The sequence below is a fragment of the Labeo rohita genome, unplaced genomic scaffold (genome assembly GCF_022985175.1).
Source record: "Labeo rohita strain BAU-BD-2019 unplaced genomic scaffold, IGBB_LRoh.1.0 scaffold_45, whole genome shotgun sequence".
Classification (NCBI taxonomy): domain Eukaryota; kingdom Metazoa; phylum Chordata; class Actinopteri; order Cypriniformes; family Cyprinidae; genus Labeo; species Labeo rohita.
Genome location: NW_026129368.1, coordinates 2,303,345 through 2,375,433, shown reverse-complemented (window position 1 = coordinate 2,375,433; position 72,089 = coordinate 2,303,345). Strand labels below are relative to the sequence as shown.

The 72,089-nt window shown below is 36.9% G+C and overlaps 3 protein-coding genes across 4 annotated transcripts; 1 reads left to right on the top strand and 2 right to left on the bottom strand.

Moving 5' to 3' along the window:
* The first annotated feature begins 5,467 nt into the window (after nucleotides 1-5,467).
* On the top strand, nucleotides 5,468-17,281 carry LOC127160762 (membrane-spanning 4-domains subfamily A member 4A). The gene is made up of 8 exons (XM_051103417.1): nucleotides 5,468-5,551; nucleotides 5,989-6,199; nucleotides 6,977-7,087; nucleotides 7,185-7,253; nucleotides 9,875-10,006; nucleotides 12,695-12,811; nucleotides 16,013-16,084; nucleotides 16,282-17,281. The coding sequence occupies exons 2-8, from the start codon at nucleotides 6,014-6,016 to the stop codon at nucleotides 16,360-16,362; spliced, it is 768 nt and encodes a 255-aa protein (XP_050959374.1). The 5' UTR covers nucleotides 5,468-5,551; nucleotides 5,989-6,013; the 3' UTR covers nucleotides 16,363-17,281.
* A 19,329-nt stretch (nucleotides 17,282-36,610) lies between these two features.
* LOC127160754 (tripartite motif-containing protein 16-like protein) lies at nucleotides 36,611-45,592 on the bottom strand. The gene is made up of 4 exons (XM_051103405.1): nucleotides 45,390-45,592; nucleotides 37,555-37,711; nucleotides 37,371-37,418; nucleotides 36,611-37,128 (listed from the first exon to the last, which is right to left on the bottom strand). Exons 1-4 carry the CDS (start codon nucleotides 45,555-45,557, stop codon nucleotides 36,611-36,613), a joined length of 891 nt encoding a protein of 296 aa, XP_050959362.1. The 5' UTR covers nucleotides 45,558-45,592.
* A 2,158-nt stretch (nucleotides 45,593-47,750) lies between these two features.
* Nucleotides 47,751-52,007, bottom strand: LOC127160759 (membrane-spanning 4-domains subfamily A member 4A). 2 transcript variants are annotated; one of them, XM_051103414.1, is made up of 8 exons: nucleotides 51,918-52,007; nucleotides 50,547-50,755; nucleotides 49,936-50,046; nucleotides 49,770-49,838; nucleotides 48,987-49,130; nucleotides 48,618-48,731; nucleotides 48,224-48,289; nucleotides 47,751-48,006 (listed from the first exon to the last, which is right to left on the bottom strand). In XM_051103414.1, the coding sequence occupies exons 2-8, from the start codon at nucleotides 50,727-50,729 to the stop codon at nucleotides 47,932-47,934; spliced, it is 762 nt and encodes a 253-aa protein (XP_050959371.1). In that variant the 5' UTR covers nucleotides 50,730-50,755; nucleotides 51,918-52,007; the 3' UTR covers nucleotides 47,751-47,931. The 2 variants fall into 2 exon arrangements, with proteins under 2 accessions (XP_050959371.1, XP_050959370.1); XM_051103413.1 differs by lacking the exon at nucleotides 51,918-52,007 and having other exon boundaries at nucleotides 50,547-50,760.
* Between the last annotated feature and the right edge of the window lie 20,082 nt (nucleotides 52,008-72,089).

Here is a 72,089-nt window from a genome sequence, read left to right as displayed (position 1 = left end):
ATGAGATAATTAGGTGATTAACAAAGTGATGATTGATCATTATTGAAGACACCTGATGTTAATAAGCAGAATCACCAAAGGAGAAAACCAAATTTTTTTAAGCAACCATTATAGTGGTCAATGTTTGCATTAGTTGGGCTCTTGACCCTTTGAGTTGAAGCTCAAGACACCAGGTGATTATGTTTTAACATATTCATTGTTTGATGTAAATCACCTAGAGTCTAATCTCTAAGTTAGGTTTTTTTTGCTTATTGTAATAGCCTTGACAATCCACAGAAGATCCAGCACTTCCTATACATTTTGGAAAGATTTTTTTTTTAATTTACCTGTTTAAAAAAAAAAGTAAGTATTTCACCTCGGCACACACAGACATCAAGAACCAGCCCATGAATCTCAACAATGGCGACAAACGGCATATTCAGATAAACAGATCAACTCTGAACTCTCATCATTTATTCATGCCGCAATGCATGATGGGAGTCATGGATGAGTTCTGATTGGCTACAACATGCTTTTTGATGGTCACCGTTGTTGTGATTCTCACACTGATTCTTCATGTCTGTGTGTCTAAATTAAGATAAACTTTTTTTCATCATCTGTCTGATTATGGCAAAACTGATTGATCTTTTGTTCACAGTTTTTTTTTGTAATCTGTAAGGAAATTCTATGTCAAATACTCAAGTCACTATATGATGATTAAGTCAAGCACAGTCAATGCCATCTTATTGACTTTTACTCTTTGCTTGTCTGGCTGTCATAACTCAGTAATTGCAGCCAAACAAGACCTAATATCTATGATTTAAGGGTCAAGAGCCCAACTAATGCAAACGCTGACCACTATAATGGTTGCTTAAAAATTTTGGTTTTCTGCTTTGGTGATTCTGCTTATTAACATCAGGTGTCTTCAATAATGATCAATCATCACTTTGTTAATCACCTAATTATCTCATTACCTTTAACACTGCTTCAGTGTTTATATGTGTTAAATTGACACTGGGGATTTTGCTGTGTATAGCATTTTATTACTTCAACAAAAATGGTGCTCAATAGAAACAATCATAGGGGCTTGTATTACTACAATAGTAGTAAATATATTTACTACAATGGCAAAATGTCTTGAATCACTTTTATGCTTTTCTAAGGTCAAAAGGTCTTATGGGGGCCTTAGGGGCAAAAAGATCTTCAGGAAATACACTGTATGTTAATGTTGTTTTTAATCTTTTTCCCCACTGAAGAGTTTAAGAGAGAGTTAGAGATCCTTATTCAGAGGCTTAACAGGTTCTTTGTATGGCAGTGGTGCTATATAGCACCTTAACGACCCCAAAGAACCGCTGAAGAACCAGACAGGGGCTTGACCGGTTCTTTATACACTAACGGTGCTATATAGCACCACAATCACACCAAAGAACCGCTGAAGAACCGCTGAAGAACTGCTGAAGCACCATTTTTTTTTCTGTGTGTAGGGCATCTGTTGACCCCTTTAAATAATTTAATATATTTTATATCTGATATATAATGTACAGCCATACATTTCTGAGGCCCTAGTGATATTCTAACCTAACAGACGTTGTAATCTGGAAGATGTTGTTTTGTGCTTAACACAATGCAGTCAATGTCTTTATTAAGGATACAAGCTTCTGAAAAGGGCATTTTATGACCATGTTAAAAAGTAAACAAGACAGTAGTTTACTTTTAGACATGTTACTGTTGTGTTGGCGCAGATAGCCTTGTGGGCAGCGCGCTGACATACAGCACCTTTGTGCTATGGGCATCCCATGTCCGACTTAAGGACCTTTCCCGATCCTGCCCCCCCCACCTCTCCCACTTTGCTTCCTGCCATATATCTGATCCTATACAATAAAGGCAAAAATGCCAAAAAATAAATCTTAACAGACGTTACTGTTGTGATTAGTAATTAAGTGGTTATTCTTTAATAATTGATCATAGTTACCAAGTCGTTCTCAGTGCAAATATTTTTGTTTAGTAGTTACTGTATACCTAACAAGGAACTAGTTTTATCCTATATTTGCTATTACTTACTGCTTAGTTTATTTATCTATATTGCTGTCATATTAGTTAACAATATTAAGCTCATGTAGTACTACCTATTACTTCCTGCATAGTTATTTGTTAATAACGGGCCACTATTCTAAAGTGTAACCGAAAAAGAATTTAAGACACGCTAATCACTAACCACATAGCCTTACCTAATAAAGATAATTACATTAAGTACATTAGCTTAAAAGTCATTACTATGATGTGAGTTACAACAAAAATCAAAAAAACTTTGTGGGTTACAACTGCAAAAATCAAATAAACACAATATACTATTGATAAAATTGTAGTTTGCCACCGATTGACCCTCGCCTGTCCCTGGATTACCTGTACTTTGACTGTTTGCTGGTATCGACCCTGCCTGTGTATGCACTCTAAAAAAACGCTGGGTTAAAATAACCCAAATTGGGTTATTTTGGTAACCCAACGCTGGGTCAAATATGGACAAACCCAGCGTTGGGTTATTTTAACCCAACTTGTTGGGTTAAATCTTTGACCCAACACTTTGGGTTGTTTTATTTACCTAGACTATTGACAAAAAAAATACTACGTTGCTGGTTGAAAACAAACCTGAAATATTTAATAAAGAAAATAAACAATAATCAAAGAGAAGGTACACTGTAAAAAGCAACCTATAGAATCTACTTAATATAATGGGGTAAATTGAAGTAACAATTTGCACTCCGTTTGTCTATATATTTGAGTAAAGAATACCTGAATTTAACAGCTATGACAAACTAAAAAAAGTAGATAAAGTCTACACAGCAAAAAGCCCAGTGTTAAATGAACTCTCGCGGGAGTTTATTTGAGTGTTAACATGAACACTGAAGCAGTGTCAAAGTTAATGAGGTAATTAAGTGATTCATTGAGTGATGATTGAAAATTATTGAAGACACCAAAATGTTTACGTCACCATTATAGTGGTCAGTGTTAGCATTAGTTGGGCTCTTGACCCGTAGCTTTTTAATTTTAGCTTTTATACAATTGTTTAGTTAAACTAGCCAGACAAGCCAAAGAGCACAAGTCATGCAGTGGTGATAATTCTGTTTTAAAATAAACTTAATTTGAGCCACTGAAATCATTTAGAGTTTTATATCCTTTATTTATTACAACTGCCTTGTGGTTTCACAGCAGAAAAAAATTGATAAAGCCTGAATTTTTGTTTACATTTTAAATGGACTTTTTACAAGCTCCTCCGATCAAAAAAAAAATTTCAAAAGCTGTTCTTTTAGGCACACACAGACATCATGAATCAGCATACGAATCTCAAAAATGGTGACAAACAGCATATTCAGAAACAGATCAACTCTAAACATCACGGAAATCATCAGCTCATAATTTATTCATGCCACAATGCATGATGGGAAATATGGATGAGTTTTGATTGGCTACAACATAAGTTTTTGTTGGTCACCATTGTTGTGATTTCCATGCTGAATGTTGATGTCTGTGTGTCTAAATCTAAAAAATGTTTATTTTTTTCCGGTCAAATAAATTTCAGAAACACCTGTCTGATTAAAGCAACATAAACAAAATACAACTCACTTATTCTGATCGCTACTTCATGACTTTGTCAAAGCATAATCAAAACCACAAAATCTCATTTCTTCTGGTTTGTCTGACTGTTGTAACTCAATTACAACACCCAAACAAAATCTAATATTAAGAAGTTACTGGTAAAGAGCTAAGCTAATGCTAACACTCACCACTATAATGGCGACTTACAAAATTAGATTTTCTCCTTTTGGTGATTCTGCTTATTAACATCAGGCGTCTTTAATAATGGTCAATCATCACTCAATGAATCACTTAATTACCTCATTAACTCTAACACTGCTTCAGTGTTCATTTTAACACTCTTGAGTATGGACTCGAACTCCCGGGAGAGTTCATTTAACACTGGGCTTTTTGCTGTGTAGACTTAACCTACTTTTTTTTTAGTTTGTCTTAGCTGATAAATTCAGGTATTCTTTACTCAGACATATAGGATAGAATCTACCCAAACAAACTGAGTGCAAATTGTTACATCAGTTTACCCCATTATATTGAGTAGATTCTATAGGTTGCTTTTTACAGTGTAGCGCTTGGCTCGTCGAGTAGGGGGAGTGGCTTACTCTCTTAACTGTCACTTGATTGGATAAAATCAGTAACCCAATGTTGGGTTACACAAAAACAACCCAACACAAAAACAACCCAACTAAATGACCCAACAGGCTTAACCCAGCAGTTGGGTTAAAAAAACAACCCAACATTTTTTAGAGTGTGACTATGTCTCTGTTTAATAAAAGCTTGCAATGGGATCCAACCACTTCACCTCTTGTTTGCTCCATAACAATAGGAAACATCCTATAGATGTATTGCAGATGAGCAAACACTGTACAAAATATGTCTTTCAGATGTAAATGCAGACGTAAATAGACGTCTCTCAGATGTGTGTGCTATCAGGGTCAAAACTGTGATTGAACGATTTATGTCACTGCCATACCCTATGGTTTTGTGAAACGCCACCACTGGCAGAGGCTATTTACACTAACTCCTCCCACCAACGTGTGATGGGACTAGTTAACACTACAAAAGACAACAGTCTAACAGCTCCAGTGGCGTAGATGCAGTGCATGCAGCGGTCTTTAAGATGCGATCGACCCGGGTTCAAATCAGCCTTTTGACATTTTTTGTTTTCTTCCTTTTCCAAATCTCATATCACATCAGAAAGGCTTTTTTATATATATGACAATAAAGGAAATAGTTGAAAAGTTGAAAAAGTATCGTTAGGGTAGGTGTAGTGGGGGTTTACTCTTTGTCCCAATAAGGTGGCATTCATTCAATAATTTGAGTTAAAAATATAATTTACACTCAATATGTTATTATTTCATATTTAAAATGTACTACAGTGCTGAGGTGCAGATAACTGCCACTATCTGCAATACGTAGTATAAATAGCAGAAAATCCTGTAAGTGTAAATAGAATCTATAGCTATCACTAAGAAAATACTGCTATTTTCACTTACTGTAAATATAATGCGTTGCTATTTGCACTTAGTGTAAATAGCCTCTATTGCTATTTACGCTTAGTGCAAATAACTCAACAAATAGATTTTTAAATTGTATTTATTTATTTATTGGGAGTGGCTGTCAACTCAAGGTGAAACTACTTATTCAGTTACTTTAAAAATGCTCATCAAAACATGCATCAACGCTGTTGTTGTCAATATGACAAACATCACTTGTTTATTTCACGATTAAGTAGCTGGGTGTCAAAGTCTTCTGATTGTGGAGCACATAACACAATCATCAACTCTGACTACTTGTGTTTTCTATTGTCTTTTCCGGTGTGTAATAAACTTCTTATCTTATGAAAATGAAGATATTTTTATATTTCCTGGTAACAGTTGTGTACTTTGCCACCCCTCCTTGTCTACTGAGCTCTTTAAAGAGCAAAGTGCAACTGCAGAGCAGAGCGACTCAACAGGGCAAACTGAAGGACAGGATTTTTCTGGTAAGCCAAAATATATACTTACATTACACCTGACTGCCTTTATACAAATACCTATCTTTGCATTATGTATGCATCTTGTTGTTGATGTTTTAACTAAATGGTATTAATGAATGGATTTCCTTTATTCAGTATTAATTTATTATGGTTGGTCAGACACTTTTCCAAGTGTCCTTGGAAAAGAGCATCTGCTAAATGCACTAAATGTAAATGATGTAGATCAATTTTAAAATGAGCAATTTTTAATATATTCTCTATTATAATAGAATTATTCTAGTTGATGACAATAACTCTATCAATGATAATAACTACTATGACATTATGGCAGTCATAATTGTTTCAACAATATGAAGACCAAATCTATAACAATAAATATAATGAATATATAACTTTTAATAAATAAACTGGAAAGTTTTTTTTTTTTTTTTTTTTTTTTATAGGTGAATTTCAGATTCGGAAGCAAGAATGTCTCAAACAGCTTTACCTGTGAACTCTTCAACACTCGTCATCCAGATTCAACAACCAACACAAACAACATCCGTTGGGACTGGGACAAATGCTCCTTTGCCTGTTTATGTCCAAACGGTACCAGGGGTTTTTCCTCTTCATAGACTTCATGAATTTATGAAAGGCCAACCAAAAGCCCTTGGGGTAAGACAGTTTTCATAAATCTATATGACTGATTTTTATTTGTGTATGTCAGTGAGAAGAAAAAGAATACACGGATAAATTCTATATATTAAGAAAGTATGTTAGCCTTTAATGCAGACACAGGTTTTACTGCATAACATGACTTATTGCCCTGGTGACAATGCAACATAAGATAATCATTTACAGTAAAATTTACAGTGTACATGTCACAAAGAATGATTTCAGAGTTGCACACTACCCAAAAATGTGATTTGCACATCTGCAAATCAGTATGCTGTGGTGTAAACTATTTGAACAGATGTAATTAATCATTGTACTTAAGTATCTTTTTAGCTAATTTGTTTTACTAAGTATCAAAAATATTAGCAACTTCCGCTTTCTACTTCTCTAAATTGTTGAATAGGTATATGTTACTCCAATACATTTGATGAATAATGCAATTGCAACTTTGAAGGTACTTTATCTTGTGGATTAGCAGGTAGTTGTGAATTCCAGTTGTATATAATAAATATATATATACACATACATACATACATACACACGCACTAAAAGTCAAAAACAGCTAAGGGGTTATTAAATGGAACAAATCATGTCTTTTATTGGAAAATTCAAGCTTTGATAATTGCCTTAATCTTTTACACAACTGCTGAGAAGATGACATACATTGTAAAAAAAATAAAATACGTTTTACTTTGATCCTCAAAATAAAATATAAAAAGTTTTACTTTATAAAAGACTCTCTTGTTTTACCCTGTACTTTTTATTTGTCCCTTACAGACTGTCCAGATAATGATTGGTGTGTTGGCTTTCCTGTTTGGGATCGTGTTGACACTTCATGCAGAATCCATCTTTGTCTATAGTGGTGTTCCCTACTGGGGATCGCTCATCGTAAGAAACAATTATGCAATTATATGTTATGTCTTTTATAATTCAACCTACATATTCTAATGGAAGCCTCCATTTTGGTCTTTCTTTCTCCCCTCAGTACATTATTGCAGGCTCACTCTGCGTTGCTGCCGAAAACAAACATAATTTACCCTCCGGTTTGTGTTTGGTATGTACACAACAACTTGTTACTGTTAGGGCTGCCCAACACAGGCAGGTGGCATTATAATAGTATGATTAGCATTTTGGAGTAACTGATATAAACATTTTTTTACCTACCTGGAATTGTTAAGTGTATTTCCTCTATTTTAATTTCCATCTATAAAAATTCTGCCATTTTTTAAAACTCCTCCTAGGCTGTTGGTCCAATCTCCACTAAATTTTGCACATAACAGCTAGGGATGTTGAATTATCAAATTTAGATTTTAGATTTAGATTTATTGACACACTGTGATGATATAAGTGAATTAAACAGTCTGTCAATGCTCATTTTATCACTTAAATACATCACTCAATTTTAATAAAACTTAATACACAGAGACTACAGGATATTTTGAGAATCCTTAAATTGCATCCAAATTGCACCTATACGGTACACTACAATCAAAATTTCTTGTAAAAGAACACTAATATGACTTTCCTACATTAAAAAAAAAATTAAGAAAAAAGAAGAGGAAGAAGAAGAGAAAAAAACAGCCACTCGCAGTCTAATAGTGACTAATGATGTAAAGTCTAAATGGCTTACCTTTATGATAATATTTGCACTGTATGGCAGTGTGTACCAAATTAGTCAAAAGTTTATATACAACTTGAAGAATCTGCAAAATGTTAATTATTTTACCAAAATAAGAGGGATCATACAAAATGCATGTTATTTTTATTTAGTACTGACCTGATTAAGGTATTTCACATAAAGACATTTACATATAGTCCACAGGAGAAAATAAAATTTGAATTTATAAAAATGACCCTGAAAGGGGTGTAAACTTACATGTTTTTGGGAAGATAAAATGAGTTAAATTTACCCTAATCTTCAAAAAAAATAAAAAATTAAAAAAAAAGCCACCCCCTGGCTCTTAATGCATTGTGTTTCCTTCTGAAGCATCAGTGAGCATTTGAACCTTCTGTAATAGTTGCATACGAGTCCTTCAGTTGTCCACAGTGTAAAAAGATGGATCTCAAAATCATGCAGTCGTTGAAAAAGGTTCAAATACACAAAAAAAATGCTGAAAAACCAAAGAATTTGTGGGACCTGAAGAATTTTTCTGAAAAACATCAGTCAGTTTAACTGTTCAGGACAAACAAGTGACTCATGAACAACTATCACTAGGGAAAAAATAGCAAAAAATAAAAAACAGCTGTGGATCATTCAGGTAACAACACATTATTAAGAATCAAGTGTATGTGAACTTTTGAACAGGGTAATTTTTTATAAATGTCTTTAATGTGAAATATCTTATTTGGGTCAGTACCAAAAAAAATAACATGCATTTTGTATGATTCCTCTTATTTTGGTAAAATTATTACGATTTTGCAGAAATGTGTAACCTTTTGAGCTAATCATATTTTTTAATTTGTTGACCTGGTTGTAGTTTGGGTTGTACAAAACATTAGGTTATACAGCCACACGTATTTTACAACAAATAATCAAATAATGAAAATGAAAAGGACCTTCAGATAAATATTTCTGGACACTGAAAATTTTGAGCTTCAAATAATAACTCCACAATAAATTGAATTGGACCTGTGATATCCTATGACATGCAATTCATCTAATTTTTTTTTATAATAATAATGTTCTACATGAGTCCACATACACCACATAACTTATGATCACGTCTTGTGACAGTAAAACATTATACAGATTATTTTTTGGACTAACAGTAAGAGGGAGAATTTCCAGTTGTCCCTTTTGACACCAGCACATTTATTATAACCTAAACCAGCGGATCTTAATTCAGGGGTCTGTTCTTTGTAATTGGATTACTCAGTTAGCTGGATTTTACTGCTGACGATTTGACATGATTCAGGATTGTTAAGTTCTTCAAAGCTTGTCCTGGGGTTGCTGTCATAGCAACAGGTCTGTTAGCTCAAACCTGCTCAGAAGCAGGCTTATTTTCGTAAACAAGATTGTGTTATTTTAAGTGAAGGTGGTACTGAAAGTCTGTCCCAGGCACTGCTACTTTCTTACAAGTGCACCATACCAAACTAGAGAAATTAATTTTCAATAATAATACTACTAATAATAATACTAATACTACTACTACTACTACTAATAATAATAATAATAATAATAATAATAATTATTATTATTATTATTATTATTATTATTATTATTATTATTATTGTTTTGAAAATAATTAAAATGTTGTGTAAGACATGGCCAATTTTACTCAATAATTACCTCATAATTTTACTGCAGTCATACATTTTACACCAGCCAATGTAATGTCTTTTTTAGTATCTAATAATGTCTGTTTAGTAATGTCCTTTCCAAAAAACATGACAACACAGAGTATTCTCAGGGGGCAGGGAGCAGCAGCTCATTTGCATTTAAAGAGAACCCATGAAAACAGCATGTTTCTGCTTCCATTTAAAATGGGCATATTAAAAATATAATAAATGATCTGTGGGGTATTTTGAGCTGAAATTTTACAGGCATATTCTGAGGACACCTGGGACTTATATTACATAATGTAAAAAGCAGCATATTAGGTCTCCTTTCACAAAATGTCTTAGTTCTTCCTAATTTATTCATCTGTTTTATGTTTTGTTTTTTTCTGCCTACAGGTGAAAGGTTCACTTGGAATGAACATTTTCAGTACTATAATTGCAGCCACGGCCATTGTTATAATTTCATTGGATTTGGCTCTAGGACCACTATGCAATTATGATTGTTATGATTATGGTGGAAAGTACAGGGTATGTTATCAACTTTTACATTCACATTTATTTAGTTATTACAATAAGATCACTGTGTGGTCAGTACACTTATTAAATATCAATCCTTAAACTGCACTCATCTGTCCAGTCTTTTTTTATATTTCAGAAATAGTTTATATATCTTTTACTACACTCTAAAAAAACGCTGGGTTAAAATAACCCAAATTGGGTTATTTTGGTAACCCAACGCTGGGTCAAATATGGACAAACCCAGCGTTGGGTTATTTTAACCCAACTTGTTGGGTTAAATCTTTGACCCAACACTTTGGGTTGTTTTATTTACCTAGACTATTGACAAAAAAAATACTACGTTGCTGGTTGAAAACAAACCTGAAATATTTAATAATAAAGAAAATAAACAATAATCAAAGAGAATTACTTAAGACAACAAAAAAAGAGACAAAATGAATTTATAAAAGGCTATTTTAATGCAAAATAAAAAATACAATTTGCATTAATAAATGTTAAAATATACATGTGCACTCAAAAAAATATTTCAGCCCTTAACTTAATTTAATTATGTACAAAATTTCCATGCATTTAGATTACATAGTTTTAACTTAAACAAATCAATTAAACTTAATGTGATTCAAATGCATCAGTCTTACGTAAATGAAACAGGTAAAGTTGATGTAATATTTCCCAGTGTTAAACAAACCCTGCTCAGTGTTCATGTGTTTCCACACTACAGAGTGTTCAAGTAGCATTGACACAGTGTTGGAGTTAAGGAGATCATTATGTCATGATTGACCAATAATGATCAACATCTGCTGTTTACAAGCAGAATCACAGAAGGAAAGAGAAACACAAGAATCAGACACAGCCAAAGAGAAAATGAACTTAAATAAATAAAGACATTAAATCTCTGATTAAACAACTCCACAAACAACATTACAGTTTGACTTGATTTCTGTCATATATCCACAAATATTATTTCAGAACATCTAAACAGAGGTTAAGATGTTTTATTTAAAAAAATGTTTCATTTGACCTCACCATCATGGCGAACAGGGTTTACTTTAGTTGGGCTCTTGACCCTTGACTTTCTTAGTATAGTTTTTTTGTTCTTTGGTTGTTCTAATTGTGTTTGTAGAGCACGTTTGTTATAGTGCAAAAAAAAAAAAAAAAAAAAAGGGCCTTATTAAGTGTTCTTGGTTAATTATTATTGATATTGCAATCATCATCCAGTGGCCTGATTTACTGATATCTTTCAGTGGTTTACTTGTAAGTTTCATGACATTTACAGTAGCTGTATGAATTGTTACTATTACTACTTCAAGATCTCCAGTATTACTTAGACACACACAGACATCAAGAATCAGCATATGAATCTCAACAATGGTGACATTCAACAGCTGCATGCTGGGAGTCATGGGTGAGTTTTATAATCTGCTGTTACCCAGCATGCAGCTGTTGAATGTCACCATTTTTGAGATTCATATGCTGATTCTTGATGTCTGTGTGTGTCAAGCTGATGCTGGAGATTTCAAGGTTTAGTGCATATGATGAACATCCATAATAGTTCATACACCTGTTATAAACTATGAAAATAATAGACTAACCACTGCATGAGATCAGTGCATCATGCCACTGGATGATAATGAATTAACAAACAATAAAAATTAACCAAAAACACATAATCAGACTTCTTTTTGGCTTTTTATTTGGCTGCAATAAATGTGTTTCATACACATAATTACAACAGCCAAAAAAGTTTAAATAAAAAAATCAAAAGTCAAGAGTCCAACTAAAGTAAACCCTGTTCGCCATGATGGTGAGGTCAATTGAAACTTTAAAAAAAATAAAAAAATAAAACATCTAAACCTCTGTTTAGATGTTCTGAAATAATATTTGTGGATATATGACAGAAATCAAGTCAAACTGTAATGTTGTTTGTGGAGTTGTTTAATCAGAGATTTAATGTCTTTATTTATTTAAGTTCATTTTCTCTTTGGCTGTGTCTGATTCTTGTGTTTCTCTTTCCTTCTGTGATTCTGCTTGTAAACAGCAGGTGTTCATCATTATTGGTCAATCATGACATAATGATCTCCTTAACTTCAACACTGTGTCAATGCTACTTGAACACTCTGTAGTGTGGAAACACATGAACACTGAGCAGGGTTTGTTTAACACTGGGAACTATTACACCAACTTTACCTGTTTCATTTACGTAAGACTGATGCATTTGAATCACATTAAGTTTAATTGATTTGTTTAAATTAAAACTATGTAATCCAAATGCATGCAACTTTTGTACGTAATTGAATTAAGTTAAGGGCTGAAATATTTTTTTGAGTGTGAGGTGATTCAAAATGGCCGCGAAGGTAGCGCTTGGCTCGTCGAGTAGGGGGAGTGGCTTACTCTCTTAACTGTCACTTGATTGGATAAAATCAGTAACCCAATGTTGGGTTACACAAAAACAACCCAACACTGAGCAAAACAACCCAACTAAATGACCCAACAGGCTTAACCCAGCAGTTGGGTTAAAAAAACAACCCAACATTTTTTAGAGTGTACTATTGGGCTGCGTTTCCCAAAATCATCGTAAGCCTAAGTAGATCATAGAGACCTGGGAAATGCAGCCCTGATCATTTACAATACAAGGAGGAAATGACATTATACATTTGTGTTATTATTATTTGTGCTAATGTTGAATTTTCCCCTCAGACCCTCTTTTGGGGAATCAGTAGTGTAATGCTGATATTCACCTTGCTTGAGTTTATCATCTCCATCTATCTGTCAGCATTTGCCTGTAAAGTCACCTGCTGCTGTTCTTCTCCACAGGTGAGTAATGCATCAAATCAGGTGTTTGCAAACTTTTTTGTCCGCTCAAACTCTCAGATATGTATATAAAATTGAAATAGTTACTTGAGGATGTTAATACTTGAGTTCACGCTTTAAAGAACCAACAAACACTGCAGGTTGCAAATATTTACTTTCATACTCATTTTCATATGTTCAAATCCTTGAGCTTTTAACATGTAAAATTCTTGATCTTTAAATTTCTGTCCACAAAAACATTGGAAATTGTGAAATAAAGTGAACTTAACACACATTGTGTTCCCAAACGTTAAACTCGTGGCACTTGCAGAAAAGGGTTTGTGAGAAGCAGCATTTACTGGAAATTTGTACATGATGACAGTGCAGCTCTTCACTCTGAGACATACCATGTAACTGACTATATGGGTCATTGCTACCATTTGGTGGATTTTATGTCCTCATGAAACAATACTAAGGGTGTGACGGCATACTTAGCTCAAGAGACAATATTTAATGAATTGCCATGCAGTAAAAGACAGAACAATATCCAAACTCTATAAAAGCTATTGCCACAAACTCAGCTGACTGGTTTCTCTACTATATGATTTCACATGGGCCTCTTGAGACCTTGGCACTGTACATGAGCTTCTAATTTCTGACTGAAGCTTTGTGTGATCTTCTAACTGAAGACCTTTTAAACTTTAATTTAAATGATCTTTTGGGGGTAATTTCTCAGGCAAAATTGATGTGATTAAAGCCATTACTGTGTTTTATTTATTTCAACCCAGGCTCATTGGAATTACACGCCTCTAAATACATTCCTAACATGTTAATGTACCTTCTCTGATGAAAAAAACAGCATATGCTGGTAGGTAGGTTTTGATGCTGGTTTAAGCTGGTCCTTTGCTGGTTTATGTTGGTCCTTAGCTGGTTTGTGCTGGTGCTTGACCAGCAACATGACCAGCTAAAACCAACATCAACCAGCATCCCAAAATCAAAACATACCTACCAGCATATGCTGTTTTTTTCACCAGGGTTGCTGCACATTTCACGCCACTTTTAAAGTGAAATGTCGAGTGAGTGGCACTAAAACACAGGTTTAATATGTCACCCTGGCATGTTTTTATTACGCTGCTTTGTTTTTATTATGTTGCTTCATGAACACATTGTTGCGGATCAGAGTTCAAATATCTGGGGAGTGTCGCTAAAAGATTATGCTCTATAATTTTGGAAATCGTTTCTACACAAACCTACTGAATATGTTCAAACGTGTCAGATTTTTTATTCATTTTAGATTAGTATTCTTTAAGTATTTATGCTAAAATTAGGCTCTATTAATCAAAACTGTGGACCTGTAAAGCACACTTTGTGTGAAAAGGATTAAAAGTTGTTGGAGTTTTACTGCCTCTAGTGTCTATTTCAACTGGAAACTGCAGTGATTTGTATGTATTGGTACATTTCGGTTGGTTGTATTGGTTCAGTTTTCCAGAGATGTATTTAAAGGAGAACTCCACTTCCAGAACAACAATTTAGAAATAATTTACTCACTCCCTTGTCATCCACAATGTTCATGTGTTTCTTTCTTCAGTCCTAAAGAAATAATGTTTTTTTAAAGAAAACATATCAGCATTTTTCCCCATATAATGGACTGATATGGTGCCCCGATTTTGAACTTCCAAAATGCAGTTTAAATGCAGCTTCAAACGATCCCAAATGCGGTTGTAAACGATCCCAGCTGAGAAAGAAGGGTCTTATCTAACGTAACAATGGGTTATTTTAATAAATATAATACAATTTATATACTTTTTTAAATGCCAAACGCTCGTCTTGTCTTACTCTGCCTGGACTGTTTTTGTTCCTGTTGATGACAGTTAGGGTATGTCGAAAAACTCCCATCTCATGTTCTCCCTCAACTTCAAAATCATTGTATATCGCTGTTTTTTTGTTTTTTTTTGTTGAGGGTGTTTGATCTGCTTTGCATGTTTACTTTGCAAAGACTCGGTCGGTACTTCTGCAGTCTTGAGGCAGAATACACAGTTCAAGGACTGCAAGGCAAGATGAGCGTTTGAGAATAAAAAGTATTTAATTTTTTATTTTTTTTTAAATAACTGATCGTTTTGCTAGATAAGACCCTTCTTCCTTGGCTGGGATCATTTACAACCGCATTTGGGATCATTTGAAGCCACATTTAAACTGCCTTTTGGAAGTTCAAAATCAGGGCACCATATCAGTTAATCATTATATTAAGAAAAATGCAGAAATGTTTTCCTCAAAAAAAAAAACAATTTCTTTATGACTGCAGAAAGAAAGACATGAACATCTTGGATGACAAGGGGTGAGTACATTATATGTGAATTTTTGTTTTGGAAGTGGACTTCTCCTTTAAAGGCACGTATTTCCAATGAACCTGGGTCATTTGCTCATTCATTCAATTAATTTGCTCATTCATTCAACTGATTGTTTCTGAATTAATCAGCCATCTGAACTAAAGTAAGCGACTTTTTTTATTTGTGGCTTACAGTATCATTGACTCATTTGTTTATTATTGTACAAAATCTATATTACATTTGCAATCATACAGATATCTGACAGCTTTTCACTTAAATGAGAAATATTATCACGTTTTAATATCACAAGGTCTCCTGGTGCAAGATCTTGTCAGACCCCTTAATGACAATGACTATTTTACTGTATATAAAGCATAAAACAATGATCTACTTGTTTTGGTGGTTTTACATACATAGATACCATATTAGCTATTAATTATTAGTACCTAAGAATACAAAAACAACAACAACAACAACAACAACAACCACCACCACCACCACCACCACCTTTCTGAAGCACTTGACAGATTCCCATGTTCCCCATGATAAAATACAATTTCTCTCTACTTCTCATTTTAGAAGATGAAAACATAACATGTCCACCCAATTTATAATGGACAAGAAAATGTTTTTTGAATAGATTGTATGTATCTATTGATGTTTTATGTTGAATGTTTCCAGAATGTCATTTTAGAGCTAGGAAAGGAGGCTTGGACATTGAGACGGAAGTGTATGTGAATTTTGGTGTCTGTGGATCCCTCAAAAGTGTTTTGCAGCAGTGTCTCTACTAATCGAAAAACTTGTAATACTGAAAAAAAACCTGTCTGCCAGTGTTATTGCATATAGGGCATTTTACAGTAAGAAGGCATAAAACGCTACATGTTCCATTTTTCTGAAGGTGCCGCATGCGCAAGTTCTACCTCCACAGCCCTGTGGTTTTATGCCCTGTCAAAATATTAACAGCTCAGAGGTAAGAGAAGCTCGTAACGTCGGTTCTTTTGAACTTTAAGTTAAATGGTACACAAAACAATTAAAAAAAAACATATCATTATTTGAATTTAGTGTTGAGTGTCCATGTACTGAAAATGTGTAAAGCACTTAGTAATTAGCGCAATACGCATCAATCAATAATCATCATAATCACTTTTTTTTTTTTTTTTTTTACAGATATCTGTGGTCAGCAACCCTTCCATGCATCACCCTCCCACAGAAAATCCTCCAGAATACAGTGAATGTAAAAAAATATGAGTAGTTAAAAAAATGGGGGTTCCGGCAGTGATGTACTCCTGCAGTTGTGCGTGATGCTTTCGTGGGAGGCAGGGGCTTCCCACTGATATCCTGACCCTTAATGCTAATATCATGTCATTAGAAAAGCAACCATGAAAGAAATCACTTGATCAGATAATAATTGCATTTTTTTTTAAATCACATGTGTAAACAACTTTTCAATACACTAAAAGATGCTATTTAGTTAAGAATAAAACAATGTTTACAACAACAGCCTGGCAGGACAATATCAGTATCCTTGAGGAAATACATATGATTAAAACTTCATTAAAACAGGAAAATATGTTTCTTAAACATGGGTGATGGAACTGTGTCATTAACTGTGTTAATAGCCGTTCTTTTTGCTTGTTAAATAGATATAAACATATATAAATGTTTTAACAGACATTATGTTAGAACTAAGTTAGAACAAACAGTTTTGTATTGTTTTAATCATGTTAACCCAAAGTGTCATGCATTTTATGAGAACTGTCCTTACAGTACATCATGTAGAGAACTCAAGAAACATGAATTATAATATTTACACCCTGGTAGATAGACTAAGGCTCTGGACTGAACGGGAGAAACGGCTTCTAAAGCCTACCTCAGCTGGGCTTTTGGGATGGGCATAAGTGACGTGATGTTTTAATGACTTGATGTTTTTAATAATGTTTGTAGACTCTTTATTAACATTAATTAAGAGTAAAAGAGCAATTTGATTTATGTGTTTTGGAATGAGGTAAACAAGAACATAATTTTGTGGCTGTTAAATGTATTGTCTTGCCTGATTCTTAACCAGAGGGTGCTTTGCATTTCCAGTCTCCAGCGTTTCTAGTCAAATTAGTGTATATTCTGAGCTGATAATCTAATATTAAACCTATTAAAATCTTTTTAAAAAGCATATGGCTCTATAGTGCCATCACTTTGCAATGTCTCAATGACCGTCATTTGTCAGTGCCTCACTGCTCAAAGTTTAATGAGTGCATATGACACGAAGCTGCCAATGTCAGCTACATTAAAAACAGATAGCTGCTATTTGAATGGGTTCCTACGTAGACCACAACAGAAGAGCATCCAATTGGGAGTTAGAATTCGTAATAGCGGCACTCATCGCTTACTCAGGAAAAAGGTCTTTAAAAGGGAAGGTATTGTATAATGAAGGGGTCAGGCTTTTTGTCCTTGTAGTAGTGGCCTACTTTATCATCACTCCTAACCACCTGAGCTCCACCTGCGTCACATGTCAGCAATTACATTTATGCCATAAAATGTGCCTTATCTCAGATAAGTAACTTAATAACTACATGGGGAAAAAGTGCAAAACAAGTACTGTATTATATACTTATACCACAGTTGACTAGTGTTTTATCTGTATTTTTGTTTAGTTTTGTTTTAGATTAAAATTTTATAAATTAATGGTTTTCCTTAAGGGGGTACTAGAAAGTTGCAATGGACATTAATGCAGGATACATTTTCTTCCCAGTGATGTCTCAAGTGGCACAATATATAAGATAGTAAGACTACCAAATTTGCACATAGCTACTAGGCAAACATAATTAGTGGACAGTACATCAAATTCTGAGTCTGAAAATAAAACTTGCATCATCTCACTACATGGTGATTACAAAGATTTAGCAGAGTCTTCTTGACACCCACAAATAACTTGAATCCTCCAGTGGTACCAGATCAGGATATTACATTAGCTGAGGAAGTTTTCATAATGAATGATTATGTAGAAATTTTAAAAGATGGGAGTCTTATGCAAAGTAGCTGATGTAACTGTATTGCAAGAAACAAATTGGAAAAATCAAAGTGTTAAAAGGTTAAAACAAAATGGCCATATATGTGAATGGCCATATATATTGGAATAATGGAGAAGAGAAAGTAGGGAGTGGGGCAGCAATTTTTAATAAAGAGAGGAGTATGTAAAAAAAATGCAGGTTATATTTGAGGACTGGGTATGGAAAAGTATGGCTGTAAAAATAGAAAAAGAGAAACAAAGAGAAAGTTTTCAAGAATACAAGTGGTAATGAAGGAATTAAAACAAAGTAGAATTGATTATGTTTCATGTGATGGGGAAATGGAGGGAAATATCAAATATATATATATATATTATAAAGAAGTTGGTCTTAGTGATCATTGTTTTTTTAGGGATGGAGTTAGATTTTACAAGAATAGAAAGAGGAGCAGGGGTTTGGGTTTTTAAATGCAGCAATCTTGAAAAACGAATCTTATAAAGAAAAAAAAATAAGCAGATAGTAGAAAATAAAATACATAAGATGTATAAAGAAGAAAAAAGAATATGGTGGGATAAAGTGAAATGGGATATAAAGAATGCTTCGAGACAATACTGTAAAATTAAGAAAAGTGAAAAACAGTAAGGAAATAAAAAGAAAAGAGTTGGACAAAGAAATGCAAAGAATAGAGGGAAATGAGGAAGAAGAGTTAGGGGAAATGTTAAACTTAGAGAAATTGATCATGAAAAATGTGAGGGGGTCATTATTAGAAGTAAAGCAAAGTATGTTGTAGAAGGAGAAAACAGCACAAAGTTTTTTGTTTTTTTTTTTAATTTGAATGCAGATTTAATAAAGGAAGTGGTAAATGAAAATGAAAAAAAGTAACCGAAGAAACCTTATTAACTGTTAAAGGGGTCATTGGATGCAAAGTTTACTTTTACATGTTGTTTGAACATAAATGTGTGTTGGCAGTGTGTGTACACAACCACCCTATAATGATAAAAATCCACCCAGAGGTTTTTATTTAATCTGTACAAATAACTTCCCCTTTTTCAAATCAAGCTCTTCTTAGCATCTTGTCTGACGACGCACCGACAGAGGCCGCTCCCACGATAGTTGATTGACATGACCGACTTACCTTAGATCCGCCTTGAATGAGCAGTAACAAGTAACAGTCCAATTGCCATTGCTTCGATGCTGGAACAGGGACAAAAGAATGGCTTCTAAGCGATTAAGGTGTTCTGTTGTTGGATGTAATAATTAACATAGAGATCATCATTTACTCTCACTGTCTGTGAGGTTGCAGTGGATTACGTTTGTTTGTGAAGGGAATGCACCTCCCAACTTAAACAAATGCGTGTATGTTTGTGCGAATCATTCATGATCCAGCTTCACTTGCAGCAGAAGGGAGTATAAGGTGTTCTTTTTTTAAATTAATCTTTACAATCACCTTTCCTAATAACGTGCTAGTTAGCAAGTTCTGTGGCTATATATGGCTAAATAAGGCAGGCTCCTCACTCCACAGAGAGAAGAGAGGGGTGGGGCTGGGGCGAGCAGAGCAACATCGACCAGAACAGGATGATTTTTGCAGAGCTGATTTTGGCGAAGTAAAAAAGGTGTTTTTTTACACTACCATTGTGAAATTTTAACCAAAGCATGTTATAGACTTTTCATTAAGACCCTAAAGAATCATATCAACTTGTGGAAAATGGGCATCCAATGACCCCTTTAAAACGTTTATGAAGATATGTGTAAGAGAAGGGGGATAGATAAGAAAGAAGAAGAGTTTTAAGTCAAATAAAGGTAAAAGTTTTGGAGGAAGATAATGTTTTATGTGATGCAGAGATATCGGAAGATGAAATTGATGTAGCAATAAGACCAGTTACTACAGGAAAGAACCCAGGTATAGATGGATTAACAAATGAATTTTATAAGAGTTATAGAGAAATGATTGTACCAGTCTTGAAAGAAGTACGATGAGATTTTTAAAAAAGGAGAATTAAGTAAATAGAAGAATGTAGAAATAGTAGAATGATTAAAATGATTTATAACAAAAGTGAATACAAATGATCTAAAAAATTATAGGCCTTTAACTATGCTAAATACAGATTTATAAGTTTTAGCAAAGGTTTTAGCAAATAGATTGAAAAAGGTTTTACCTAAAATTATAAGTACAACTCAGGCATATGGAGTACAGGTGAAAGATATATTAGATACATTTCAAAATATAAGAGATATAATGTTTTATATGAGAGAGAAAAATAAGGGGGGCTATTTAACATTAGTTTGGATCTAAAGAAAGCCTTTGATAGGGTGGAACATGAATATTTATTTAATATCATTAAAAAGTTTGGGTTTGGGGAGAACTTTAGTAGATGAATTATGATTTTTATTCTATTATATACACACGCACATACGCACACACACACACACACACACACACACACACACACTGAAATGCAATGGTTTTATATCTAAATGCTTTCAACCAACAAGATCTATTAGACAAGGATGTCCATTATCCATTTTACTATATTCAGCAATAAAAACAGATAATGAGATAAAAGGCATAAGAATATAAGGAAATACTGAACAACATTGCTGGTTGAAGACGTTCAAAGTGTTATGAGGGCAATGAGGATTTTAGAGAAATACTGTAAAGGGTCAGGAGCTTGCTTTCTGGAATACACCTGTAGGATTACAAATTTAAGAATCTGTTGAAAATATGCTGATCCTATGTTCTGACATAGCATCACAATAAAACTAAGGTAAAGTACATTGCATTTAACATTTAAGGTAAATATGAGGTTATCAGACAAATGATTCTCTCAAGCAAAGTTTGTAGCAAGATGTCCCTGCCAGTTCCTGTTCTTTTATTGTAAGTCAAATGAGCCAGATTACTGAGATGTTCACCTTTTGTTTGTAATGGCTCTCGGTGCCTCTGCCCAGTCTTTGAGTAGTTATGATGATTGGATTAGGACTGGTGTAAATGGGGCACTTGGCTACACTTGAGTACTTCATTTGCATGCTTTGTTTAGGATCGTCACCCAGGTGCTTTGTCTACATTTTAGGGGACTGCCCCCTAAATGTATATAAACTACAATGTATCACTGCCTTAGTCAGACTTTTGAGGACTGCAGAGCTACGCAGCGCATTCTCAATAAAGAATTCTGCTGAAGATACCCAAGAGTCTCCTGGTCTTCGCTTCTGAGTTTACAACACACCCCTGGTTTTATCGTGTTGTTTTAAAGTCTGTTATGTGAACATTGTAAATACACCTTTTTAAACCTTTTATGTTTTTTTTTTAGTCATCTCTCACAGTTCAATCTGACCCCATTCTACACTTGTAAATCTTCAACAGTACCCTCCGTTTAACAACAACTCCACAAACCAAGAAACTCTCTTGCAAACAAACATTTCATTTGTTCCTCCAGACAACAATGACCAACAAGAACCTGCTCTACAACAAATCACAGGAGACATTGAAGGAGCTGTGATAAACCTGACAAAAAAGATGCCCTAAATGCAAAAGTCCACAACAAATAAACCTGAAACAAATTTTACACCGCTGCCAAGCCTGCAAGATCAACAGAAAAGATGGAGCAGACTACTCACTTTCACCCCTTGAAGAACTTACTGTAACGAACTCTTGCCTGACCAACTTCAGAAACCTAAAAGAATTCAATGGAATGGATGCAGAGGACATTAAAGAACACTTACTGAATGCAGGGCCTCTGAAAGCGACATATACTAAAAAAAACAAACAAAAAAAAAACATAAGACCCGTACTAAACACAACTGAATTTCACAAAGACGCCCAAGACAACATGGATTATTGTAAACCGACCATCACATGTAAATCCATAATGGAAATTATGAGCTAAAGACGTCCTTGGATTGACTTCCCCCACCTAGGAGACAAGGACCAGACCGAGATTCCTTCTAACCCTTTTGACCTTTTTATTCCTCACAAAACACATCCTCATGTATACAGAATGGCACAGAGACTGTCTTTTACATAGATGCACCAAAATGATCTCAAAAGGACTTCTAAATGGTTATCAGTCCATTGCATAACTTCATATCATGTATGTAAGCCACACATTTGACTTTCATGTTTTAATCACTAATTGTGTATGTCATTTTAAATAACTATTGAATAAATTATAGGTTTATAATCATGTCTAATATGTATGAAAGGTGTTCCAAGAACTATAACTGATGGGTATTAATAACATATTTCTAGAGACACTTTTAGGTTATGGGTTAGATGCAGTCAAGAATATATGCAGAATTGTTTAAGTATTTAAAAAACACAAGATTAATGTAAAGAGTTTAAATTTTGTATCTATTCATTTGTTTTTCCCCCTTCCCCTTTTAATCGATATAAACTCCTTACCTCTTTTAAAATATTTTTGTTGCCTTTTACAATTTCCCCATTTTTCCATTTATCTATTTTATTGGTCCTGCCTTCCTTGTCTTTTCAAAATAAAATTTTTCTCCTTCCACTATATATTTCCCTTTGTCTTAAACTTGCCCTTTCATATTCTTTTTCCTCTATTACTTTCAGCTTTCCCTCCATTTCCCTTGTCTTTTATATATCCTTGTGTTCTTCATTTAGTTATTTTCCCAGACTTTCAGTTTCTTTTTGCCTTTTGCATTTGCGTATGAGGCTGTAATATTTAATCCCACCATATTCTCTTATCTTCTTTATCCACAAGTTTCCGGGAGGCGCTACTGTAAAAAAAAAGAACGTGGGTACAACTTCCGGTGAGGCGGCGGATGTAGTATACCAGTGGTATTTTGTGTGCTAATTAGCGAAGAGCCTAAGTGTTTTTTAGATCATTGTTTACTTTGTAAAGATGCACATCTTTATGAGAGATGTCATTACCTTCTTATATGCACAACAATGACTGTCAACTAGTGAAATGACATTTGAACCGAGACATCAGAGCTTGTGTTAAAGGGCATGCCAGATGAAACGTTAACGTAGAAATCCCTTTCGTAGAAGTCTCACTTTCTGTCCAGTCATATGTGCGATTCACTTTGCGTGTCCTAATGTTTGACCCCTAGATCTGACTCTGCGAGTACATTTTCATTGGTACCTATTTAATAATTACATTATTAAATACCCAGTCGTACGAGTAATATGAATAATACAAATTATTTCAGGAAAATTAAATATATGCCATATATATGCAATTAATAAATATATGTGTACATTATTCTTCTATTACATCATATTGATTTCGTACTGACATTTAAAATGGCACTATATTTAATGGGTAAATTAATTTATCAGAGTCAGAAATTCAACAAACAAACAAACACACGGTTAGGCTTTTATTTGTGCATATAACATGGACCGATCTATGGAAATTGTGGCGAATGCTTCCGACGGAACTTTGGTCTTTTGGCTGCTTCATTTTTTACTAACCACCAGATCGCGCTGTTTTCGACACTCTCGAAGCTTTGAATCTTTTCCCGAAACAGTCAGAGGAAAGTCTCGGTGCTTCACAAGGCTTCATTTGCCCATCACTCCTGTCAATTGTTGAATGAATGAGTGTCATGTCCCGCTTGTTTACTTTGAACCGGAAGACGCTCCCACTTTTGACACAAGGCCTCATGGGGCGTAGGAAACTTGTGGATACATTTTGTTTCCCTTTTCTATAATTTCTCATAATTTCACCTCTAAAACATAGTCCTGATTTTGTCACAACTATGTGTGAAGGATAAGCACGAAGGCGAAGGTCAGTGAAATCAGAAGTTTTTAATATATTCCAAACAGGTAAATCCACAAGCAGGGCAGGAACACACATACACAGACGAGACTGGACGACAAACACTGAACTGAAACCAACTTGTAAAGACAAGTGATTACAATAAACTTAATGAAGACACAGGTGATACAAGGTTAACTCATAATTATATAATGAGTGCAGGAACATGAAAACCATGTATGGGCACAAGAGGGAAAAACCAATACAAAGAGTTCAGGGGTGTGACAGATTTTAAAACATCTGTATTTCCATCTAGCATTACACCTTAAAGACCCTTGTACTATGGCACCATTTTATTGTAATATTTCATTTCCACCCTCTTGGATGGATAGGGCTTTAAACATCTGGAAGGAACATGGCTTAGCTACAGTTAGTCAGCTGTACATTGACAACAATTTTGCATCCTTTACACATCTTCGAGATAAATTTAATTTACCCAGCTCCCATTTATTTAGATACTTTCAGATTCTGAACTTTATTCGTAAGCAGTTTTCCAACATTTTTGCCAACTAAAAACATACTTGATATATTAGACCTGCATACATCTTTGAAAGGGGTCATTTCTAAAATATATACTATATATACACTAATATATACACACACACACACACTAATATTATATTATATATATACACATACATATATACACACATATACATATACACACACACACACACACACACACACACACACACACACACACACACACATATACACATACATACACTATAATTAACACAAAACAGTCCCCCTTAATGTGCCCATTGAAGGCGCTTTGGGAGGAGGAATTGAATCTGACATTTGAGGAAAATATTTGGGATCTAATCCTTGACCGTTTACATTCATCATCTATAAATGCTACACACACACCCTCATTCAGTTTAAGTTGGTGCACAGAGTCCACTGGTCTTGAACTAAATTAAACAAAATATTCCCTGATTTTGAAAATTTTTTGAGAGTCTGGAGCCCTTTTCTGAAATATTTTTTATTTATGTATTTACTGTTTTTTTCTTCCTTTCTTTTTTTTTTTGTCTCTTTATTTTCTTGTTTCTTTATTTTTTTTTTTTTTGAATGACCATAATTGCCTGATTTTTTTTTTTTTTTCCCCATCTTAGGTCAGACAAAAAGCACCTGATTTAGTGTATGGTTGTATGCTATATTTGTTATTATTGCTTTCTGTCTGACCTAAGATGAACCAAAAAAAAAAATCTTATTTAAAAACCAAATTCCCGGCTCTCGCTTTACATTACTAAAATCCGCTTTGAAAAATAAAAACTTGTGGTCACTAAAACTGTTATCTTCATACTTAATCTTCTCTATAAAATTCTACATTCCTCATGCCTAAAACAAAGTCTATCCTGGATTTGCACACAAATTGCCCCACTATTCATCTTCTTGAAAACTCCACACAGTCAGTCTTTCAATTATTTTCTTCTATCGATGCTTTTCTACCCATATCTGTTTAAAAAACATCCTTTCCGCTATTTTATGCTTACTAAAAATTGTGTTAAAATCCCCCATCATTATTATTTGCAACTTGCATGTGTCCACACACGAAGATGAAAAGACAAGGAGACAAAGCAGATCTATCACCAAGACATACTGCTGCTGCTCTGAAGAGCCATGTGAACCACCTACATTACTGTCTATGTGTGCCTGGGCTACCACGCAGACCGATTTAACACTAGTGGCCTATGACTATGTGAGCCTTGCCTACCACGCCTGACCGGCCTAACAATAGTGGCCTAGGACTATGTGAGCTTTGGCTACCATGACGACTGGCTTAATTCCAATTAGATGCACACTATGTGTAATGTTAATTAACAAAATGGATATACATGTTGCAGTCGAAAGATAAGACCCCCAGCATCCACCTGAGCAAATATCATAATTTAGTAATTTGCAAACTGCTGTTACTGACACGTGTCATTTTATCCTCTCGTGCAAATGAAAGTTATCTGGGTTAGCACAAAACTCCTGAATGGGTTGACTTGAATGAACTGAAATAAAAGCAGAATATGATGTTATTTGTCCGTTTTCTCACTACACAGCGGCGGCGTTTTACAAAACCATAGAATATGGCAGTGGCCTAAGGGGATAGAAAGGGAAAAAGGTTTTATTTACTTGTATTTTATTTTTATTTATTTATTTTTCCCCCAGTAACTAAACACTGCATTGTCAGAGTTATTATAGCCGTATCAGACACTTGCGCTTAACATTTTATGAAAAATCAAGCTCAAAAGGATTTAACAATGTTTTTAACCAACGGATAACGGAGATCTGCGTTTTGTCTGTTATTAGAATGGCTGTACCAAGTGCATCGTATAATACACTTTCATCAACTTACAAGTTATAATTTCTATTTCTTTCTTTCTTTCTTCTTTTTTTTTTTTTAACTCTTCAAACACATGAAAAACATTAGCCTTTGCAGACATGTGTTGAGCAAAGAAACACCTTTCTGCAATCCGGGCACTTAATTGCACCACAGTCTCTTGCAAAATGTCCCTGCTCATCACATTAAAGCACTATATGTCCAGGATTCATGCACATTCATGCATGATCCTGAAATACTCTGCTCCCTCCTCAGTTTCATACTTTGTGCTGTATGGCAGGGACACCGGGTACATTCTTCATGTGATGTCCGAAGGAGGTGTTACACTCCAATTTTGTCCTCAATATAGGCTGGCAAATGTATAAAAGAAACCACACACTCCCTTGTTTTCGGTTGCTGAATCTCGCACAGTTGTCCTTTTATCATCAGTCCTTCATCCAATTCATCGCACATCTCCCTGTTTATCAATGTGATTTCATATTCTTTTCCTTGCCTTGGCCTGAATGCTAGAATCTTTCCTCATACAATCTTTCTTTCACTGCTTTGATAATCCCTTGTCTTTATCAAAGCTTTATTGATAGTCCCCTGCTCTTGCATCTCTCTGATCTGCCATGTCAACAATCACTGTTTTTTGAATAAATCCTCTTGTTACAATGCATTCATCCTTGTCCATCTCATTGTCTTTTATCCATTTCTTTGTCCATTGGCCCTTGTCTTTCTCCTGCAATGTCCATTTCTTTACCTTGTAATCCATCCATTTTTCCAAAAAAGAAAGAAAATTACTCCACAGACAGCAAACTGCTGCTGGGAAGTGAATAAACTTTAACAACAACAACAACAACAACAACAACAACAACAACCACCAACCACCAATTTTCCTCACAAATTAAACAAAAAACAAGGTGAGCCTTTCTCACCCACTTCCTGCTAGCACTCTAGTGCCCTCATGTGGTGATATGGCTGTAAGAGAGGGCTGCCGCAAAGCAGGGGCCAGGCCAGAAATGTTTAAGTGGGTGGGCCTACATAAAACCAGGTGGGCAAGGTGTAGAAAAAAAATGCATATCAAATTGCCAATAGAAAATACAGCACAAATATTCAATGCATAACACTTCTAAAACACTGATTAACATTCATTTTAAATTTTAACATTTACTAATACATTATTAAAATTAAAAAAAGCTATCTGTTAACATTTGTACCTGAGCTAACAAAAAGTTGTGTTTTTATTAACTAACCTTAACAAAGATGAATACTATAACCAATGTATTTCTCATAGTTAAATGTTAGTTAATGCATTACCTAACCTTAACTGAAGTTTATTGTAACGCATTACCTTAGTCTGAGACGACTGGGCTTCGCAGATGATCTTGTAAGTGACACATCTGTTTAGCGGCTCAAACGCTGAAGCTTGCTAATATGAAGTTTTACACATACTCAGAAGTTTCCAGTATATAAATCCATCACCTGGTAGTCTGTTTTCATTTGTAAGCACTCCGGATTCAGTGCTAAGACTTAAGTTTCATTTGGGTGAAGAGCCGGTCTGTTTACTTTAGCAGTATTTAGCCGCGTTTAGCTGCTAAACTTGCTAACTGGCATATTAAGAAAGGCCATTTGCAAAGATGCATAAAAACCCTTATACTCACTTTTGCTGTAGGTGAAGCTGCATCACAAAGGATTCGCATGAACATAGACGCATTTATGTAGGTTGCTGGGCCCCAACTGCACATTTCTTTGCGTTGACCATCAGGCAGAAACATAAGATCCTTGAGGTTTTTCTGTTGCACTGACCAGAAATGTATTTGTGTGCTGTGTATGATGGATGAACATGAAAACTATGACAGTATCAGCTGCAGCACAGAGAACAGAGAAACAGGTATGGACTTCATGGGTTATGTCACCCAAAAATGATCATTCTCACCCTCATGTCATTCCAATTTTTATTTTTATTTTTTCTGAGGAACAAAAAAGACGATACTCTAAAAATCTGTACACACTTTGAAAGTCAATAGTAATTCATACAACACCAGCGGTTTAACCAGCTTTCACACACAAAGGATCACATCAAGTTCCTGCAGAAATTTACATGGCCTTCAGATGGTGGAAAAACAGGACAAGATTTAAAAAGAATGTAGCCAACAACACCACCCTGTTAAAGTCACATTTAACAGGGCAGTCTTGGCCTAATGGTTAGACAGTTGGACTTGTAACCCAAAGGTTGTGAGTTTGAGTTCAATTGTAGGTGGGGGGGAATGAATGTACAGTGCTCTCTTCCACCTTCAATATCACGACTGAGGTGAGACCCCTGAACAAGGCACCAAACCCCCAACTGCTCCGCGGTTGCCACAGCAAAAATGGCTGCCCACTTCTCTGGGTGTGTGTTCACAGTGTATGTGTTTGTTCACTACTCACTGCTGTGTGTGCACTTACACAGGTAAAATGCAGATCACAAATTCCAAGTATGGGACACCATACTTGGCCACACGTCACGCCCTTTCCCTCCTTTAAACAACGAAATGTCAATACTTAATTATTACCTAATCACCCACTAAAAGTACCCATGTTCATTTGTTTTAAAAAAGGAGTGCCAAAGATATAGATACCAAAGTACAAAAGTGTTATTCAATACAGTAATCAAGCAGTAACTTTTAAAATGCTAAAAGGTTATTTATTATGAAATCTTAACCAGTGCACAGATTGCATTATGCACAAACACGCACACAAAAGGTCAAGTGTGCATACACATCACTCATGGACAGAATCACACCACCGGCACAAGGAGGCTGGCTAGCTGACTGTCCTGGGCCTTGGCTTCTTCAACAAAAGAGACATGAATTACAAAAAAAAAAATAATAATAATAATATTCCAAATAAAGAGGGGATAAAAAAAATAAATCAGTTAAAACACTGACATTGCAGAAAAGACAGTGTTGCTCAGTTGCTAGTCAAGGAAAGATGATGTAAAACACCAGCTTATGAGTTAGATCACTTTCTATAAACAGAATTCTAAGTAATAAATCCTCCTGTTGTAAACATGAGATTTCCAATTAAATTAAACTTAACATGAGAAATCAAGAATTTAGAAACTTAAAAAAAAAAAAAAAAAATGCCCTTTAAGTAAACAGTTCATTTTTAGCACCTCTCTGGAGCACTTCATGTAGACATATTTAGGACCATCTGTCTCATCTACAAATTTGCGCTTTACCACATAGATGCCCAAAATGGTCATTTTGATGACCACCACTGAACCTCTTTCAGGGAATAAAAAATAAATACAATTCAGTTCTATTGTATATAAAATGAAGTTGCATAATGCATGAAAATGAAGACTTGCAGAAACTATGCTGTTACTATACTGTATGTGTTAATTTAATTTATTTCTCATTTTCTTCTGTTCCTGTATGGCTGCTGGTGTGGACATCACATCAATGTACAAACAGTCTTGAGGCTTTCTGGATGACCCCAAAATTTTCTTCAGGGTATCATCCTTCACCCACCATCCTATCTCTCTAATCGGAGCAATGCGCCTGTGTCTCTCGTCATGACTCTGTTTCTCCCACAAGTTTACTCTCTGATATGAATCCTTGATAAACACTATATCTCTTTCTTTCTTTCTTTCTTTCTTTCTTTCTTTCTCTCTCTCTCTCTCTCTCTCTCTTATTAGACAAAACAGTGAATGCACTCATTTCGTCAAAGATAACACAAAGTTTAAAATAAAACTTGTTTCTAATGTGATGTAAAGCACAAACTCCACTCCCAGTAACAGGTATACTGGCGCTGCATTATAAATACAAAAAGTTACAGTAAAAGCGTGTCGGCCCACCAGGAAAATACCCGGTATGCCAGATTACCAATCCAGCCCTGACTGCACTGCATGTTTTGAGATCTCAGAAACCTGACTCCACAGCTGCTATAGAAAATCATACCCCTTTGAAATAGTTGCTTTATTTGTCATACAGCCTGAAAATCAAACGTCATTCCAAATAACTTTTCCAGCTTTATTTACAATTTTGGTCTTATAACAAAATCAAACCAATGAAAGGGGAAAAAACAAAAAAAACAAAAAACACAACACCACCACACACAACAATTCTGCAAATTAACAAACAAACAAACAAACAAACAAACAAAAAACAAACAAAAACAGAATAACAGGGTTGGAAAAGTCAACATTTTGCTTTAATTACACCCATCAGTCTTTTTGGACATGTCTACTAGCTTTGCACACCTTGATTGGGGAATATTTGCCCATTCTTCCTTGCAGAATTACAATTGCTCAAGTTCAGTCAAATCCATCACAGCTCCATCCACAGATTTTCAATTAGATTTAAATCAGGGCTCTGACTTGGCCGCTCAAGGACTTTTTATCATTAAGCCATTTCATTGTTGTTTTGGCAGTATGTTTAGGGTCATTGTTGTGTTGAAAGGTGAATGACCTGCCCATCTTCAGCTGTCTAGCAAAGGGACGCAGATTTTTCTCAAGAATTTGGAAGTATTTGGCAGCATGTATTTTTCCCTTTCAATTCGGACCAATCGCCCAGTCACAGCTGAAGAGAAAACACCCCCACAACATAATGCTGCCACCATGCTTCACAGTAGTTATGGTGTGTTTTGGGTGGTGTGCAGTGTTTGCTTTTTGCCAAACATAACACTTGGAGTTCAGTCCGAAAAAAGGTCAATTTTGGTTTCATCAGACCATAGCACCTTTTTCCAGAAGGTATCAGATTCTTCTAAATGTCTAATGGTGACACTTTTTTTTAGGAAAGGCTTCTTTTGTGCAACCCTGCCATACAAGCCAGCTTTGTGTAAAGCTTGGTAGGTAGTTGTCACATGCACAGGCTGACCAGACCCAGCCATAAAGCCTTGTATGTTGCCTTTGGCCTCCTGGTAGCTTCTCTTATCAATGTCCTCCTTGCTGTGTCATCCACTTTGGACGGATGCCCTAATCTAGGCAATGTGCTGGTGGTGCCATGTGTCATCTACTGAACAGTACTCAGAGGGATAGTTAAAGCCTTTAAAATGCTTTTGTAGCCTTCTTCTAACTTGTGCCTTTCTACAACTTTATCCCAGAGGTATTTTGAAAGCACTTTTCAAACCATGGTGAATTCTTTGCTGAGCCATGTATTACTAACAGTGGAATTTTCAAGAAACAGCTTGTTTTATTCTGAAGTAATCAACTCCTCTACTATTGATGTCAGGTGGGGCCATTAGCCTGGTGTGTAATCTGGAAGCTGATTGCTTACAGCTGAGCAAGTTTATAATGCTATACTCTAAGGGGCTGATCGATATACAAAACCAAGCATTTCATGGAATAATTTTTAATAATACTCCAGATTTTTTTATGATATTTTTACTTTAATGATGAGGGTTATAATGTGTACATGTGGTGCAAAAAAGTTCAACTTAATTTATTTTATTTTTTGGGGTGTAATGTGACAAAAGGTAAAGGTTTTCACAGGGTATGATGATTTTATATATGCACTGTACAAATGGCATGCTGAACAGCTATTTTCCATACATTGATCATACAATATTTGTTCTTTTGCATGCAACAAGATATTAATGATTTATTAAAGATATTTTTCATTAAATGGTGAATTAATTTAAATGTAGTTGCTGGATGGTGATAGATTAAAAATTACCATTTACAGATGCCTGTTGTGGCTACACACCGACAGAGGCTGCTCCCACAATACTCAAACATTTTTGCAGTAGATCAATTAAAAATATAATTCAAAGTGGTCAGTGGTTAACCATAAACTTTTATTATTTTTGTGAGCCTTTCAACAAAAACACTTGTTTGCAGCAAACAGAAATAAGTGTGAAATTTGGAAACTGGGAAAGGCCACCTCCTCCAAGCATGTGGCACTGGGTATGGTGTGCAATGCATTAGTAGTTTTTAAAAGTTTTAAACATGGCTGACTGAATATTCTGCTGTAGAGGAAAAAAAAACAATGTCCCTGTTAAATCCAGCACACATTCACACAGTCTCCCACACAGAGGTGATCATGAAGCAAATAGAACATTATGAACATGTAAATTCATGAGTCACGCACTAAGGCCATCTGGTATCTAAGTATGATCACAAGTCATCTGAAGATGTAATGTACAGTAGATCATTGTCATAGGTGTTAATGATTAATCTCACTGAAAATAAAATCATATCAAATGTGTAATGGACAAGAGCGTAGATCCAAGTGCTAGCTTTATTGAAACAGTGGTCAAAACAGGCAGGGTCCAACACCAGCAAGCAACAGTATCCAAAGAGTGACAAAACGTAATCCAAAAACAGGCAATGGTCAAGGCAGGCAGCAAACAATCACAAAAACAAATAAACAGTCCAAAGTCACAAGGCAAGAAATCAAGGAATAATGCTCAGTATTGTCCAATAACGGCTAAACAGCCTAAAACTAACCTACCTAAAACCCAGGTAGGGTTTAATCTTAAACTTACCTGGCTAGCCAGCTAAACTGGCTTCATGGGATAGGCCCATGGTCAGTACACTGCAAAAAAACTAATCTAGTCAAGACTTACAATCTTATTCCTAGCCAAAAAAACAAAAAACATATTGACCTTATTGTCAGAATAAAATACTATGCAAGTGCAGATTGTGTAAGATTATTATGATTGTTCTAAGATTATTATTATTTTTTTATTGTTTAGTTAGCAAAGCTTAAAGTTAGTTATTTTACCTGTAAATTGAGCGTAATTATCATCAGAGACAGAATCTCTACTTTTAAGCAATCATTTAAAAAAAAAAAAAATCTAGCTTCAAGCCTTCTTTTCATTAACACTTGAATGTAGATACGTTTTCTAAAAATAGAAAACACAACAAAACAAAAAAAAAAAAAAAACATTTTAGGCCAAAAGCTGAGAAAAATATTTTTATCAAATACTACATCTAGATAATATGAATATATTCGGATAATTATGATGATCAAAGCAAAGATGCAGTAGATCACATCCATCAGTACACCAAGCTTCTTGGATCGACATTTCACTTAGTAACAAAGTGTTTTACTGGGAATATTTTATATGTTCCAAATTTCATATATTTATGTAACATATGTTCTACATTAAAATACATTTAGAATTAGCAATGACTGCTGTATATATAACATTATCTAATGCAGAAAAGTCGCCTCTTTTCCAAATAGCATAGATTATATCTTTCTTTAATTATCTCTTCTGATACATTTTTTAAAGGGGTAATCAGATGCTAAGTTGACTTTTTCATGTTGTTTGAACATTAATGTGTGTTGGCAGTGTATGTACAAATCTACCCTATAATGATAAAAATCCATGCAGCGGTTTTTAATTAATCTGTAAAAATAATATCCCCTTTTTCAAATCGAGCCGTTCTCACACCTGCAGAGGCCGCTCCCACAATAGTTGATTGACATGAGCGATTTACCTTGAATCAGCCGTCACAGTCCGTCCTCTTTGTTTCGATGCTGGAGCAGGGATGTAAGTTATACAAGAATATCTCTGATTGAGCGATTGAGGTGTTGTGTTGCTGGATGTAATAATGAACATAGTGGTCGTCATTTACTCCCACATCTGAGCCGCTGAAGATGCAGTAGATTACGTTTGTTTGTGAAGGGAATGCACCCTCCCGATCTACATATATCCGTCTATGTGCGCGCGAATCATTCATGATCCAGCTTCACTTACAGCACAAGTGAGTATAAGGGTTTTTTTTATGAATCTTTGCGATCGCCTTTCCTTATAACGTGGTAGTTAGGAAGTTTAGCGGCTAAACGCGGCTACATGCGGCTAATGTAAACAATATCGTCCTTTCACAGAGAGAAGAGAGGGGCGGGTTGAGCAGAGCTCATTTGCATTTAAAGGAACAACCCCTTAGAATGAGATGATTTTTGCTGAGCTCATTTTGACAAGGTAAAAAGGGTGTTGTTTTACAAAACCATTGAGAATTTTTAATCAAAGTATATTAGAGACTTTTTATTAAGACCCTAAAGAATCATATCAACTTGTGGAAAATGGGCATCTGATGACCCCTTTAAGGAAAAAATATTCTCTGTGTGCAGTATAGAAAGATTTGAGATTGTCATGCGTCAGCCAGTTTCTTATTCTCCTTATAACTGAGAAACTTGTTTGTAATGTTGTCGAACCAACAGGAAGCGTGAGTGCAAGCTGCAGTAGTCAGAAATTTGTCCTTCAGTATTGCACCTTTAAGTTTCTCAAGAGTGATCGGCAATGTGATTACACATTTCAAAAGATCCAAGACTTGGTTACATGCTTAAAGGGATCATCGGATGCCCATTTTCCACAAGTTGATATGATTCTTTAGGGTCTTAATGAAAAGTCTATAATATACTTTGGTTAAAAATTCTCAGTGGTTGTGTAAAACAACACCCTTTTTACCTTGCCAAAATCAGCTCTGCAGAAATCATCTCATTCTAGTTGAGGCTGCTTTAAATGCAAATGAGCTCTGCTCGCCCCGCCCCTCTCTTCTCTCTGTGGAGAGACGAACCTGTTTACTTTAGCCGCATTTGGCTGCTAAACTTGCTAACTAGCACATTATTAGGAAAGGCGATTGCAAAGATTCATAAAAAAAAAAACCTTATACTCACTTCTGCTATAAGTGAAGCTGGATCATGAATAAGACGCTCATGTCAGTATCTAATTAAAAACTACTGCATGGATTTTTATCATTATAGGGTAGATTTGTACATACACTGCCAACACACATTAATGTTCAGACAACATGTAAAAGTGAACTTAGCATCCAATGACCCCTTTAATAGAGGACTAAATCACAACTGAATGTGGAAAACTCCCATCCAATTCAGCCAGCAGTGACTCTTACCACATATTTGTATTGGCGGGTTTACTAAAAAAAAAACAACAAATATCCATTATTTAGTTAACTTGGTAAAGCGGGAAAATAACAAAAAGAAAGTCCTCTCTTTTACGACGTGTGTAGAATCATGAGTCGCAAGAATATGGGGCTTAAATTGAAATTAATTTAGCCTAAAATATATTTATTCTATCCATTAAAATAATAAGATAATACAAATAAAATGTGAAAATATTATTTTTTTTTACATTGTATTATTTCTTTATTTTATTCATATTTGACAAAATCATGATTGGCTCTTGTCCCTCTCTAAACAAACACTTAAGTGAAACCAACACACTTGAAAAAAAGCTTGACGTGGCTACAACAGGATATTTGTGACATGCACATTAAAGTTAATCTGTAAACTGGTTAGTCCCCCACCCAACAAGTAGGGTACAAATGTGGATCTTGAGGAAACACACAGTATACTATCCTGTAACCTACTACACATGTACCAACATAAATTGCATGTGGTTCTCTGATATTAGGATAACTTGTTACAAACATGTATAATGAAATTAAATGAATGTAATTTACATTTGCCTATTTAAATGTATCTAAATATTTCACTTGTAAAGACAACTGCAATTTAATACTGTCACGGGCTGTTCTATTTTGGATTCAATTTAATTCCTTGTCATGTTTCGGTTAGCCTTACTTAGGTTTGTTCATTAGTTTCCACAGTTACTGAATACGTTCACCTGTTCTGTTAATTATCCTCGTTAGTTCTTGTTTTTTTAAGCAGTGTTCCCTGTGTTTGGTGTTGTCTTAGTACAGTGGTTGTAATCTCTGCAAATCGCCTATGTATTCCTTAGATTTTACGTTAAAAACTATTGTGAACTGAACACTTTGTAGTTGTTCAAAACAGATTTTAGTTTTAAACAAGTTTTCATTAATTTCATATAAATTGCAAATCATCTGAATAATTATCTTAAAACACTGTGCACAAAACTGTCAAATGTTTTCATAATAGTTAATACAACCAATCAATACATTGAAATACCAGGAAAAAAAACTTCTAGTTTTATAGAAGTCACAAACATTTATGTACCTTTTGTTCAAACACAACAAACAAAATTCTGCAACTTGTCATATCATCAAATACACATATGGTATATTTTCAGTTGGCCCCAAACTAATTGCTCATTTAATAAAACACAACACAGAAAACAACTTTTGTAATTGTTTACACATTTATTACAATTGCTTTAACTAAGAGGAAAATATACAAAGAGCAAAAAAAAAAAAAAAAAATGAGGGAGGGATAAAGAAAGATGTGTACGTCTAAAATGTTGTGGAGTGGGTAGAGAAAGGAGTGTAATGACAGAGGGGAAGAAGAAGACTGGAACAGGTAGGAAAAGATAAAGTACGATATTAGAAAAAGAGGCGAGAAGAAGGAAAGGATATTATTGGAGTGGAGGGTGTTTAATGGAGTGGAAAGAGCAAGAGGAGAAACTATAATAAGACACAGACAGATATATATATATATATATATATAATTTTTTTTTTTTTTTTTACCAGTACATCAACACAGTTTCACAGATGATCCATAACAAACTCTAAACCCAGGATAGAGAGGCTGAGTGAATGTGGCCTGGATTGTGTGGATGAGGCTCATTGTGTCGGAAACACTGTAGAAGGAGAGAGTTCCTGTACTGTGATCCACATACACTCCTATTTTACAACATGTGGGCACCACAGCAAGACTATTTTCTATTCTGTTGTGATAGAACGACCATCTGGAGGAAGAGCAGAATAAACTCCAGGACTGACCATTACCTCCAAACAAACACGAATCATCCGGTTCCTTCCTCTCGATGCTCTTATATGACACTGATACAAACACAACACCACTCCACTCAATCTCCCAGTAACAGCGTCCACACACACTCTCTCTACACAACACCTGCTCCCAGTAATCAAATCTGTCTGGATGATCAGGATACGACTGCTCTATTTCGGTGTAAGTAATCACTCTGTTTTTCACAGACAGATGGAGGCTTTCATTAACTGTGTTCAGATCCAGAGTGAGCTGGTGTGAATCTGATGGAGATAAAACATATTAAGTATCAGGAATTATGAATCTGCCTGATCTTTCAATGTAGCTGATAAGTACACGGTCTGTGTTCAGTGTATCAGCAGTAACTTAGTACAGCTTACCACATATCCTGTGCAAATCATTATTTACATGATTAATAATAATAACTTTTATCATGTTTCATTAACCTTCTATTGGAAGAACATGAACGCAATGAGTTTTTATTCTTGTTTTCTTAGTGACTTACATTGTAGGAAGTCATTCCTCGTCCAGGGGACAATGTTGGTGAATGTGACTAGAAATCAACAAACATGAACACTGTAATTCTCATATTATGAGAACACTCCCTGCATCCATTCCTATGATTTTAATACTACATAATATAAGAGGAACTCATTTCCAGATGTCCAGACGAATCTCCAAGACTTTACCTCTGTCAGAGATCTTCTTGACCTCCTCTTTGCTGAAATCCTCCAGTTTGTCTCCCAGCTGACAGACAGATTCCCTCAGGCCATCAAAAGAGAAGGCAGTACTGAAGGAATCGGGTACGTCTGTAGATGCAGGAAGTAATGAGAGAGACCTGAAACTCTAAAGAAAACAGAAATAAAAACTCATCAACTCCACATTTCACCCAGTAACCTACAATACTAAAAGATTTGTGCAACTTTTGAAAAATCTGAAAAATTATTTTTGCACACAATTCTTAAAAAAAAGGCTCCATCTTAATTTTCTTTTATGTAATAATGTAATTTTTAAATTCAAGAGTTCGTCTGCCCATCCAGTCCTAGATAATGGTGAACAAACTTGTCTTGTTGTCCTCGAAGGAGGCTCGAACCCAAGGCTCAGCTCAAGCTCAAAGTAAGACCCCCCCCCCTCCCTCTATGATTTTATGCTGTTAGGAAGGCAAAAAAGAAAGGAGAAAGAGAAAATGGAGGAGATGAGGAGGCGGAGGGATGCCGTAGGAATTGTCGTTGGGACGGTGCAGTAACTGCTGCTTGTATACAAAGGTTTAAAGCTTGCTTTAAAGGGTGGTAGGACAAATCACTGCTGAATGATTAGCTGCAAATAGAAGATTGAAGGGTGGAAGAGTCACTGCTGCAGCAGTGGAAAGGCTACTTTACATAGAGGAGGAAGAATTCACTGCTGTTTAAGAGTTTAAAGAAGAGAAGGTCACTGCTGCAGCAGCGGCAGTCTTGGGGTTGGGTGGTTGACAGTCCTGGTGGCTGTACAGGCTGTGAGACTGACACATGGGTAAAGGGAATTCTTTGCTTGGGAAATGTTGAGCTTGGTGACGTGATGAGAGCTAAAAGACGGGTGAATAGGGATGACATAGGGCTAATTCTGCAAAATGGAGAGAGGGGGTGGAATTTATTGATTAAAGTAGAACATGTGCATGGTGCCTGGATTACTGGATAAGAAATTGATGTGCTTGCCAAATTTGACAGGTCTGATCTGATGTACAAATGGAAGGCGTTCGAGGACAATCGGCCTAAATTTTTCCATTTTTTTGCAGACAGGACAGTGGAGATGAGACAGGAAGTGAGTAGGAGAAAGTGAGGGGGGTGGGATTGGGAAAGGTCCACGAGGCAGGATTCGATTTTGTGACACCCAAGGCGTAACTGCACTATATGTCGATGCACTGCTTTTAAGGCCCACAAGGGATGATGTAATTATTGGCAAGAATCCAGCATAGGGCTTTGGAAAGTGTGTTAAAAATCTTTGGACTGCTTTTACAACCAAAAGTCAAGCGGACGACAAAATAGTATTGTCACGCCACCAAACCCCGAAGAGATGCCAGAAATCGAGGTTTATTACTTCCTTTGCGAGGAGAGAATCTATGATGTCCGGTTCGGACAAGGCAGATTTTAAATTATTACAAACAAATGTTGCGTCTGGAAGGCTTTCTAAGCCTGGATTGAAGCCTTGTTTTAAGCTGGAGAGCAGATAGTGTGTGAATTGCTTGTCAGGGTGAATTTTTTTAGTTCAAGAGTTAAGAGTGAGACATTGGCAGGAGAAGATTTGTACACAGTGCAGACGGGGAGAATGTAAGCACCACCGCAAAAATTACAAACATGCAAGAAATTACATCTTTGCCTGAAACAACAAAATTAACTGAAATTACAGACTTGAAAATTTGAAATAAATGAAAAGCTTCCTTTTTCATTTACAGGGATGGAGCGATCGTACCCGGACTGTGGCAAGTATGAGGTGGATTTGACAGGTTCTGAGGTAGGTTGGGACTGAGGATTTGGGGAATTTTGTAAGATGAGAGAGCAAGAATGAGATTGATGGTTGAGAGAGCATTTATTTCACTGTGCCACTCTTGATGCACATTTGGCAGTAAATACATTATAGTAGGTGTAAAAGTTGCTGCTGCCAAAAGACAGTGAGAGAGCATCTATATATGGGTAATCGTGCATATCTTTACATCTGTTTGGGAAGACTGAGATATTACGTCGGCATATTTTCCAGATGCTACCACGAATTCTGCAAGTGAAGGGATGTGGCAGTATCTTTGAGGGTAATAAAAAAGGCACCGCAGTCCAGAGACTGATGGCAGTCTTTTTGTGCAATGGGAGATAGAAAAGTAGCCAGCTATCCCAGGCCGATCAAAGGGTTGTGTCACACCCCTGTGGCCTGTTTTGTGTGTTTTTTTTTCCCTGTGTATGCCCTTATTTGGTGTTCCTGTTCCGTTTTCAATCATTAATGTCATGCTCGGTCTGTTGTTGTTTTCTCAGTTGAATTCTAAGTCTGTTTATATTTGGATTCCCTGCTGTTCCTGTCCGTTCCTGCTCGTTGTGTGGATTGCTTTATTAAATGTACATGTTCTGGATCTCCTCGCTCCTCCTCCTCATTCCCCACACACCACAACTGTGACAGAATATCCGACCCAACAAAATGCTCTGGGCTGAGGATTTCTTGATGAATATCCAGCAGGCGGAGAGGCCGTTGGAGCACTACGTGGAGGAATTCCTGAGCGTTGTTCAGCAGGTGAGTTGGAGCGACGCCATGATCAACGCGTGTTTTCAAATGGGGCTAAACGATGACAAACTGTTCTGTTCCATAACTCCTGACAATTGTCGCAAACCGGTTGCGGAATTTATCAACCATGTCCTTGCTCTTTGTCATTCCAATTTCTTTGTCGATGTGGAAGATTCTAATCTTTCCCCCCCCCATTTGTAAACACGTGGCTGCTCCAGCTCACCACCAGCCAGCGTCCTCCACGTGCTGCTCCAACGAGCTCGCTCCCTCCGGTCCTCCCTCGCTCACCCCCATTCTCCATAGCTCCTCCCTCATCCTCAGCCCAGAGCCCGCGGCCAGCTCTCGGACTCTGCCCACGACCAGCTCTGGGACTCTGCCCTCGGCCAGCTCACGGACTCCAGCCACACCCCTGCGCTCTGGATTATCGGCTGCTGGTATGGCAGGCCAAATTAATATTAAGGACAATAAGGATGTATGTGGGTTATTATTTCTTGTGTCTCCGCTGGTTCCGTCCAGCTCTCCTTCTCCGCTGGTCCTGTCCAGCTCTCCCAAGCTTCCACTGATCCCGTCCATTCCTCCAGAGTGCCCACAGAGCCGGAGCTTCCTCCAGAGCACCCTCCAGAGCCGGAGCTACCTCCAGCGTGCCCTCCTGAGCCCGAGCTTCCTCCAGCGCACTCTCCAGAGCTCGAGCTTCCTCCAGAGCGCCCTCCAGAGCTTGAACTTCTTCCAGAGCGCCCTCCAGAGCCTGAGCCTCCTTCAGAGCCCCGTCCAGAGCCCCCTCCAGAGCCGGCGCCTCCCGAGCGCCCTCCTGTGCCTGCGCTTCCTGAGCACTCTCCTGTGTCAACGCCTACTAAGCCTGGCCTTCCTGTGCTCTCCTGGACTGACTATGCCCTAAGTTCCCCCAAGAAAATTTTGGGAAAAATGATCCCTGATCAGCCATGGCCGTATGAACTCTGTGCTCGGCTGTGGCTTCCCGAGCTCCCTGATCTGCCATGGCCACATAGACTGTGTGCTCGGTCGTGGCTCCCTGATCCTCCACAGCACTATGGATTGTATGCTCCGCCGTGGCTCCCTGAGCTCCCCCCCATTTCTCCGTTGAATTCTAAGTCTGTTTATATTTGGATTCCCTGCTCTTCCTGTCCGTTCCTGCTAGTTGTGTGGATTGCTTTAATAAATGTACATGTTCTGAATCTCCTCGCTCCTCCTCCTCTTTCCCCACACACCACGACTGTGACAGGTTTGGCATTACAGTATCGTCGCTTCCAGGCATGATTTTGACGTGGAGGTGTTCAGTCATAGTCCCACAGATGGTAGCTTCGCACTGTTGGCTCCTCAGCCAAGCACATACCAAATGTTTTTTGTGGTTTCCCTCTTCCCCAGTTGAAGACATACCCTTGAGTCTCGGGTTTAGATGCCAAAAGATGGACTTTATTATCAGAGTCAATAAGGCCAAGAAAACTCTGCAGAGCAATCTGTTGAGTCTCTCTTTGCAAATCCTTTTATACAGTTCTTTTCCTCAAGGCGTGTTCTATACATTCCATACATATGGTCATTGTTTACCTTTTTTGTCTGTGAGAAGCGGACATATGGCCTCAATTTTATGTTCCATGGCCAAAGAGGCCCCATCATATATTCACCATATACTGTTTCATGTAATGTCAACACTGTCCCCTCATGTACAAGTTATTACCATGCTTAGTGGGCATCTAAAACAACAAGAAACATGCTTGCGCAGCACAGTTAAAATTAAAATAGAACTATAAGGTGAACCAATTTATACATGAATGATTCCTTTATATTTATAATGGTAAAATAATTGGTACATGATTCCATTATTTTATGGTTGTTAAAATCTTCCTCAATGTCTGAACATGCGGTTCCTCTCGTATGGAGCAGGATTACTGTTGCAACGAGTTATGATCAGGATAAAACTAACCTGTCTCACAATGGTGTAAAACCCAGCTCACGTTCCCAATTAGTGGGTGAACAATCCAACGCTTGGTGTATTCTTCTTCACAATAATAGGAAGAGCTGACATCGAAGGATCAAAAAGCAACATCACTATGAACACTTGACTGCCACAAGCCAGTTATCCCTGTGGTAACTTTTCTGACTTAAAACCCAAAAAGCCACAAGGATCGTGAGGCTCGCTTTCACGATACGTGTTCATACTGATAATCAAGTTCAAGAAAGCTTTCGCTCTTCTGCTCCACGGGAGGTTTCTGTCCTCCCTGAGCTCGCCTTAGAACACCTCCGATACCATTTAATTGGTGTACCACCCCAGTCAAGCTCCCCACCTGGCACTGGCCTTGGAGTCCAGATGTGTGAGCCCCGCTGGGGGCCCAGCTCCCTGCTTCACTAGGTAAGTGAGGAAATGATAAGAATAGTGGTATTTCACCGTTGGCACCCTATTCGAGACGAGGCCTCCCACTTATTCTACATAACCTCATGTTTCTTCAAGCTCAACAGGGTCTTTTTTTCCCTGCCGATTCTGCCAAGTCCGTTCCCTTGGCTGTGGTTTCACTGGATAGCATGTAGGGACAGTGGGAATCTCGTTTAACCCATTCATGCACATCACTAATTACGTAACAAGGCATTTGGCTATTTACAGTATGTTATCAAGAATTTCAAATGCTGTGGAGGTGTTGTTTTTACTATTCTTGAGGCGACTTAAAAGATGCTAATGGTGAGGTTATTCCAGGTTTTCATCACTGCTGCATGGCGGGTCATTTCATACTTCTGGACTGAGAATCCTCCAGGACTTCTCCATCCTGGATTCTGCGGCAATAGACACATCCATCACAATTGATGTCTCTCTGTCCATGATCAGATCAGGCTTTATGAAGGATGTAGATGTAGGGATAATGGGTTCCACCCATGTTGTAGAGGCTTCTCTCCACAGCATAGTGTCCAATCTTCTTATTTTCTATCCAATCTTCTTATTCTCCATCCAATCTTCTTATTCTCCTTAAGAGAGTCATAGTTACTCCCGTTGTTTATCCACGCTTTATTGAATTTCTTCACTTTGACATTCAGAGCACTGGGCAGAAATCACATCACGTCGACACCCACCTGGGGCCTTTGCGATGCTTTGTTTTAATTAAACAGTTGGATTCCCCTGGTCCACAACATCTCTAAGCTGGCTGCCTGGAGGTGCGGATGCTGGAGTGGAAGTCCTGACACGGGCCGTAGCTGGGGGCCTGGCGCACATCCAGGGTCACCGCTGGTACATCGGCTGAAATGGAGACGCTGGGAGAGCTGGAGGTTGATGCAGCCTCCTGACTGAGGGAGGCATGCCTAGCTCTCTTAGATGGGCAACTGGAGGCCTCTTGAGGGTGAGCAGGAGGAGCAGGGGAATGAGTCTGTCCAGATTGTGAACACAGGTAAAGCTTGTACAACTAAGCTTTGCCTTCGGGAGAAATGGATATTTGCGGCTGCAAGTGCGCACCATAAACTGTTAACTGTCCACTTTGTTATAACAGGGATGGAAGATGATCCTGATGAGCTGGAGTGCGTGAAGCAGTTGAGACGCTGGAGGCAGGGAGGGTCATGGTATATGGCAGCACCTTGGCGAGTTTGGAGGAGAATGCTGAGAGGGATGACCATGATACTCACCGGGGTTAGGAGAAGTCGGGGTCGGTTTGGCGACCCAAAGGAGATTCAAAGGAACGGGAAAGTTCTTTGTTGGAGGCAAATAACTAGAGTTCGTCAGGGTGGGACATGTTTCACGGAATGGGGCAGGACTGTATGCCGGAATAATTGTCGCTGGGACGATGCAGCGACTGTTAGAATGTTAATGGTGCATTAGTCATTTGTTTCTGTGTAGTTATTCATTAATGATGGAACAGTACTCTAAAATGTTACCGACCTGTTGCACAAAACCAGTTTAACTTTTTACCCACTTAATTTCACATTTAATTTGAGCAACTCATGAGTTTTGTCACTATGGTAACTTGAACTACACAACTACCCTTTTTATTCTGGATCCGAGATCGCAAACCCAAACTGGACCAATCAGCTGTGAGCAAAGTGACATATGTGATGCAATAAAGCCACTATCCAATATCTCTTCCTTCAACAAAACAGTTTACAACTAAAACAGTTTACAGTCAAAGAATTTTAGAGACAAAACTGCCTGACTTTTCAGTTACTACTTTGTTTATATTAATTATAATATTTATAAATCAAATAATATATTTATGTAATTATAATAATAATTATTTTTATTTTTATTATATGAATTGCCAATTAATTTGAAACTTATTTAAATGAATTTAAATATATACATACAGATAAGCTTTAAAAATATATATATATATATATATATATATATATATATATATATAAACTTTAAAGTGACTACTAAACTTACATGTTTTCATTTTGAGCTCTTTGCTCTTTGTGAAACTATATAAATAATAAAATTTAGCTGATTCATTTGCATAGTCATATTTTCTGCTGCATTCTTAAACTTTTGTGACAGCAGCAGTGTTTAGGTCCATGCATCATCTGATTATCCAGTTACTCCATTCAATGTGGCAAAAGAACTTAAGAAATGGAAAGATGGCTCTTTTTTTTTTTTTTTTTTTTTTTTTTTTTTCATTTTGTTTAACAAAATGAGATTTTGGCTAGACATCTCTTTATTTTGTTTGTAGTTTACAAATCAGTTTATGGCTTTAACATTTCATTCATGCATGTGGGCGGCATAAAAAAAACCTTTTAATTGATTGGTCAAACAGCCACGTCTTCTATACTGTTCATTCATAAAGAGTCCATACAGTACTGCCAACTGTGTCTCAGTGATCGCTATCCCATCTTATTTTTGCATTAACACATTTCAGTGTATTCACAAAATCATCAAAAGTAATGTCCTGTGAATGTTTTATAATTGATGTTGGCTAGAGAGGCATGTTACACAGTACGTAAGGGTCGTGGTTTAGTATTTCTGAAAGGATCCATATAGTAGCTTATGCATCAAGGCAAGGCAGCAGCTTTAGTGGTCTTTTGCCATCTCCCTTTGGTTCTGTCTTATTAACAATTGTATTTTATTTTTCATTTCACTGTTAATTTTTTGTTGTTGCATTATATACACATTGTGAATTATGACAATTTTATGTTTTGTGTGTGAAACTCCATGAGAAAAGGAGCAGAAGCATTTTTCTAATCAACTGCAGCAATAGTTTAGTCGGGTCACATAGGCAAATTGCTCCAACCACTAGCATTATTCTATGTATCTCTATATATATATATTATATTTGGGTGAACTATCCCCTTACGTTCATACCTGTTTCTCTGTCCTCTGTGCTGCAGCTGATACTGTGTCATGGCTTTTATGGTCATCCATCATACACAGCACACAAATAGATTTCTGGTCAGTGCGACAGAAAACCTCAAGGATCTTGTCATGCTTTTGGCAGATCATCTCCTGCAGTCGTTCAGTGGCTTCTGCCATTTTTCTCTGAATACTTTGGACAAATACATGAATACATCAACTGCAGTTTCTCTTTCTCTGAACTCACAACATTCTTGTTTCCTCTTTCTGTTTGAGTGACGTGTGCAAAATGGGTTTGCCTGCAAGTCTAAAGGTTACAGATAATAAAATGTTCACTAGATGTCAGTCTTAGACAGACATCAAAGAAGTTACAGAGAAGCAGGACAACGCGCTTAAAAACTGCAGTAGTACTGCATTCTAATTACTACACTTGTACTGCAAGACTGAAAACTCCAAATTTATAGTTCCCATATTCCCCACTAATGTTTTCTCAAACACACACATACTAAACTCAAATATAAACCTATAAACTCCTCTTGACTACAAGATAAAAAAAAAAAAAGTTTTTGTATTTGTTTGTGTATTTACATTGTTTAGAGCATAAGAAAATTGGGGGAAAAAATAGACATTTTATTCATATGTTATGCTATGTCCAGGACTCCGTTTTAATAAAAAGCAACAACAGTGGGATAAAAAAAAAAAGAATCACCAATCAATTAATATTTTTATACCAAACTTTGTATCAACATGTTTCTCAACATCATTTTCCTTCAAAATGTAATGGAAAAAAATAATAATGTAATAATGGGAGTAATAATTGGCAAGATTTTCATAATAACACCTAATATTTTATAGGAATACTGATATATCATTTCTTTCCCTATTCACTTGATGTGTCTCCCAAAATGTGTAACAAACATACTTTAAGTCCTGGTGTATATGTAAAGTCCAGTAGGATATGTAAAGGCAGTATTTGTACCATTCTCTTTTAATGGAATCTTTTGAAAAGCTTGTGAAGCAAGAGATTGTAAAACAAATCGAGCAAGCTCTTGACCCTTTGCAGTTTGCATATAGGGCACATACGTAGTAGAGTAACTGCAGCATCCTCAACTGCTGTACCAGCCATTATAAATCCATTTATAACCAATAAATGAAACCATTCATTAATACAATTCTAATCTAAAACAAAATAAAACAAAAATGCAGACAAAATGCTTAAGTATTCCATTGTAGTATAAGTATATAATATTGTTTTCCAAAAAAAATCTTGTTGTTGTTGTTGTTGTTGTTATTAGGTTACTCGTCTGAGATAAGATAAGGCATATTTTATGGCATAACTGTAATTGCTGATACTGTTTGATGCAGGTAGAGCTCAGGTGGTTAGGAGTGGTGATAAAGCTGACCACTCCTACAAGAATGTAAAGCCTGACACTTCCCTATACAGTATATTCCCTTTTATAACATAATAAATTTTAAAACCTACAAAACAATGTTTTAGTTTATCCTCTTCCATTAATCAAAATGTTTATTTACTGTGAAGTAACGTTACTAAAGAGCCTACAAACATTATTTAAACATAAATTCATTAAAACATCAAGTTACTCCCACTGCTACGCCCACCTCAAAAGGCCTGTCTGAGGTAAACACAGCTGTCATCACTGCTTTAGAAGCAGTTTCTTCCCCTGTTCAGTCAACAACCTTAGCCCTTCCTGATCAGCGTTTCTTTTGGCAAATGCCTTTTAGCAAATTTGCCATTCTTTTCTTTGTCAGTTAAAAGGTAGATTCTTGCCCACTGAATTTAAATGCAGAATAAAATAGCACCTGTTATTGGTTTAGCAGTATTGGGGTGCATTACATTAATCAGTGTCTAATTCTGCATCCTGTCATTACTTCCTATCTGTTCCTCACCAGTATTGTAAACTTGTGTGTTGCTTAGTTGTTCTAGCTAGGTTTGAACATATTCCCTGTTAAAATTGTCATATCTATATTTGTGTGTTTACCATGCATAAAGCAAAAAAGGAAGGCTATGTTTAAGAGGTAACAACACACAGTTCCATCACCCATGTTTTTAGAAACACATTTTCCTGTTTTAATGATATGTATGTCTTCCAGAAAATATTTCTTCTGCCAGACTGTTGTTGTGAACAAGATTTCATTCTTAAGGGCTAAATGAAGATGAAAGGTTAAAAAAAAGAAAGAAAGAAAAAGCCATTCTTTAAATGCAGTATACTTTATTCTTACAGATTACACTATGTTCAAAACAATCTGTCCAGTTTCACTGATGATTAGGCAACTTTTATTTACAGTAAATAAGGAAATAAAATTAAGAAATAGTGTGTATACATATTAGTGTTTTTGAATAGTTATTGTTTATACATATGTTACTTAATAAAAAATGCAATTATTATCTCTTTAAGTGATATCTACTTCGATTTCATGTCCTTTTGACAGGTCTTTAGCGGTAAGGGACAGGAAATGATTGGGAAACTCCTGTGTCCCACGAAAGCTTCAACTACAGGATCACATTTCTGCCCCCCTTTTTTACTGTTCATATTTATTGAGATTCACTATATTGTGGAGGACTGTCTGCAGTATGGTGATGCACGTAATGGTTGCTGACCACAGACACCTGTAAGATAGAAAGCTATATGATCAGCTTCTTTCCTTTTTGATTGCTAATTTACTGATAATAAACAATTACTGAAACCAATTACTCAGTGCTTAACACATTTCCATTACATGGACACTCAATACTAAACCTAATTAATGATGTTTTGTGTTTTTCGTTGTTTTGTGTACCATTTTACTCAAAGTCCAATTAAACTGCTGTCTCAAGCTTCTCTTACCTCTGAGGTCTTAGGATTATGGAAATCACAGGGCTGTGGAGGTGAAACTTGAGGAACATGCGGCACCTTTGGAAAAACACACATGTAGCGTTTAATGACTTCTTAATGTAAAATGCCATAAATGCTTATCAATGGCTCAAGCCTTTGTTACTATTACTATTAATAAATGTCCCTATAACATATTAATAAATATACAAAATATTGTTCAATTTGATCAAAGGACTTCTGATTGAAGCTGTGTGTGACCTAACTGAAGTTAAAAGCTCATGTACAGTTTTAAGCTTGGATAAGATGTGAAATCATAGGAGAGAACCTTGAGTTGAGTTTGTGGCAAAAACGTTTCAGCTGACAAAAAAAAAAAAATTGTGAACCACTGACTTGATGCATTACTCACCCGTGGACAACAGCAGCAGGCAACTTTGCAAGCATATGCTGACACATAGATGGAGATGATAAACTCAAGCAAGGCGAATATCAGCAATACAGTACCGATTCCCCCGAAGAGGGTCTGAGAGAAAAATTAACATTAGCACAAATAATAATCACATAATTGATAATTACTACTTACACTGGCTGCTTAATGCATAACCTCAATGCCTTATAAATGATCAGTAATAGCAAGAGATATATAAACTACTTCTGAAATGTAAAAAAAAAAATACTGGACAGATGAGTGCAGATTTAGGATTACAAAATCTACAGACCACACTTTGATCATATTGTAATTACTCAATAAATGTGAATGTAAAAGTTGGTGACATACCCTATACTTTTCCTCATCCTCATGACAATGAGAATGGTGGCAGTTACTGTCCATTGGTCCTTGAGCCAAATCGATTGGAATTATAACGATAGCAGAACCAGCAGTTAAAACACTGAGAATGTTCATTCCAAGTGAACCTTTTACCTGTAGGCAGAAAACAAAAAACAGACTAGATTAATAAATTAAGAAAAACCTTAACACATTTTGTTAACATATCATGTTAACATGGTAGGAAAAGTATATTGAGTGTGAAAAAATACACTACATGACATAAATTAAAGAAACAAGAGAAAAAATATGTATAGCCACAAGCCTCAATCATCAGGGTCCAAGCACTAATGGTTTATGTGGATGATTAAATGATACTATTGAAATGTGTCTTTTTAAAAATAATGTGGTTTAAAAAAGCATTTTATAGCAAAGTCCAGTCAATTTTCACTGATTGTTTAGATTGCAGTCATAATCATTGCAGTAACTGTACAATGGTCCTAAAGCCAAATCCAGTGAAATTATAATAAGGGCACTGGGTGGTGACTACAAGAGCTTGAACAAATGGCAGATTTCTTTATAGATGAAAATAAAATCAGAAGATTTACATTTAAACAATGGTTTAAGAGGGGAAAACTGTTTCTAGCCATTACTTGGAATTTTAAGGCATTATTATTATTATTGTTATTGTTGTTGTTGTTGTTGTTGTTATTATTACTACTATTATTATTATTATGTGAACTGACAGTGTTGGGCAGCTTGGACCCTTAACAGTAACAAGTGTTGTATACATACCAATCGCAAACCGGAGGGTAAATTATGTTTGTTTTCAGCCGCAATGCAGAGTGAGCCTGCGATAATGTACTGTAAGGAGAGCGAAAGGACAAAATGGAGGCTTCTGTTGGAAAATGTAGCTTGACTTATCAAAGACAGAAAACTCAATTATATAATCATTTCTTACGATGATCGATCCCCAGTAAGGAACACCACTAAAGACTGTGATGGATTCTGCACGAAGTGCCAACACGATCCCAAAAAGGAATGTCAACAGACCAATCATTATCTGGACAGTCTATGAGGGAAAAGAAAAATGTGCAGGGTAGGACAAGAGAGTCTTTTATGAAGTAATTTTGGGGGATCAATATAAAATGCATAATATAAATTTATGGGAACTGTAGTTATGGACTTACGATTGAACTACAAGAGGGAACTCTAATTTTATTAATTCACGTTTGCAGATTTGAAAAATTTGTCAATTAGTTTACTTTTTTTTTTAAAGGTTTGCATCTCCTAAAACATTCGTTGTGACTGTTACACTGCAATATAAGATGATGAAGACTAACATAAGATTTTACAGCATTTCACAACACAAGGTTTATCAGTTACAGATTAAAATTTACATTGCTATCAAAGTAAAAAGTCACATTAAGCAAAAAAAAAACCTGTATGCTTTGTAAACATGTACCATATGTTTGTTTCGTTTTGTTTTAAAGAATTTATTCATGTAATTTTCTTACTTCACACTGACATACATACATAAAAGTCTGATTAGGTTTATGAAAAATTGCTCACCCCAAGGGCTTTTGGCTGCCCTTCCAGAAATGCCTGAAGTCCATGGAGAGGTGAAACTCTCAGTACCTGTTCATAAACAGGCACAGAAACATTTGTCACTGCCCCGGCTGGTGTTGCTTGTGTAGGTTGTTGAATCTGGATGACAAGTGTTGAAGAGTTCACGGGTAAGACTGTTTGGGACATTCTTGCTCCCGAATCTGAAAATTGACCTGTACAAAAAAACAGTATATCAAAACATTTAAATTATATTATAATTATATTATTATGATTATAAAATAGATTTTCTAATTTTCGCAATCTGGATTACGTAATCAGGTTCCAAAAATAGAGTATATTACATTTTATAACAGTCATAATGAGGTTAGTTATTTTTTACATTACATATTATTCACGCAATGACAGTAAATCATTCCAAATTTATTTATTCTCCGTAATTCTTCTTTTGTCTCTTTAAAAAAAATCCAGAAAATCCCACTGTGCTTCGTCTATTTCCACAATATAGAATGGTCATGTAAATAAATTAATGATTTCAGTATGGTATATTTAAAAATGAAAAGTAATCTGAAAGTAATTTAAAGTAGTCCGAATACATTACCATAAGCTAGTAACCTAGATTACATTACAAACTACAGTTTTCATTAGGGCTTCCCCCTAATAGTCAACTAACTATTAGTCAACCTGAAGAGGTCAGGCAAAATTTCATTTACTTAGTCACAAAATTAATAGCTGGTCTATGAGATTTGGGTAGAACATTCATTGACCTCAAATATGGCTTAGCATCTGAAATATGTAACTTTACTTCACCACTCAATCTAATGTTAATGTAGAAAAATTTGCAGAATTTAAGTGTCTGTGCGAAGTGCAAGCTGAACAGTAGCGTGCTCCCTGCATGACAGATGGAGGCACTGGTGTGACATTAGACATTCCGCTCTCTATAGATACATTTTTACTTTCAAATGAACCAATTAAAATGGAAAAAAAATATTCTCATATTATGTAATACACATGAAACATGCTAACAGGTTTATCACTACTGTGGAGATGACAAGTCACATGTCGCCGACTTCATCTCGCATCCAATATGTTAATGAAACCACCTTACTGTTTTTCCCAGACACATTCATAAGTTAATATCAAATAGTGAATTTTGAAATTAATCTACATTTGCATCCAAGGCATTTAGCAAGTTTTTAAAGTTTTTTTAGCTACAAAAGTGCGCTACCAGCCATTATAGATATTTACCAAATAAAAAAAAGATCTATTAATACTATTTAGTTAAAAAAACAACTACAACCCAATTCAGACATAATGCAAAGATAGGTATGTGTTTAAAGTTAGTCAAATTTAATGTGAGTATATCATTCGTTTTACCAGAAAAAAGTCCTGTCTTCAGTTTGCCCTGTAGAGTTGCTTTGCTCTACAGTTGTACTTTGCTCTTTAAAGAGCTCAGATGATTCGGAGGGGTGGCAAAGCTAGGCCTTCCCACCAGGAAATGTATAAATATCTTCCCTTTCATAAGATAATAAGATTACCACAAGAATACCACAAAAGATAATAAAATTCATAAATGTATTCATGTTGTACATTTTAACAAGTAACCTATATCCTGGTTTGGAAACAGACATGTACATACGATAAAAATAATAATCCACTGATCAGTGCGGCATGATTTATGACCCATTTTATGTGGTTAAAAATGTGGGTTTCACCAGTCAGTTAAGGTAATAATATCTCATCACTCTTGTACTTTAGTTAAAAGGTTATTTGAGCCCTGTACTACAAAGCTAATACAAATTTGATAGGAGGTCTTAAAAAAAGACATAACTACTGTGTAGTGGACTACTGTGTACTGTGACAAGTGGACTTCAGCGGCTCACCCCCATAGTCAATTTTTAAATCAGCTGTACTACTTGCTTGAAATGGATCATCATTGGATTGCATGCATTGTCAGGAGCAACAGCAATGTCCACAATACTTTGTTGAGATGAAGTGTATCCTAATACATGATTTGAGTTCAAATGTTAAAAATGTTAATGTAATTTAGACTGTCTTGAACAAGTGAATCTTGTTAAAAGCTACATACGCTGGCTTTACTGTAACATGCCTAAACATCAGTCAGGTGAGCGAACAGGACTCATAAACGGTAGCTTGTTAGTTTGATTCAAACATGTACTTATTTAGCCTTTGTGCATCAATAACAAAAAAGTTACACAAAGGTCCTTAGTGGACAAAAATGTCAAAAAACTGTCAAAACTTTTAAGCTACGGAGCAGACTTAAATTTGGTCTCATTTGAAAGAAGATCCAAGACAGATTATTGTAGAAAAGTAGAAAAGGTTTAAAAAGTGAAACCAAAAAAAAGGAATGTTGTAGAGGTTTAAGTTTGATGCTTGAATGCAAAAATGCTTTAAGATATATTAATATAAATTATATATTTTATGAAACACATTGTACGCTAAACTAGAAAATCAAAGCCATAAATCTAAACAAGTTCTGTTCCAAATTTGAGGTTGATCTCTCAAAAAATCACAGTACCAGATTTTCCTCATTAGGTGCCAGCAAAACTGCACTGGTGCACACAGTGGTTGGATTTGTGATTTGCAGTATTTTTTCTCTCTCAAATATTACAAGAACACACGCACACACAATATTTTTTTTATGACACACATACAAACCACATTCTGACATCCATACTGTGATGATGAGTCAGACACGTGAGGATCCATCTGCAGCTTCTTTATTGAGCAAGGACACTGTACAGTGGAATCTCAAAACACAAAACAGGCTGAAAAATTGGGGCAGGCGGCTAAAAATTTGAAGACTGGGAGCACAGAGTTAAGTTTGGGCAATAGTCTTGTGGGCAGTGTGCAGACGTATGGTGCAGTTGCACCTTGGGTGTCCCGAGATTGAAAGTCTATTAACAAAAATTGCATCATTTTACAGTTAAATGCCGCTGTGATTAAAAATAGCAGTTTTAATGGGTTTCAGTGGGGACATTTTTGTCCTAAATGTCCTGAGAGGAACTATTTTTTTGTACCTAGTGCAAAAAAGATTTATAAAAAAAAAATTAGAAAGAAAGAATTCCAATAAAAATACACACCTGTGCTAAAATTTATACAGCTGGCAATAACACAGGCAAAATGATGAAAAACAAACAAAATTGAAATGTCCAAAAGGTCGCACAGGGGTTAAGTCTTATTTAACTGATGTAAAGTTATACTTTTCTGGGACATGACTTTATGGATTGCATGACTCTCCTTGAGTTATATCTATTTCTCAATGGCAAGCTTAAACTACATATCAATCATTTATGAAACGCATCTCATTTGTGCATTATTAGCTTAAACTGTTAAATAAAGCATATCAATTAAAGCAAATAAAGTTTACCTGTAAACGCCCTTGACTCATCTCAATTCAAGTTGCAAGATGCAAAGGCGGTCTTGCATCCAATTCTCAAAGTACCCACAGCAGTGTACATATCGGTGAATCCGAGAGAACTGCGGTCATTACTGGTTGCTTTAGGTGTTTTGTGTTTTTGAGCAGCATTGAGCACAGTTCTCTCGCTGCCTGCAACAAGTGGCCACACGCACTCAGTCGATGATGGCAGAAAAAAGGTAGAATGATAAAAGTGGTGGTAATGCACCAATTACAACAAAGAATTACTAGTTTCACACAACAGTATGGGACACAATTAAGGGGGAAGCTAACATAACAATAGATTATGGACTTGCGAGGCAACAAAACAAGTGAGTATACCGAGGGTATACGCAAAAATTGATCCTTAGAAGTCATAATATGCAAACAACCCACATATGGCCTCAACTACACTGATTAGCATGGATTTGAAAATCACATTTCACTGGTTCAGTATACCACACTTGTGCTGAGGGGAAGCACCAGCCATCAAGAAGTGAGCAGAAGGAAAAGGTACTCCTCTCAGAAAACATACAAATAAAGCTCATTTTAGATGTTTAATTACCATTTTGAGCATTGGATTTGCTAGATGAGACCGTAATGGACAAATTTTTGTGAAAACATTAAATTCAACCAAAAATTGACATTTTTCATTTCTTTTGCCCGTAGCCTGTGTGCATTTCGACTCATTTTGCCAGCATGGGTCGCATATATATATAATTATTGGTAAGCGTTTATCATAATTACTCTGTGTAAGTCACTGATCTATAATAGATTAGTGGTGTTGGGGTGGGCTAACAATGCATTCTGGGGTCATCTTATTTTTTTAAATGGTAATACTTACATTTTAAGCATAAAATCAACAGTCTCCTCCAAAAGCAAGATCTTCGAGGGGCTGCCTGGCTTCTCCTTCATGCAGATATTACAAATGCTTAGGAAAACCGTACTAGGTAAGGGTAAGGTTGTTAAGTTACTGATGCTATGAGGTATTAGTGCACCTGTTGCTCATATTTTCTTTTTATTATTATTATTATTATTATTGCAGAACTTATAATTACACACAAGTGCAGGGAAAGATGATTGTGTCTTTAACAATGAAGAAACATAGGTGCTGGATGGACGAGACACGAACACAATATACAAAACACACAAAGTCTTTAATATAAATCCAACGAGTAATCAGGTCAGGAACAAACAGGAACATGAGAGACATCCACACACGTAAGTAATCATCAAACAAAGACCGACAGGGTACTGAACACAGAGACAGACTTATAAAGGGTAACTAATAATTGCAGACAGGTGAAAGGGATGACGCTAACGAGGGTTAAACCAAAGCAGACAGATTGATGGGGGGGAAACAATGGGAAAATATATATAAATCATAAATATAATGGTTTGCATACATTATAGTATAAGATTATATACACAAAAAAAGCAATGACAAGGTTAAATATCTTTGATAAATTTTGCACATAAAATAAATTAACATATTTAAGAGATAACAATCTTGGATCTTCATATTAAAAAATACATGTATCTTTGAGGATAAAACTGTGGGTCATATAGGGTTAATATCTAAAAACTTACATCAACCCAACATTTATTGGTTATACTACAATCATAAAATAAAAGGGCAGCTGTTTACAGCAAGACCACAAAATGAGCAAATTTCATCAACATCAAAATCTTTTAGGTTGTTGCGCTTGCAGATAATGGTGATGTAGTGAATTCCACTTTCGCCCACCCAGGGACGCCAATTAATGTAGTGGATTTTGCTTTTGCCAACCTAGGGAGGTGAAATTGTAGAACCTCTTACTGTATTATCAACACGAGGAAGACACAGGTTGTAATAAAATACATTTTATTAACAAAAGATAGACAGGAGTAATCAACAAATACTAAATGAATACCATGAATGGAAAAGGAATAAAGTGCATAAGATGCATAAAATGCAAGTGATTATGTTGGGTGTAGCTATGTCAGAGTGACATTATATGGAAAGATAAACTGTTGCTACTCTGAAACAAATAAGGTGAAGAACCTTATTTTGCATCAAACAAATAAGTGTAAGATTTTTTATCAACTGCAGTCAGCTATATAATATCTAATGTTAATTTAGAAAATCATATACTGATTATATACAACAATGCCACGTCTCTGGAAGAGGTTTAGATGTGATATTTACGTTCACTGTGGTTGAGTGAGCAGGAGTGAGCAGCGACGGCTTCCACTGGTTGCTGTGGTGGTAGTACAGTGGGGGAAGGAGCAGGAATCCATTTCAACAGCCTTAACCATGAAGCGCTGTAGGATGCTGATCTCCTGGAGCACCAAAGGGTCCTAAGATCTGGAACACGGCCTGGAGTAGGTGCTGAAGGTCTCTAGCTCGGAACACGCAAGCAAAAGTACCTGAAGTGAAGGTTTGCTCACCAGAGCTTAACCTTGTTGCAAATCTCTGTGTGTCTTCTGCCTCTCTGGGCTAGAGACTCAGAACTTGGTCAATCCGCTTTGTCTCCCTAGCATGGAGACTCAAGACGCTGCATCTGTTGTTGTCTCGCTGGACAAGAATCTGAACATAGATTATCTCCTTCCTCGCAGGCTGGAGACTCAGATCGTGGTTGTATCTGTTGCTGTCTCAAAAGCTGGAGACTTGGACTCATATCTGTTGTTGTCTCACCCTTGTGGGTTGCAAACTCAGAACTGGTTGTTCTCTTGGATGTGCCGGAGACTCAGAATGGGTTGTTTCTGTTGCTGCCTTCCTGGTAACGGGCGGCAGACTCAGAACATTGGTGTTCCTGCTATGGTCTCACCCTTGCAGGGCTCAGACTCAGAACTTTGGTGCTCTGTTTGTGCCTCTTAGGCTACGTTCACACTTGGCGTCTTTTTTCAAACTGCCAGCGTCTGTTTTACATTATAATTCTATGGAGTAAACCGTCTTTTCAAAAAAGTCATGAGCGCTTTTTTTAAACGCCAGCACCGGCGTCTTTTTCTGCAGCTCAGAGCGTCTTTTCAAGTTGAAAAAAGTTGAACTTTTCTGAAAAGAACGCCCTACGTCAAGCGCCTTTTTGACAGCTGACCAATGACAAGCGAGTAGCGAGACCTGTCGTTTCCATAACAACAAGAACAGCAAGAAAAATGGAGACGGTGCCGGTTGATAGACTTTTATTTTATTGTTGTTAACTGACATTCTCCTTCCCCGTTAACTTTAAAAACCGACGCGCTGCCCACAAGACTATCGGAGCCGCGCGTCGGTTTTTGTTAACAAACGAGCGTCCCTTTTTCCAGTCTCGGCTCGCAGATCTTTCCCGATCCCGTCCTCTGTCTCTCTCTCTCTCTCTCCCACTTTGCTTCCTGTCTAAATACTGCCCTATCAAATAAAGGGCAAAAATGCTAAAATAATAATAATAATAATAATAATAATAAAACACCAGCGCAGAGCGAGCTTCCCCTTTTCTCGAGATTCATACGATTGCAGCTGTTGTTATAGCAACAAAAAACGCCCTCGGCTGCAACGCTGCCAGCTTCTTTTTTTACTAAAAAAGCGCCGCTGTCAACTTTTTCTTGTCAAAAAAGACGCCAAGTGTGAACGTAGCCTTAGACATGCCGGAGACTCAGAACTGTGTATCTGTTACTGTCTCTCTGAACGGTAGACTTAGAAGGGGGTTCACGTGGTTGCCCACCCTTCTTTCCTCCTGTGGAATTTATTTGCATAGTCCAAACACAGGGTTAGAAAAGTGTCACTGAAGTTTTACCAGTGCATTTCCCACTTTCCTAACCATAAACCAGAATGCATTTGACAATGTTACGAACACATTAAATCCAAACATGATGGGAAAATTGTCATGCATGCATTTATTTGTCCATTAACAGCCGAGCTTGTGTAAGATGTTGTACTACACATTGCTGTCACCACGAATACTTATTTCTCTGAATAAGTATTAGATGTGTGCGTTGTAGTGTGCATCAGTTTTAAGGTTTGAAAACAGTTATGAATGGATTTGGATGGATCTCCATGATCTCTCTTTGTTTCACCCACTGCTGCTGCATCTGGAGGTCCTAAGGAATTTTTATGGTCGGTCACAGGCCAAAACATTAGGAATCAGTGTCAAGGTGGGTGAAACTGCATTTTGACCAATAGGAAGTTCTGTCCTTCCCAGGCTTTGTACCAAAGGATGACTTTTTGCCCTCTAAGAGATGTCTGGCTGTTTTCCTGGCATCTTTATCTGATGGTGTTGGACAGTTTGCTTATGTTAGTTCACCAAGATCCAATCAAAATGTAGCAAACCTCTGTCCACTATTGTGGTCAGGGAGGGGCCCCCTTGCCATAAACTGGGCCCTGGAATGTGCTGTCCACTACAGCGGATAATGTCCAGATCGTCTTTATACTTAAAAAAAAAAAAAAAAAAAAAAAATACAACTTGAAACAACCTGAAACAACTTTTTATAAAACGTTTTGCACTTGCAAAGTTTTATTTTCTCCCAGACACTATGGAAATCTGTGCCAATTGTTTTCTAACACAGACAGTACTTTAAAATGCGTCAGAAGTAGCTTGGAAAATAAGAGTGGGTTAATATTCAAATGGAAGCCTGGCCACATTTCACATACTGCCCAAGAGGATGCAAGAAGCTGTGGAGTGTTTGTCTTATAGGTATCCTTTTAATGAAAATATTTAGATTTCAAAACTGCAATGGACCACTTTTGGAGACTGAACTTTTGAAAAGTGTCCTAGAACTCTAATAGACCTTAATTAACCATATGTCTCTTTTATATGCTGATAATTATATATAGAGTTTTTTTTCCCCAAAGTTAGCAAAAGAACCCTAAGTCAGCAATGCTGACATCACCCATCCTGCCGCCCCCAATAGGACAAGAACCTCCCAGATAAAAGTGCACGCCAGACCACCCGCAAACCCCCATGTTGTTGCTGTTTTGTGCTTTTTTGTTGCCATCCCGTTTGATTGTTATATCCCCTTTTGTTTATGTTGCTTTGTTTTTGTGTACGTTTTTGCCCCGATACATGTTTTTGTTCCCTCTTCACTGTAACATATTTGAGCATGCAGTATATGTTACGAGGCCGGGAAGAAGCGGACAGGTAAGAACGCCACGTGACATACACTGCAACACGTAGGAATATTATCCTGTATAAGACATTAGGTAAGGGGCGAGTGCCACCCCTTGTACTTTTGTTTATTGGCTAGAAAGTGTAGTTTAGTTAGGGCGTCTCGGACGCTGAAGACTTTTTCTTTCTACATTTTCTTTTCATAGTCAGGATTGGGGGGGGGTATTAAGAAGTTAGAGGGTTTTGGTTTTGTTATTTTCTTTGATTTAGCACCGCCCACGTCCCTTCTTCCCGTTCCCTGTGTCTTTTTTCTATTATTGTAAATACTGTAAATATTGTACATATATATTACTCTCGTTGACTCCACCAAACCTTTGTAATCATTTCATTTCCACCCTTAATAAATCACTTTTGTTGCACAATGTCTTTGTTCTGCACATTGCTTGTATGTATATGTTTTTTAATGTCTATATTTCAAATGTTCGATCCCAGAACCCCTAGACCACTTTGGGGTCGTAACACACCTTTACTGTTGGAGCTTTAGAAGAACATGCTGACATTCTCAAGAATTCCTCAAGAAATTCAGTTGGCCAATCAAGAATTCCGCAATTCTGCCAACATCCCTGGAGAAGTTGGCCCAGCTTACAGCACTTTGTTTGCTGTAATGGATTGTTTTGGTGATGTATAAAGTGGTCTTAAAGATATACAATGTCTTAGAGAAACCTTTGTATCAGTTTGGATAAAGGTAAATAGTACACTGTACAAGCTTGGCATGACAGTATTTCTTAGTGATGGAAATTTTGATTCTTTCAAGAGATTCGTTGATTGATTCGTTCAGTGACAATTTTTTCATGTTACAGAAATACGTCAGCAGGTGGCGAAAAAGAGTGTCTTATTTGTTATGTCGTAAGTCAACGAATGTACTGTGTTAAATTTTGCTTTATTAAAAATATACTTAATAAATGAATTGTGTAGTATATTTTGCGCTTTGAACAATTCTCTCCAGATCTCTCTTGTTCAGTACTCTGTGCAGTAGTAAATTGTAAATTAAACAATTGTTCAAAGTGAAAAATCCAAAAGACAGTAGTGGGTCAGTTTTCATTACAATAGTAGAATGTAAATTTCTTTCTTTGCTGCAAATATGCCATACTACACGAGCCGAGTTCTACCTGTGTGCCATCATTATCGTTCAACAACTGGTTCTTTACATTAATGAACGAGATGTACCAGTACGGTCATTTCGTTCATGAATGACCAGTTCATTCAACTCATTCACGAACGAGATATCTCTCTCTCTCGTTCAGACTCAAAAGCAACTCGGCCAGTGAAGACGTATTCGTTCACTACTTTCAACAAATCACATGCTCTGTAACATCTCATACGTGAACGCTATTGGCTCGAGGTTTAGTCAATCTTTGACAGGATGAAACAGTCCGCAGAGCTAACAGTGCCACGCTACTCTGGAAGGAGGAACCTTCAGTAAACGAGAATTATTAGTCAGTGGATTACGTGAATGAGATTCGAGATTATGTGAATGAGATTCGTTCACAAAGAACGATTCATTCACAAACATAACATCACTATTATTTCTGTCCTATACTACTGAGGGTGAGCCCCAGTTTGGTCCAATTAAAAATATGATAGTCTTGAATCACTTGGTCACACTTGTCCAAAAGTGGGATACAGTAGGTTTGGAGAGGAATTATTGGCCTGTGGTGTGACATAACCAGTAATGTTTTTGATGTTGATCATAGTTTTCTCCTGGATCATCAAAATCAGTGTAAGCAAATTGTGTTGGGGAGAGGGTGCCACCTGCAGATCAGAAATAGGAAGGACAATCAGTGGAGAACCAGGTATCTGATTCAGCCCCATTTTTGAACAATGGATTATTTACAGGAATTGATAAATTAATAAACAAGGGTCACTTACAAATTTTAAGATCCTACTTTCCCCTTTTTTATTTGTTGGATTTTGGTTAGATTTTTAAACACTTGCAGTTTATGAGTTGCCTCCAGAAAAATCTTGACAATATTTTCTAGTGTTTGAAGATCAGTAGAGGTGTTTCAGAATCCTGATTAAATTACAGATAATATTTTGAGTCTCCGGAATCTTTCCTATTCCTTACCTTAACTATTATAGACCTGGATCTTGTTATTGCTCTAACCCTAACCATTACAGACCTGAACCTTATTGTTTCTCTAACCCTAACTATTACAGACTTAAATCCTACTACTTCTCTGATCTTAATTATCTCACAGTCTTAGTTTTTTTAATATTAATCGCCATAATTCTCCTTTATTGTTAAAGTTTGAAAAATGTTGACTCGCTCTTTTCTTTTTAACATTAATTAATAGAATGAGAGGTTTCAGAATGTTTCCTTGTTTTTATATATATTAGTATGATCATTTATCCCCTCTTTTCAAGACATGTTGTTTTTTTATCCTATAATAAAGTTTTAAGTATACCTGTGTAGTGGACAGGACATTCCAGGGCCCAGTTTATGGCAGGCCCCTCCCTGACCACAATAGTGGACAAAGGTTTGCTACATTTTGATTGGATCTTGGTGGACTAACATATGAAAACTGTCCAACACCATCAGATGATGCCAGGACAACAGTCAGACACCTCTTAGAGGGCAAGAAGAAGACCTTTGGTACAACCCTTACCAAAAAGAAATATTCTTTATTTTATTAAGTATACTTAAGTAAGGTTCAAGTATATTTTTAAGTATACTTTATGTAGTAAGTATACAAATATCAGTGTACTAGTAATATACTTGTAAGTGTACTATTTTAATACTCCTTGGGACTAAATTGGCCCACATTCTAGTATGTAAAAGTATACTTTTAAGTATACTTTAAGTATAACAGTAGTAAACTTTGAGTACACAACTAGTTTACATCTATGTTTTCAGTTTGTACTACAAGTATACTAAAAGTAAACTTAAAAATTAAATACTTTTTATACATTTTTAGTACACTTTGAAGTATAGTCTCAGTAAACTACTAGTTCAGTAGTTTTATACTGCAAGTATACTCAATTTTTTTTCTTTTTTTAAAGTGAACTTTAAATCATACTTTAAGTATACTACTGTGTCCCTATTTAGGTATTCATTTTTACATATTTTGGTATATGAATATCTGAACATACAAAACATTATAAATAACTTAGTCTAATATGTAGATAACGTTGTCTTTGTTTTTAAAGCATTTTACAATATTAAGATATCCAGGGAATGGATGTAAGTGGTTGAAAGTGTCTAGGCCTCAAAACTAGATACACAAACCTCAAGAACAATGGCAATCAGCAAATATAAAAAAGATGAGATCTTTGTCACAGTACAACAAATAACTAACAATAATGACAAAACAACAAAAAAGTTTAAATGAAGTTAGCAAACAGCAAAACAATAATCCTATAACAGTAACTGGATAATTTATTCACACTGCAATGCATGCTGGGAACTTACAAAGCCTTGAAATTTCAACAATATAAAATTCTTTCTTCAGACAACTGTGTTTGACTAGTTGGGACAACATTTCTGGTAATTTTGTGGGTCTGACAAGGGTTTTTATATAGTTTCAAGAAAATAGCATTTTTTAGTATTTGAGACTCGTTTGAGTTTTTTACAGTGTGGAAGCATCTGTTTCATTTTCTTCTTCACTTGCGTTTTGAAAATTCTGTACAGAAGATGAATAATAGCATCTCTCATGTATAACAATGAAAACACGGATTCTCAGAGCACAAGTATAGCTCAAATATATTTAGACCTTTAAGTATAAGTCAAGTTTATACTTAGAATGTCATTTTAAGTATATTTCTCATAAGTACATAAAGCACATTTCCGAGAAGTACATAAAGAGTAGACTGAAAGTATACTTTACTATTTTTAGTTTAAGAGAAGTATACTAATAGCACACTTGAATTAACTTCTTTTTTGTAAGGGAACGCCTGGGAAGGACAGAACTTCCTATCAGTCAAAATGCAGTTTCTGCCCTCCACCCACCTTGAGACTGATTCCTAAGGTTTTGGCCTGAGACCTCCAGATGCAGCAGCAGTGGGTGAACAAAAAGAGATCAAAAAGATTCATCCAAATCCATTCATAACTAGGTTTTCAAACCTTAAAACTGATGCACACTACAACACACACATCTTATACTTATTGCCGTCACTAGGAATACTTATTTCTCTGAATGTGTAGTGCAACATCTTACACAAATTCAGCTGTTAATCAACAAATGAATGCATGCATGACATGGTTCAATCTTTTCATGTTTGGACTTAATATGTTCGTAACATTGCCAAATGCATTCTGGTTATGGTGTGGAAAGTAAGAAATGCACCGGTCAAATTTCAGTGACACTTTTCTAACCCTGTGTTTGGACTATGCAAATAAATTTCACAGGAGGAAAGAAGGGTGGGCCACTACGTGTCCCCCCCACTCTCATGGAACCAGCCACTCACAGCACGGAAATGGAGAAGTGCCAAGTTGCAATCTCCTCCTCATTGGAAAGGGATAAAGGTACCCTTCCAAAAGACACTCTGTTCTGAGTCTCCGGCCTGTTACAGGGAAGGCAGGAACAGAAACAACCCATTCTGAGTCTGAGTATGTCTCGGGTTACTTGACTGTAACCCTGTTCCCTCAAAAAGTGAGAACGAGATGCTACATATCAATATGCTAATGAGAACATTCTTTGTTCGACCAGTTGTGAAGAATGTGTGTCAAACACGCCAAGAATTGGCTTAAATAACCTTGGTATGTGACTAATTTAATTACGTGCACCTGAGGGTTATAAATAAATGTGAATCGAACACACATACAGGTTATGCCTTTGTCTGAAAGAACGTCCAGGCACGCCTGCAGTGCGGCATTGAGGCGCAGCATCTCATTCCTGCTTTTTTGAGGAAACAGGGTTACAGTCAAGTAACCCGAGACGTTCCCTACCAAAAGCTACACTCGATGCTGCGTATAAATATATAATGGGAGCGAGAATACCAACGCCACTGCACTGGAAGTGTCTGGACCCGTCAAGGTTGTGTAGTGTGTGCGCACAAACATTGACGAGGTCTCAGACATGACTGGGATGTTGACTCAAGGACATGCAAGCCCGTTCTTACGAAAAAGAAGTTTATTCAAGTGCACTATTAGCATACTTCTTTTAAACTAAAAATACTTTCAGTATACTTTTATGTTCTTCTCAAATGTCATTTATATCTAAAGTATATAAAGCACATATCTAAGTATACTTGATTTATACTTAGAAAAAGTCTTTGAGCTGTACTTGTGCTCTAAAAATCTGTGTTTTCATTGTTATTTGCTAGGGGCGCTATTTCACATCTTCTGTACAGAATTTCCAAAACACGAATGAAGAATCCGCTTCCATGTGTAATCACAATCGTCAGACATAAAACAGCATCAAAACCCTAGATATGTAAAACTGTGTAAAGTTATAGAATAAAATGTCGACCCATGAAGAGGTAATAATGACTGTCATGATTTGGGGTGTTGATCAACTCACTTGTTCAAAATGTTGTTTATTTATTTTTTATTCAAACATGGATGCATGAAGCTAGAATTAAATGTTTTTGTTTACAAGCAGATACCCTGTACTTATTTTGATGTTTTGTATGTTCAGATATTCATATAACAAAATATATACAAATTAATACCTAAATAGAGACATAGTAGTATGATGTAAAGTTCAGTTAAAGAAAACTTACAAGTGTACCTGCAGTATAAAACCATTAAACTAGTAGTTTACTGAGACTATACTTCAAACTGTACTAAAAGTATTTAATTAGTAAACTATCAGTATACCTATAAGTTCACTTTTAGTATACTTGCATTACAAACTAAAAACATAGATAAAAACTAGCTGTGTACTCAAAGTTTACTTATGTTATACTTAAGTATACTTTTATATACTAGAAAGTGGGCCAATTTAGTATAAATTATATTTTAGTATACTACTAGTACACTGATATTTGTATACTTACTACATAAAATATACTTAAAAATATACTTCAACTTTACTGAAGTATACTTAATAAAATAAACTTGAAGTATACTTCTTTTTGTTAAGGGCGGCATGGACATCCAAACTGTAGAATCTGATAAATGTGTGCAGTGAGGACCAGCCTGCTGCATCACACACTTGCTGCAGGGGGGGCACCTCGTGCTATAGCCGTGGAGCATGCAACCCCCCCTGGTTGAATGGGCCCTAAGCCCTAGAGGCGAAGTTTGGCTGCGCGCCTCATAAGCTAGGGCAACAGCATCACTCACCCAATGGAACATAGTCCATTCAGTGGCAACTGGGTGGCCAACAGTCCTGGCGCTTGAGCACGGCGGGAAGAAACCTCACAAATGCCTCTTCATGGCGCTTCGCCTCCCGTAACCTAGTAACGACGAATTAACGGCGTCGCCAAATAGGCCGGCGAGACGGGGGCATCAAGGAGGAATGCTTGGTCCCTCTCCTTGATGCCCGTCAGGTTGAGCCACAGATGTCTCTCCGTAGAGACCACAGCAGCCATAGAACGGCCGATGGCACGGGCCATCTGCTTTGTCGCACGGAGAGACAGATCTGTGGCCAGGCAAAGTTCTGAGAATGCCTCTTCATCGATGGTCCCGCCTGTGCTCAAGTCCTTGAGCAGGTCAGCCTGGTACGCCTGCAAGACTGCCATGGTGTGCAGGGCAGCACCAGCCTGACCCGCTGCCTGGTATGCTTTCCCCACCAACGAAGATGTAAGTCTGCAGGGATTAGTGGGGAGCATAGGTTTTTTCAAAGAAGATGAGCTCCCAGGGGAGAGATAGCCCGCAAGTGTTTCTTCTACCTGGGGCATCATCATGTAGCCCTGCGCTGTACATCCACGATGGTCGAATAAATCGACGTCGAGGGCACGAAGAGGCGGGATGAGTAGGGCTTGCTCCATGAAAGCTCTTCATGGAGATCGGCAAACAAAGGGGAGAGACGTTCGCTGAGGTCCCTCCCCCCGGCCACCTGACAGAAATCTGTCATCTAGCTTCAAGCGTTCGGGGGTCTTTCGCTCCTGCAGCCAGTCCAGCTTTAGCCTGTCAACTGTTCGAGTTACTGCCTCGAGTAACTCATCATACTCTTTATGATTGCAAGAGGAGCTCTCTCGAGAAACGGACTTCAGAAACGGACGCTTGGACCTCCTGATCCGGCGAGACCATGAGAGAAAGGGGCGTGCCTGTCTCAAACACCTCAGCCAGATCAATACGCGACCCCCAGGACCGCAGCGAGAGAGCGGCAGCTCGCTCCTCTTTGAAGAAAGTGAGCCGCGCACGAAGCACTTTGATCGGCAAAAGATCACAGTGCTCACATTCTCCCACAAGCCCGAGGGCAACGTGTTCTTACCCCAAACACTCCAAGCAAAAAGCATGCGGATCATCCTCAGAGATGAGCCCAACACAAGGAGACATGCATCTCCTTTCTGATTCCGACATGATGTACTCTGATTTTTATTTACTTTATGAAAAAGTAACTGCAACGCACACAGACACAATGCGGTTCTTGAAGACAAAGAAACCAGGTGTGTTCGATTCACATCTGTTTATAACCCTCAGGTGCACATAATCGAATATGTTACTTACCGAGGTTATTTAAGCCAATTCTTGGCATGTTTGACACACATTCTTCACAACCGGTCGAACAAAGAATGTTATCATTAGCATATTGATACGCAGTATTGAGTGTAGCTTTTGGAGGGAAACTGTAAGGAAAGGACTGTAACAGATCACCTCTGTTCTGCTACTTGTAAAAGAAGGGACACTAACAGAACAACCTTGTTCTGAGTCTCCGGCACGTCCAGGGGACGTTAACAGATACACAAAGTTTTGAGTCTGCCACCCCCGAGGAAAGGGACTGTAGCAGAAACACCCTGTTCTGAGTCTGCCACCCATCAAGGAAAGGACTGTAACAGAACAACCTTAGTTCTGAGTCTCTGGCCATCCAAGAGACACTAACAGATCAACCAGTTCTGAGTCTGCGTTCCACAAGGGTAAGACATCAACAGATACCAAGCCTGAGTCTCCAGCTTTTGAGGCAGCAACAGATACAACCACGTTCTGAGCCTCCATCCTGCAAGGAAGGAGATACTCTACGTTCAGAGTCTTCGTCCAGCGAGACAACAACAGATGCAGCATCCTGAGTCTCCATCCTAGAAAGACAAAGTGGATTGACCAAGTTCTGAGTCTCTAGCACGGAGAGGCAGAAGACACACAGACATTTGCTACAAGGTTAAGCTCCGGCGAGCAAACCTTCACTCCGAGTACTTTTGCTTGCGTGTTCCAAGCTAAGGACACTTCAGCACCTACTCCAGGGCTACATCTGTGTGTTCCAGATCTTAGGACCCTTTGGTGTTCAAGGCTGTCGAAACGGATTCCTGCTCCTTCCCCCACAGTACTGCCACCAGTGCAAGTCATCTGCAGTTGATAACAAATCTTACACACATTTGTTTGATGCATAATAAGGTTCTTTAACTTATTTGTTTCAGAGTAACAACAGTTTATCTTTCCAGATAATGTAGCTCTGACATAGGAATAAAGTGCATAAGATGCATAAAATACAAGTGATTATGTTGGGTATTGCTTTTTCATTCATTGTGTTCATTTAGTAGTTGTTGATTACACTTGTTTATCTTTTCTTAATAAAATTTATTTTATTACAACTTGTGTCTTCCTTGTGTTCATAATACTGTAAGAGATTCTACAAGTTAGAGATCTCACCAATCTTTCTTACGTGATGTACTCATAACCACACATTAATTCACACGCGATCCAAGAATCATAACGTCATCCCTAGGTTGACGAAAGCAAAATTCACTACATCTGTGCCTGAGCTTGCCCATTAACTGGGTCTTCAGTCCCCTCACCTAACCCACTGAGTAACCATCCAACACAGCTTAGGTAGCTGCACTTACAGGCAATTTGTGTACTGACACTGAAAAAGGGGAGCTGTCTTACTCCAGAAACCTTGTGAAGTACAAAGAAAGCAGAATGCCATAAATAGAGATTTGTGTGACAAGACTACCAAAGAATCTGGACAAACAGAAAAATACAACTTTTTCAGCAGCAAATAATTAAACCTAAAAACCTAAATTAAAACCTTGAAAAGCCGCTTAAAGCATTTTGAGGAGCTGGAGGCCACCTGCAAAAAACACTAGTGGATTCCCCAAGGAACCAAAACTCTCCAGTTTATGAATGAGTTCTTCACATGTGGTAATGTGGTTAATTATATTGCTACTGAAAAAGGTAAAGACATAACTATAAACAGAGACTTTCACACGTGAGAAACTGCCTTTTTTTAATTATTTCTGCCCACAACACCCACTCTGTGAGTTTGAGCAGCATATGGTACCACAATAAATTAAAAAAATGGGTTAAAAGGTTCGCTTCAGGTTCTTCAGGTTTTGCTGTCACAACCCAATGCATGTGGGTGTCTGGTCTTATAAACTTCCTTAAATAGTTATTTCACCACCATATTTATCCTGATATTTTCTATACAATATTTCTTCATTAACCATGAGCTCAGAATTGCTCAGTTGTATCCAGATGGATAATACTTAAATTTCAACACCTCATTATTTTTTTTCCTAAAACTATATTTAAATGTGCAATAATAAATCCTTTCTTTGATGACCTAGTTAAAAGAGAGGATGTAACATCATTCTGATTCACAACAAAGTAATAACGAGCAAATTGAAAAATAACAACAAATAAACAGTAATACTAATGTTTCACTAAAATTATGTTTGAACATTTCCAATTCTTGGCAAGATAACTTGTCATATTTTTAGAATTGCCTTTTCTCCCCTATCCTGGGTACAGCTTAATTTGGGCAGCAGTTCCTGGACTTAAAGGGGACCTAGCACACATTTTGGCCAATCTCATATTAATCTTGAGTGTCTATAGAGTATTATTGGCTCCTTCATATTTCAGAAGTCTTTATCAAATTTATAAAAGAAAGATACAGCTTAACGATTCCCTCCAGAAACAGTCGTGCTCCTGGAGGCGTGCCATGGGTGGAGCTAAAGAGTCACGAGTGTGTGCAGCTTTTTTGTCTACAAGCTGTGATATTGCTATAAATAAAACTGGGAAAAAAATTGTCTTAAATTAAGTATGGTTGACAGTCAGGTCCAGCCATACATATTTGATCCAGAATCAGATCCCAAGTCTGAAACTTAACATCAAGAACAACAGCAGCAACAATGACTACAGCAGGACATGTCTATATGGCAAGTACTGTAGTCATTTGGTTAGTGGCTGTTGGTAAATGACTAATTTGCCTTTCATGATGTCGTTGTAATAAGGGGTTCAAGCGCGTAGCACTGGAACCGTATTGTAATTGTTAGAATGGTCACAGATCAGCGATCTCCACGTAAAACTGATCATCCAGACCAAACCAAACCAGACCAAAAGGGCGTTTGTAGCTTGCATGCTACATTTGCCCATAGGAAAGACACAATGCCTATAGAAATAGACTCTTTCCTATTAATTCACAGACAAACCTATCTTTGACCTTTCTATCACACATAGCCTAGGTCACTGTGTATAGTTTTACTATTATTGCCTTATAGTTTTGTGTTTTTCATTTAATTCTGTTGTATACATTTGTTATGATAGATCTCTAGTGTAGTATAACTTACCTATGGCATGTTTGGTCTCTTTGAATTTGTATTTTGATAATCTAAATGATAGTGTATATTATATGTTGACACCTTTGCAACATGGCCAAAGAGTCGTAAACTTTCCCTCCAAAGGTGAAAGTTACCATTGGTTCTTGGACCTCCTGGAGGCGCAACCCACGGGCAGCCTGAGCTGGCACAGGGCGTGCCCGACAGGCCCCAACCTATACAGCTGTGGCTCTCGACCACAAAGAGCCAGACATTTTCCCTTAACCCTGGAATTCATCTTCATGAAATATCCTCGAACAGACATTTCTCTCTTCAGCATTTTTTCGTTTTCTTCACTCGTCTCACATGAGTGACTCGCCTCAGCCAGTCATTGTTTTTTTTAGAATCTAGGATGAGGAGGATGAGCTAGAACTCTTCAGGACTTCCCTGTGAGCCAGGCCTTGCAGCCTTGTCTTTCCATTCCCCAAAGATCACAGGACTTCAGCTGGGTCCCTCTTAGCTCTTGGCTCTTCTTCACTTTTCACATGGGAAGAAACTCCCAGTCATCATCGAGTCAGAACATCTTTGGAGTTCATCACTCTTCAGACCCGGAAGAACATGATCGCGATTCCAAAACCACCACTGCTCCAAACCATCAAGACTTTCACCCGAGACTGCATTCAGACACTTGTTCATCGACCAAGGCAATGCAAGTATCATACATTTAACTAAACAAAACAGAGGTTTAGTACAAGCTGTAGACAGCACTGATGGTTTCACTCAGGTGGTTAACTGATTCTTTTCATAGCTACATTCTCTAACTGCTTTCTCACTGACTCTTCCCCCATGTATGAGTGATTTCATGTTTGTTTGTTTAGATTAGTTATGTGTTAGTCCTTCGTTAATAAAACTCTTGTGCACAAATTACATGAGTTTTGATTCTGATTCTGCCTTGTAAATTAATGTCCCTTTTACGATTTCGATTCGAGCTACATGCTCTAATACAATAGTACTAAAGTTATTTACTGTGGCCAAGAAATATTCTTAGAGTTGATATAAAATGATACTGAATATTCGCCGGACGAATAGATTAGTTGATGAAAAATTAATCCTGCTACAGTTACTACCGGCAGCTGATATAAATAATTGTAATTAATCCCAATTAATTGTAATTATTTATATACATTTCCCTTTTGAGCTAAATCGCAACAGGTTAGAGAGTCAGACTTGTAATCTGAAGGTAAAAGTCTCAGGTCCGGCAAGGATTGTCGGCGGGGGGAGAGTGAATAACCGTTGCTCTCTGAGGTGATGTGAGACCCTTGAGCAAGGCACCAAACCCCCAACTTCTCCCTGGGCACCGCAGCATTGGCTGCCCACTGCAAGGCAACCTTCTACTTAATAACTTTACTGAAAGCATGTCTGGCAAGTACGTTTGCCCTGCCACCAACAATGTTGGAACAATGCTAAACAATGGAAACATCATGAAATTGTGTAAATATATGAGTAAATTCAGAGTAATTTGCGGGTAAAACAGACCTTCCCGAAAGCTCTCCTCTGGATTCACAAATGCTTCGTAATTGTCTGATTTGATAGTTAAACGTGTATGTTAAGGAATTCCAATAATCTGTAAATAGGGTGCTCATGCACGCTCATTCACAATTAGCATAATCTCCGCTTATGAATTACAGCTACACAAATTGCGTGTCGAGGAACACAGTGGAATATTCTGGTCTGCTTTCTCAGGTTTGTCTCCAGTATATTACATAAATGCAAAATAAATAAACCAGTAAATATTATAGGCCATATGCCTAACAATAAATATTCAATAACGTGTGTCCACCAAAGAGTTTTTAGCCAGCTGAAAAAATGCTTTAGTTTAGTGGTGCCCAACCCTGTTCCTGGAGATCTATCTTCCTGCCGATTTAGCTCCAAACCTGATCAAACACAGATCCTAATTAGTTGGTTCAGGTGTCTTTGATAAGGGTTGGAGCTGAACTCTGCAAGAAGGTAGATCTCCAGGAACAGGGTTGAGCAGCCCTGCTGTAGTTGCTCTGATTTGGAATATACACAGTGGCAATGTATACTAGTATCTCATTGTTAAGAATTTTACTGTAACTTTGGGAGAGAGACGAGAGGCGAGCGGATCCATTCGCAAGCTTTTATTAAGGTCAGACAAAAATATGGTCGAAAACAGGCAGGGTCGGAACAATAGCAAACAGGTGTAGCAAAGGCAAGACGTGGGAATAGTCCGTGTAGCAGGCATGGGTCGATGATCGGCGAACGTAATGCAGGGGGGGGAAAAGCGAAGGGGAAGTCCGTGAAACAAGCGAGTAGTCCAAAGGCAGGCGGCGAGGCAGGCGAGAAAGCTAAACACAGGGAACTCTGGAACTCGGGAACACAACGCGATACACAAAGCAATAAACCACAATACTCGTTCAC

Excerpts from the sequence above, each read along its gene's own strand:
- LOC127160762 (XM_051103417.1), top strand. The coding sequence starts at position 6,014 with ATGTCTCAAACAGCTTTACCTGTGAACTCTTCAACACTCGTCATCCAG. Across the intron at positions 7,088-7,184 it reads CCTACTGGGGATCGCTCATC|TACATTATTGCAGGCTCACT; the intron begins GTAAGAAACAAT and ends TTCTCCCCTCAG. Across the intron at positions 16,085-16,281 it reads AAAATATTAACAGCTCAGAG|ATATCTGTGGTCAGCAACCC; the intron begins GTAAGAGAAGCT and ends TTTTTTTTACAG.
- LOC127160754 (XM_051103405.1), bottom strand. The coding sequence starts at position 45,557 with ATGGCAGAAGCCACTGAACGACTGCAGGAGATGATCTGCCAAAAGCAT. Across the intron at positions 37,712-45,389 it reads CACAGAGGACAGAGAAACAG|AGTTTCAGGTCTCTCTCATT; the intron begins GTATGAACGTAA and ends TGTTTTCTTTAG. Across the intron at positions 37,129-37,370 it reads GAGGAATGACTTCCTACAAT|ATTCACACCAGCTCACTCTG; the intron begins GTAAGTCACTAA and ends TATCTCCATCAG.
- LOC127160759 (XM_051103414.1), bottom strand. The coding sequence starts at position 50,729 with ATGTCCCAAACAGTCTTACCCGTGAACTCTTCAACACTTGTCATCCAG. Across the intron at positions 48,732-48,986 it reads AGGATGAGGAAAAGTATAGG|ACCCTCTTCGGGGGAATCGG; the intron begins GTATGTCACCAA and ends TTTTTCTCTCAG. Across the intron at positions 48,290-48,617 it reads CCTGCTGCTGTTGTCCACGG|GTGCCGCATGTTCCTCAAGT; the intron begins GTGAGTAATGCA and ends GTTTTTCCAAAG.